The sequence below is a fragment of the Thermobia domestica genome, chromosome 9 (assembly GCF_964235325.1).
Source record: "Thermobia domestica chromosome 9, izTheDome1.hap1.1, whole genome shotgun sequence".
Classification (NCBI taxonomy): domain Eukaryota; kingdom Metazoa; phylum Arthropoda; class Insecta; order Zygentoma; family Lepismatidae; genus Thermobia; species Thermobia domestica.
The window spans coordinates 131,141,567-131,213,655 of NC_137462.1; the positions used below are offsets into that span (position 1 = coordinate 131,141,567).

The 72,089-nt window shown below is 35.4% G+C and overlaps 1 protein-coding gene across 1 annotated transcript; it reads left to right on the top strand.

The window, feature by feature from the left end:
* The first annotated feature begins 15,223 nt into the window (after positions 1–15,223).
* On the top strand, positions 15,224–52,042 carry LOC145661022 (uncharacterized). Its single transcript, XM_081726458.1, has 3 exons — positions 15,224–15,311; positions 25,442–26,179; positions 51,143–52,042. The coding sequence occupies exons 1-3, from the start codon at positions 15,300–15,302 to the stop codon at positions 52,040–52,042; spliced, it is 1,650 nt and encodes a 549-aa protein (XP_081582584.1). The 5' UTR covers positions 15,224–15,299.
* The last annotated feature ends 20,047 nt before the right edge of the window (positions 52,043–72,089 follow it).

Consider the following 72,089-nt stretch of genomic DNA (forward strand, 5'->3'; position numbering starts at 1 on the left):
TAGGTTAAGGTGGGCAAAAGGCCCCTATTCAAAAAAAGGGCCCCCTTGATTAAAATGGTAACTTTAAAGGAACGAAACTCTGCCGATGTAAATATGACTTCAAAGTAGGAAATACAGATTTTGTCGTTTTTGGAGACAAGGGTTGCAGGGGCAATGGTCCCCTTCGAAATGACAAAGGACCCTGCACAATCCTTATGGAAATTGGAGTTCAGTGGAATTGCTTAAAACAATGATATGTTGTAGATATGGTGTTCCTGGGAGAAAAGTCTCAATGGGCACAACCATAAATCACTGACCATTTGGTCACGTTTTTGAAAACAGCCGAAGACAACAACATTGTAGATTTCGGTAAAAATGACTGAAAACGTGATATGTTGTGGACACGTTGTTGCTACTGGTCTACTGGTCCACGCTTAGTTGCATGCATGGAGAGTATGCCCGCGATCGTTCGGTCTATTTAATGGGCGGGTTCGTCAAGAATGTAATGCACCCCGCTCGTAATTCCTCTATACGCTATTTTATGCACGTGCACATTGTGCACCGTCAGAATCTGTCCCCTAATTCTGACTCGCCTGAGCGATGTAACCTCCATTCTCTGAGGGAGTGGGATACGCCCACTGCGCGGCCAGACCGAAGTCATGAGTGCTTACTAGTTGACCTACTGGTTGAGGCAGACTGCTAGCGAGTCAGTCCTACCATGCTCTGCAGGAATGTCGCCCGAGCGTTTCAAGGCAAGCTCACCGTTACCCAGATTCCTGGAATTGGCTCCTGCATGGTACCGAATCCCACGGTATGACTACAGCCCGGCAGAGTCCAACCCAAATCCGGGGCCCAAGGCGATGCCCAAGGGGTCTTGTTCAATCCCGGCCCTGCCTACCTCTATAGTTCAACTGGCAACCGCCTTGTCGTGTAGAGGTACCACGTACAAGTCGAGATACTCCCGTATCTCATCCTGTCCATCTCAATCATCTCCTGAAATCCAGAACAACGTTACCTTCTGCTGTTTTCAAAAAAGTGGCCCTGTAGTGGCCAAACAATCAGTGATTGGTGGTTATGCCCATTAAGACTTTTTCTCAGGCTCACAATATCTACAACATATCAACGTTTCAGTCATTTTTACCGAAACCCAGAGTGTCGTTATCTTCGGCTGTTTTCAAAAATGTGCCCCTATAGTGGCCAAACGGTCAGTGATTTGTGATTGTGTCCGTTGAGACTTTTTCTTAGGAACACCATATCTACAACATATCACGGTTTGAAGCAATACCATTGAAATCCAATTTCCGTAAGGGTTGTGCGGAGTAATTTGTCATTTTGAAGGAGGCCATTGCTCCCTGCAACCTCTTTCTCGCAAAAGCAACAAAACCAGTATTTTCTATTTTTAAGTCATCTTTGCATCGGCAGAGTTTCGTTTCTTTAAAGTGGCCCTTTTAATCACGACAACCCTTTTTTGAAAAGGGACTCTTTGCCTCCTTAACCTATTTTCCGAAAGAAACAAAAAAATACGTGTCGATTTTTTTCGGTTTAGTATATATGTGCTAAGTTTGAAGAAAATCGGATGACGAGAAACCATTGTAAAGCTATCTCATTTACACTTTCAGATTTTGGACTTGACGGGTTTTTGCTCCAAAGTCTTCAATTATTGAGAAGTTTTCTCAAATCTATAGAAAGGGACCTATACGTTACGGTGACCTTGAAAAGGATGTGTGTAAGTAGATAACGCACAATTACCTGTACAAAATACAAACACTCATCAGTCACATTCAAGAGTAGGAAAGTTATTTTTTCTAGGAGATCACTATTTGTGCTTGAAAAGTTTTTTTACTTAGTTCCAAATATTAATAATGGTTTACAATAACATAAAGGCAACGGATGATTTTCAAGTTAACAAATATTAATATATACATTCACTAAGGAATATAAAAACATCACGCTAACGGCTAACAGTTGTATCGTACTACTACAAATTTGTGTCATTTGGAAACGATACCGATACATCTGGTTATCATTTAGTGAAAAAGTATTTCGCTACCAGTAGCTAAAACAGTTGCGAAAATTACACAACTATACCCCACAATCTATTGCGTTATATTGTCATCTATGTTTGTATAAGAGCTCCCTTAGTTGAGTTTTTTGTGGTTGGTACAAAACTAAAAGGGGCTATAAAAGTGAATAGGTTTATTCCTTCGTTTATTTTATTAGTACGAAAGGATATAAAATTATCCTTCTTCGTTTCTTCGTTTATTTGAATAGAACAAAAGGTATAGAAATTCTGAGCTTATTCCTTCGTTTGTTTGAGTAGCAGAATATGGTCTTTCTTTGTTTTTCCCTTGTTTGTACAGTCCGCGGCATAAAATTTGTTACAAAAAATTCTAAGTCCAAATGAATAACAAACTCTTGCCCAGTTTTTTATGCATTCCCGCAATACATGTATCAATCGATTAGTTGCTTCTAGTATTTATTCCAACTCCTCCCCGTCCTCCACCTCTCCTTGTCTAAAGCAGTGTGTGTGACGTAGTACACGCTTTCCATTCAGCTGAAAAAGAAACAGGAATCAAGTTTACAACGTTATAGCTTTAAAACAGTCTTTCCCATTAGTTTGTTCTGAAATATTTTTAAGAGCCTAAATTAAAGGAAAGTCACACAATCTTCCCAGAGCTTGATAAATATCTTTAGTTTCATTCTTTTCTTTCTTTAAAGAGTGCAAGCTAGTAAGATGCTCCCTAAGAAATCTATGGAAATTGCCAAGAGCTCTAAAATATCTACGGACAGAAACGAGTTTTATTCAATGATTCATTTAATTTCTTTTCAGTAAGTGCAAGCAAATGTTTCAGGGGCGTCATTTGGGCAGGACAGGAGGGTGTAATTCCCCCTCTCTTGAGCTTCATAAATACGTATTTTTTGATCAAATGTATAGTAATACACTAATAAAATGTGAAGATCTTATGTCGCCGGAGAATCTCTTCCTTCCCCCCTCCCCGAATAAAGTCTAAAAGACACTGGTTCTAACAACAACCCTATAGAGTTACGATAGCACATTGCTAAAGAGCTTGGGACGTAAAACTTAAAGATTTTGCTAAAGAGCTTACATTTGGTTTCAAGAGTCGAAGGTTTGATCTCAAGCCATATGACTTCCTGGGTGACATTGAGAGAGAGAGAGAGAGGGAGGGAGAGAGAGAGAGGGATGATTTGTATACACAGATTTAGAATTGGGGAAAAAATGATCGGACAGCATTCGTATTATGACGAAAATTCTGATTTTGTGAGAGATAAGAAGGGAAGTTTTCGAACTGCGAGGATCACATTAGGCAGTTGTCGAATTAATGTGGAGAACTCTTTTTAGAGCATCAGATGATTACGAAAGGAGAGAAAGATCTTCAGAACTGAGGAATTAAGATCTTAAAAAATCTGGTTTCGGCGACGGGTTTCGAACCACGAACCTTGTGGTTATCGAACCATGACTTTATATATTCTGCTACGGAGAATTCTATTACTAGTTCACATACGTTTCCCTTAGCTGCGTTGAAAGCTACCTTAAGGGGATATTCCAAAAGTGACTCGGTGGATGCGCCGTTCAGATAGGACGTAAACCTCTTGTAACTTAGTTACAATGTGCAAAATGAACTTCCTCTTCTTCAGGATACTTTTTAAAGCTTTAAAATTTGTTACTATTGTTTTAATTAAGTTACATTTGATAGAACCATCTGATAAAGTAGTGCCAAGCCCTGTGCGTCATTGTCTGTTAGGTGAATGGTTAATGTAAGTTACTCCTACGTGGATGGCCCGAGCTTCCAATCAAGACCATTCTTATTGATTATTTTATTTCAGCTACGCTCATACTGTATATTCCACAAGTTCAATTTTGAAGTAATGTAGTCACAGCTAGTTTAATTCGAAATAAGTTTTCAATATTATATTTGTTACTAAATTTACATGGCACTCCTCACTTGTTTGTAGCCCTGCATAAATGCAAAATTGTTTTAAAAGTATATTTTACTTTCAAGTTTTATTGAAGTTTTTAATTGTCCTTCAAATTTATTTTATAATTATTTTCTATTTCTTAATTATAACATATTTTCTATTTATATTGTATTGTATGTTACACGTTTATTATTTATATTTTATGTCTTACCTTTGAAGAGGAGCTTTTGACAATTCAGAGCAGCAGGGACATACACAGGATGCAGGCCTTGGCAATCAGGAGCTTTTGCCCCTACGAAATCACTACTTTTTTTTGTAAATTATATCTAATTTTAGAGATGATGATAGCAGGGGCGGATTCAGGGGAGTGCGTTCGGGCGATCACATCCCCCAGAATAGGGAACTTTTTATACTTTTTATTTTAAAAATAAAACATATCCTAAGTATTTTTCATCTTTGTATTATAAACGTAAATTAAAACCTAAAGTAGATAGGCCTTACTTTCTTAAGAAAGTTAATTCTGCAGAAGAGATATTTCTCCTTTTCTAAATTTGTTTTTTTCTTTTCTTTCTTTCTTTCTTTCTTTTTTTCCTTTTTTCTTTTTTCTTTTTTTTTGCAATCCGCTCTTACCTTGATTTGACTTCGAACGACTGCCCTTCCCAAACAATCATCCTGGATCCGCCCCTGGATGATAGACATTTCAGTAAAATATGCCCTCAATCGCTGAAATAAATTCCTGTCAAGCTTTCGATCGCTGAAATAAATTTCTGTCTACGGCCCTGCAAAACAGTGACGATTTTAGGGAGTGATCAGTTAGTAATGCCTCCCTGGAGCAACGACACTTCCCCAGAAGTCATATCTCCGAAAATTCAGAATGTGATTTGTGCATTATCACTTTTCACTCTCAGTGTCTTGAAACGCACCAAAAAGGAACTGTTCTGAAGTATTTACTGGTTCTCCCTATGACCCCATTTCAATATGGCCAACCTTGGACATATACACATCTGAAATATCACCTTTTATGTCAGTGATCCCGAAAACTATCCATTCGACACAAATATAGGATATTTTCGATTCTTTATTCCTGTCACCCTCCCATTGTCAACTCGAAGCCAACCAAGGCTTATTTTGGACTTACGCAGCATCCACAGCGTCACTTTTCATCTTTGCACATGAATTCGACACTAATTTCGTTCGTATTTGACTACTTTTACATGTCACCTTCACCTCTTGGTAGGGATTTTTTCAGTATCTCGCCCCCACAACTATGGAGAAATTTCAACCAACTAAGTATAATTATAAATTATCATCTGAAACACAACAGTACGGGTGATCTTTTTCGCAGAGGAATTCGTTAACTACTATTTCAATATCAATGTATAGGCTTATTTTGCTCTGCATGCTGGAGATTGCCAAAGAGCTAAACTTCATTCTGTACTATTGTGCTATGAATATAGTGGTTTAATTCACTGAATACTCGCGTAGATGTTGCTCTCGTCACAGGAAAAGTGAGGTACAGTTGTAAAAGAAAAACGAAACGAAATATTTAAGTTTTACGTCCCACGTTATGCCGACTACGCTAATGGAGACAGTGATGGTGAGAAACGAATGAAATCGTTTAATGAAGAAAGTGGGAGGAAACGGTAGAAACCCGAGGACACTCATGCACACGGTGTTTGTCCATAATAAAGTTCATTCAGCGCGAGCTGGGATCTAACCAACAACTCCATGCAACTCCAATAACTCCATAACCAATAACTCCATAGGTAAAGTTATAAAAGAATAGGGGTCTAAACATATAGGGAACACTACTATCAATGAGAGTTGTATAAGATTAGATTTTTATTTATTTCATTCTAAGTTGAAATTTCAATCAATCTTGATCTTCGTTACTGTTCGAAATCCGGACCAACCAGTATTTCCTACTAGGGTAAAGATTAATTGATCGCCAACAGAAATCCAAAATCCTCTGTATAACCCCACGTTCCATTATTCCATATACACAATTAAGAGTCCAGTGTAACCTACCAGTTAATAAGTTTTCTTCTTCTTATTATTATTTTTAACACCTCAAAAATATAGACTCATAATTGAACCACTGATTGGAAAAAGGGAATAAGTACATAAAAATATTTTTCCACTTTTAAGCTTTTCTCACCAGTTGCAGTGCTACAATACAAGATTGTTCTTCTTGTCTTAGAGTTTGTCAGTTCTTTTGCTACAATTAATCAGTTATACACTTGTTGAAACAAATACAAATACGCCTCGGGAAGGTTTTTTAGCGTTTCTGAAAACAGGTCTGATGTACTTATTCCCTTTTTGCTGGAAATAGTTGCTGCAAATAGTTGCTGCAAGGACGTGATAAATCTTTTCGGTAGACTTCACAGTCTATAGCTCCTTCACAACTTCCTTTTCATCTAAGGCTAAGTAGTTACATTTTAGACATTGAGGAAAAAGTATGAAATTAATTAAAACCCTTCAAAGTGGAGTTACGAATCTTCAATGGACCCCATTTTGCTGTTGGCCTCGCTCAACGCACTCCCGTCACTGTTCGGGGTGCACGATGTTGTTTCTCCCTTTTAGGAATACTTTCTAAGACAGTACTAGTTTTTTTTTTGTACAGCTGTTTCAATTGAGTTGTATTTGCTAGAACTGTCGGTTAAAGGAAACAAAAGATCCTATACTCAAACACAAATCATCTCTCTAGAAGCTCTAATGGAAAACGAAACGAATCGTCGTAAACATGTTACGTTCTTGAAGAGGAAAACAGCAAAACATTGATTGCACAAACGTATAAGGGTATCATTTGCTTGCAAAGTTAAAACTTATAGGAGTTGATGGCTTGTTATGTGAGGGGTTAGTGAACAGGATTTTTGTACTGGTGGTCCAGGGTTCGAATCTCGTCCGTTCTTCTTACGTTTTGTTTCTTTAAGCTACACTGAGTTTGTTCATTCCAATTCTTTAAGTTTGAATTAAATCTAATACCAGTTAGTGAATTAAAAGTAGCTAACATTATTTTCAAATATGAGACGTTATTACATGCTTGTCACTAGCTCACAATACTCAACTTTGATATAAACTCTTGCAGCCTTCATTTAACTTATTTCTTGACGTGTTTTGTTACAAAACTCATGAATCGTGGCGAACAAAATTGCTTTACCAGATAATGGTGACTGCTTTGGAACCAAATGACAAGTATGAGAATTAAACGTATCATATCTGTAGTTTGGTGTGGAGAAGAAACCAAATAGCGAACGAAAGGTTTAAGAACAACCACGTCATTAATATAAACTATGCCAAAGATTATTGACTTATATGATTTTAAAAAAATCGAAAGAAATTTTGAAAGAACGAAAAATACTAACTGAGAATTTTGTAACTGGAGGCAAGGAAATCTAATTTAAACATACTAAAACATACCATTTAGCGCATATAGAGCGTGGATCTGTGCTCAAGGCGCTAGTTAATAATCTGGAGGTTCTCAAGTCTGAACCATGTGTGAATATTTTGTTTAAATTTATAAGTTTTGGTGATCATTAGTCGGCGATGACACACGTTTAATTGTCTTAAGGTATTTGAATATTTTGATCTTTCAATATTTGAATGATCAAATCTTTAATAATAATAATAATAATAATAATAATAATAATAATAATGGTTATTATTATTATTATTATTATTAAAATTATTATTAGCAAAGTAATTCAATAACACGTTAATATCTTTAATTATTTCTCGATAACTACTCGAACTTAAGACGTCCTCGAATCTAAGTCGCACCCCGATTTCGCTGGACTAAATTAAAGAAAAATAGTAATATGTTATGGTTTTACTATTACTAAAGCACTCTTTGATATTGGTCATTTTCGATGATTTTATGTATCCCTCTCCCCTCTCCATGTTGGGGGCACGGTATGACAAAAATTATCCCAGGCCCGAATGTCATGTACGTTGAAAATTTGATCGAAATCTGTTGGATGGTTCAAGAGTTGTTCTATTTATTTTTATATATTAATCTTCCCTTCTCTTAGATCCTATGTTCTACCGTCAAAGTGAAAATATTAAAACACAAGTTTCTAGGCCCGAACGTCGTCTATGTTGAGAATTAGATCGAGATCGGTCAGGTGGTTCAAGAGTTTAAGTTTTATTCATTTTTATAGATATCTCCCCTCCCCTCCTCCTACCCTACGTTCTACCATCAAAGGGATATGATAAAAACCACCCCAGGTCCGAACCTCATCTATGTTGATAATTTGATTAACATCAGTTCGGTGGTTTAAGCGTGATGAAGTCACCAAGACAGATTTTAATTTTTATTTTTTTACATAGTCCCCCCCTTCCCCTCTCTTACATTGTGACGTCAAGGCAAAAAATGAAAACATCCCAGGTCCGAACCTTATCTATATTGAATGTTTGATTGATTGGGATCAGTCGGATTGTTCAAGAGTTATTAAGTTTTATTCATTTTCATATATTTACCCTCCTCTCCTCTTCCGCAAGTTCTAATATCAAAATGAAATAACAAAAAGCTTCCCAGGTTTGAATTTCATCTATGTTCAAAATGTGATTGAGAACGATGGGGTAGTTCAAGAGTTATTCACCACCGAACATTGTCACTTTTATTTTTATATTTATAGCTGTTATGTATCTTCCCCCTCCTCTCCATCCTCTACGTTATTCCGTCAAAGTGAAATGGTAAAATCCATCCCTTGCGTTAATCGAGACGGGGACATATAGCTTCATTGCTGGCGTCCCCATTAATCCCCCTACTCATATCCTTTAGTGTGTTTAAGTTAGTTTTTTTTTGTCTTCAGTTGCAAATTTCTAAGTTATTTTTCTTTGTTTCAAAATTCTCTCATTTCTTGTATGATAATACAAGTTAATAATCTTTGACTTGTTTTATATTAATAATCTGAGTTGTTCTTAAACCTTTGGTTTCCAATTTTGTTTTGTCTCTACACCAAACTACAGATATGACAAATTTCATTCTCATACTTTACATTTGATTTCAAAGCGGTCGCCATGAACTGCTTAAAAGCACTTTTTCCGTCACGAAACACCCAGCAGAGGGCGTACGATATCGTCTACAGCAATGAGAGGAAACTCCTCCTTGTAACATGAAGCACGTTCCGTTCAAACACCTAAGCAAAGCTATCATTTTGGTTCTGGTGTGAAAATGGCTCACTACGAAGCTTCTGTTAAAAGCAGCGTGATTGCTTTAATTGAGCATGCGGGCATGAACTATAGCGAGGCAGGCGCGAGATATGGCGTTAACCGTACTACAGCACGGAGGTGGTGGAGGAGATATGAGGAAACAGGAGATGTAAGACGTAAAAAAGGAAGTGGGCGACAAAGAGTTTCCTCTGCCGAAGAAGACCAGAGTTTAATTGCCCAATGCCGTGAGCACCCTTTCATGTCTGCCCGACAGTTACGAGAGGAAACCAATTTCCCAGGCGATGTTACGACTGTCCGTCGTAGACTCAAATCCTTTGGTTTGAAATCATACAGGGCAGCTGTTAAGGAGCGACTAACAGAAGACCACATGGTTGACCGTCTGGCGTTTCCACAGTTAAATATTGCATGTGTGTGGGACGAGGTCGTTTTCAGAGACGAAAAAATATTTTCCAGTGCACACTTCGGGCCGAAGCGTGTTTACCGCCCCCCTGGAAAAAGGTATGCCTCTGAATACGTTTCCCATTTTGGTCGAATGGGACATGTAACTGTCCACTGTTGGGCATGGATATGCAAGGCTGCAAATTTCGGAGGAATCTACAGGATTCCTGGTCGCCTAAACGCCCACAAGTATGTGGAACATCTGGATGAAACGCTTCCGGAAATAAAAGCTCATGTAGGTGACGGCATATTATATTTGCAACAGGACAATAGCTCGATACATAATTCAAATGTGGTTCAGACATGGTTGCAGAGGCAACCTGATGTCGAAATAGTTGACTGGGTTCCATATGGAGCAGATCTGAACCCTATTGAAAATATGTGAGCCTCTGTTGCAAGAACATTGCGGGAAACCTGGTCGAACAATCCTCCACGAACATCTAATGATCTTTGGGAGCGTGTTGAAGATGCGTGGTCGATCTGTTGCACCCAACGCTATATCTCTCGCCTAGTGGATTCAATGCCACGGCGTATGGCAGCTGTAATCGAGTCGCAAGGGGACTATACACACTATTAATAAATGCTCGTCCACAACACCATCAGCCCTCTCGAGGGCTACTTAATTCGACCCACTTATTAACAAAATGTTATGAAATACATTACGCGACACCAGTGAATGTAAGTGTCTCAGTATGTTCTGCATTAATAAAGAGGCTAACGTGCGAGACTTGGTGGCCGAGTGGTATTATGCTTGCTATGTAAACCAAAACCGCCTGTAACAGTTGTAAGTTATAAATTTGTATCCAAGAAACACCATTAAGCGTATGTGCAACTACTGCTTTGCTCTTTTTCTCTTCTAAAGCGTAACATGTTTAGGACGATTCGTTTCGTTTCCATTAGAGTTTCGAAAGAGATTATTTGTGTTTGAGTGTAGGATCTTTAGTTTCCTTTAACCGACACTTCTAGCAAGTACAACTTAATTCACACAGCAGTTAAAAAAAAATTCGTACTGCCTTAGAAAGTATTCCTAAAAGCAGAAGCTGCATCATGCATCCTGAACAGTGACGTAACTAACGGCAGTGCGTTGAGGGAGCCCAGAGTAAAACGGTGCCTTTGAAAATTCGTAATTCCACTATTTTTCTTCGATGTCCAAAATGAGACTACTTTAGCCTTACATGAAAAAGAAGCTGTGGAGGGGACTGCGAAGTCTACTGAAAAGATTTATCACGTCCTTGCAGCAACAACTTTAAGTTTTCGAACAGTAATGAAGAACAAGATTGATTGAAATTTTAACTTAGAATGAAATAACTAAAAATCTAATCTTATATAACTCTCATTGATAGTAGTGTTCCGTATTTGTTTAGACGCCTATTCTTTTATAACCTTACCTATGGTGCATGGGGTCCTTGGTTCGATCCCAGCTCACGCCGAATGAACTTTATTATAGACAAACACCGTGTGCATGAGTGTCCTCGGGTTTCTACCGTTTCCTCCCACTTTTTTTCATTAAACAATTTAATTTATTTCTCACCATTACTCTCTCCATTAGCATAGTCGGCATAATCGTGGGACGTAAAACTTAAATATTTCATTTCATTTTTCTTTTATAACTGTATATCACTTTTTCTGTGACGAGAGCAACATCTAAGCGAGTATTCAGTAAATTAAACCACTAAAACCTATATTCGTTGCACAATAGTGCAGATGAAGTTTAGCCCTTTGGCAATCTTCAGCATGGACAGCAAAAAACACCAATACATTGATATTGAAACAGTAGTTAACGAATTCCTCTGCGAAAAAGATCACCCGTACTGTTTAGTCCGGGATCCACAGTACATGCCCGTAAAAATTTGTGGGTGCACGGAGTTTTATTGTTGCATCGTGTTCCTCGACTTATCGCTTTCTACTTTTTCTTGGGTAGACATCTCAATTATGGTCGCTTACCTCCACAGACGCCATTTTCCAATATGGCCGCCAAATAAGCAATCACCATACATAACTAAGGAACTAAGTCATCTAGGAAAGTGATCTTGGTGTCGAATCATAGGTTTTCGGGATCAGAGAATAAAATATTACCTTACATTTGCGATATATTGAAGTCTTGCATGTAATATAGCCAGGGGCGTACGCAGGAATTTATTTGAAGGAGGCCCAAAGCTGACACACCGATACCAAGTCACTTCAACTTAAGAGGCTTTACAATAGGAGCTCTTGACAAGTTCGACTTTGAGGATATTCACCGCTCCCAGGTACATTTGAGAGTCATCATACTGCCGTGGTTCTTTTTCAACATAAAACATCATAAGAGATCCACAGAAAAAAATATTTCACAAACTGTACTGATGAACAGAATTTGTAAACTTTTGTGTGAGCTACCGTGTCGAAAAAAAAGAAAAACTAAATCGAGGGAAGAGTATAACCAATCTTGCTCTTCCGAACAATTTTAAAGTAGCTGAGGATGTTGGCATTCATTCATCTGATGAGGCATCCACATGTGCTCTAAAAACTGAGTTTGTTATTTCTCTTACTGGAATATACAGTATGAGCGTAGCTGAAATAAAATAATCAATAAGAATGGTCTTGATTGGAAGCTCGGACCATCCACGTAGGAGTAACTTACATTAACCATTCACCTAACAGACAATGACGCACAGGGCTTGGCACTACTTTATCAGATGGTTCTATCAAATGTAACTTAATTAAAACAATAGTAACAAATTTTAAAGCTTTAAAAAGTATCCTGAAGAAGAGGAAGTTCATTTTGCACATTGTAACTAAGTTACAAGAGGTTTACGTCCTAACTGAACGGCGCATCTACCGATTCAACTTTTGGAATATCCCCTTAAGGTAGCTTTCAACGCAGCTAAGGGAAACGTATGTGAACGAGTAATAGAATCCTCCGTAGCAGAATGGATAAAGTCATGGTTCGAAACCCGTCGCCGAAACCAGATTTTTTAAGATCTTAATTCCTCAGTTCTGAAGATCTTTCTCTCCTTTCGTAATCATCTGATGCTCTAAAAAGAGTTCTCCACATTAATTCGACAACTGCCTAATGTGATCCTCGCAGTTCGAAAACTTCCCTTCTTATCTCTCACAAAATCAGAATTTTCGTCATAATACGAATGCTGTCCAATCATTTTTTCCCCAATTCTAAATCTGTGTATACAAATCATCCCTCTCTGTCTCCATACTTGAATCCCTTTCTCTCTCTCTCTCTCTCTCCCTCTCTCTCTCTCTCTCTCAATGTCACCCAGGAAGTCATATGGCTTGAGATCAAACCTTCGACTCTTGAAACCAAATGTAAGCTCTTTAGCAATGTGCTATCGTAACTCTATAGGGTTGTTGTTAGAACCAGTGTCTTTCAGACTTTATTCGGGGAGGGGGGAAGGAAGAGATTCTCCGGCGACATAAGATTTTCACTTTTTATTAGTGTATTACTATACATTTGATCAAAAATACGTATTTATGAAGCTCAAGAGAGGGGGAATTACACCCTCCTGTCCTGCCCAAATGACGCCCCTGAAACATTTGCTTGCACTTACTGAAAAGAAATTAAATGAATCATTGAATAAAACTCGTTTCTGTCCGTAGATATTTTAGAGCTCTTGGCAATTTCCATAGATTTCTTAGGGAGCATCTTACTAGCTTGCACTCTTTAAAGAAAGAAAAGAATGAAACTAAAGATATTTATCAAGCTCTGGGAAGATTGTGTGACTTTCCTTTAATTTAGGCTCTTAAAAATATTTCAGAACAAACTAATGGGAAAGACTGTTTTAAAGCTATAACGTTGTAAACTTGATTCCTGTTTCTTTTTCAGCTGAATGGAAAGAGTGTACTACGTCACACACACTGCTTTAGACAAGGAGAGGTGGAGGACGGGGAGGAGTTGGAATAAATACTAGAAGCAACTAATCGATTGATACATGTATTGCGGGAATGCATAAGAAAACTGGGCAAGAGTTTGTTATTCATTTGGGCTTAGAATTTTTGTAACAAATTTTATGCCGCGGACTGTACAAATAGTAGAATTTGAGTAGTACAAAATGTACATAATTCGATACTTACATACTATAATTCACCCTCAGCCATGTTACCTTATCTAGATCGAAATAATCTATCGACTGATACTTGTATAATATTTTATTTAAACAGAAATTAAATTTAAAAGTCAATGACAATTTTAGGCTACACACATATCATTAACCATACTACGTACTGTCATCTTGGTGACGTCATAATGAAGAGCTTAATGAGTGCTATATTTCAGTGTATCAGATTCATCTTAATAAGTGTTACGGTTCTCTTAATAGCATCAGTTTCTAAATTAGAAATTTAATTTGTTTTCTTAATTTTGTCAAAAATTACGCTTGAGCTTTTCACACTCAAACATATCATTTACGTCAGGGCAATAAGATCTGTCAATTGGTATTAACATTATCGTTGGAATTTTTTTTTAAAACGTTGATAATATTGTAGTTTTTGGAACGATACGATCTTTCAGTTTAACGTCCCACGATTATGCCCTTTAGGATAAAAAAAGTAGACGATAATTAAGGCAAGTGAATAATGGTGGAATGAGAATATGGGAGGAAACGGGAATACTCCGAGAAAACCCACTGACATGATGTTGTCCACCACAGAATTACTTCGTCTGAGATCGAACCAGGAACCACACGCACCAGAGATAAGCCCTCTACCACGGAACCACCATGCCCTTAGATTGAGTCAGAGTTTCGTAATAACATAATAAATTGAAAACCACAAAAAGCTTTGTGTATACTTTTCAAATTATTTTCTACAAACGTATTGCTATTCTGAGAAGAAGTTTAATTCTACAAGTTCTTTTATACTGCGAGAGAATATTAGCTGTTATTTAAATTGACTGATAGTCACACATTGCAGAAATATAAGATATATATCTATTATTAATAAAAAAATAAGATATAACCATTACTAGTTGTTTCTTGTTTTGAACTTATTAATGCAAATATTAACAAACTTTGCAGAAGTAGTGCATTTCGTAAAATAATAATAATAATAATAATAATAATAATGATAATAATAATAATAATAATAATAATAATAATAATAATAATAATAATAATAATAATAATAATAAATGAAAGTTTTAAACAGACGGTACAAGTTTATAAAAGTTCATCTTTCATTGTACATTTTAATGAAAAATTTCTCTATAATATTAAAAATGACTTTAGAACTTGTGGAAGAGTGTCACCTGGAAATGCTTTATTACCTGGTATTATCATTATAGATACACTTATACTTTTTCCCAATCCACAACAGATGAGCAAAACCGTCATATGTTCACCGTGCAAAACTAAAATCATGTCGCCCTAATTGCTTGATGAACTCGCAAAATAATTCTCAATGACTTGCAATGACTTCAGGTGTTGAACATCCAACCTTTAAGGAACAAAGATGTTTGTGTATAATAACTATTTTAGGGAGAGAAAAAAAATTAGTAAGCACAAAAATAATAGCTTTCACTTTCATATTTTGGGCTTGTGTCTACAATTACTATTATTGGCTGTTGTATAGGAAGGAAATGCGAGTCGCCTTTGTTAGAAGTGCTTCTGATGCCATTGGGAGAACGGAAGAACTTCATAGGAAAAAGCATGGACCATTTACTAAAGTGGCGAAAGTGCTAACATGAGTCCAGTCTTATATAAGAAGGATGGATCATCTCGAACAACAACACTTCTTTTCTTCTTCCTATTCTCACAACTCTGGAGGGCAAAGATACCGCCATGAAGACCTTTGTAAGTATTAGTCACATGCTCGCACATTTAAATTGGATTAGTATATTTTATTTAAGAGGCCTTATCACTGTAAAAATAAAATACCGCTAATTTTACTGTATTTATGTGATATCTTCAAATAGATGATAGAAAATCAAAACGTGAAACAAGATCGCCCTAGACAATATTATTTTGCATGTGGTATTATTATCATGAGTCACCTAGTAGCTTTCCGTTTACATATATTTAGAAACGCGAAAATAAATGTCGATTTTCTAAATGGATGGAAATCAAATGCAGATAAGTGAGTAGTGATAACGGTATTTCATGTAAGATAATATTGTCTAGAGCGATCTTGTTCCATATTTCGATTATCTTTTATCTATTTGAAGATATCACATAATTACTGTAAAATAAGCGGTATTTTAATTTCGCCGTGATGAGGCCACTTGAGCTAAGTACTATAACATGATGTATCAGTCAGTATATGAGTAAGGATTATTATTAACGACTAGGGTTGAATCTGCATTTACCTAGTAGATGAATTTGTACAATAACGGACTAAGACGACTAGTATACAGTTATTTTACGTATGTACAGTCAGGGACAAAAGTTCATTCCGTTCGATAAAATTTATTTTGCAAATAACGGTGATATGGCTGGAACTTACAGAAAATTACAGTGTTTTTAATTTGCTGAAAACTGTACGAGTACTCAATTTCCATTCTGAAGTTGTTTACGAAACTAATTTTATTAAACGGAAAGAGCTTTTTTTTCTTTCACTGATTGTACATGTACTTATACATAAAGGACATGACGTTTACTGTGCTGATTTAACAACCACTATAATTTAGTAATATTAAAATGTGCTGAAAATACTTACCTTTAATTGAAAATGCAAGCTAATGATGTTAAAACTCTAATAATAAATTACTTTGAATCATTCAATACTTGAGTAATCAAAATAAATTATTCTGACCTGTTCAAATGATGTTTCGGATAATGATTTAAAACTGTCTTCGTTAAGCTTATCCCTACTTTTTTTTTTAATTATAACTTGAACACAATGAAGATTATTAAAAATATATAGAAAGTAAATCAGTTACTATTTACAGAACATTATTAAAGAAACAAATAAATAACCGTTTCCAAACCTTTTCTTCTAGACTAGAAATTCTGATGTGCAGTTTATTACGTCACAATTCTTGGGTGCCATACTTTATACACTATACGAAAGGTTTTGAAAACAATGAATATTTCATATATCATAATAGTGGTTTGAAGAAACTGTCCTGGCTTTCTTTCTATATTTTTGATATTCTTCTACAGCGTTGATATTCTCTTTGCGTTGTTCACTAAAATTAAAAAAAAAAAGAAAAAAAGTGGAGGTGAGCTTAGTGACGTTATGTCATGCTTTATCGCATAAAAATAAATCATTAATGCTGCAATCTTATATATAAAAAAATGTTCCTCAATTTCAGATGCTTTGGGCATATTTCTCACTTTTATTGCACACTGTATTAGTCTCACAAGAGTTGGTTTCTATGTTGACTTAGAGGTTAACATGAAATACATGTCTGTTCAGCATAATGTGGGATCTGAACTACATGAAACCCCATTGGAATCATACCCGGTTCTCCTGTCGAAGATGCATATTGTGACAATATAGTCACAAATGAGATCGTTTCGCCTGAGTACGAGACAATATATTTATGTAGTTTTCATCGTCCAGATTCAAATATACTTAAATTACTCAAGAATTCTACTAAAATATCCACAAATTCGTTATACTCAATCGAAAGGTACACGATTTCTTAAAATATTTTACTCTCTTCAGAACCGAACCTTAGGGTATATGATGCATTCAACTTTGCTACAAGCATTCATAAATCACGGTCAAAGAGTTTTTTCAGAGAAGAGCAACGAAAATAATCACTAACTTCGACTAAAATTGAACCTGAATGCACAATATTTTGCTCTAGGAAGTTGACTTCTCCATTACGTTCATACTACTGGTTCACATGTTATCAGTATCCTTTTCACTGAGATTATACCTTAAATCCACCGTAGGAAAGAACAATTATAGATACAGTACAGAGTATCTTGCGCTACACACATTCTGTACAATTCTATTACGTCCCATGTTCAGAAGTACAGTATGTTTTAAAAGGCTGAAGAACATACCTAAAGTAACTATTTTATTGATTAGGAGCAGATTCTAGTAGCTTATTTATCGCAATTTATTCTTTGAAACTTATCTTTAGATATTTCCAAATCATTGGATTACTAGCGATGAACTGATAGTGTGGCTTTCAGAACCATGCGACGTTCTTTCAGTCAATTTTTACTTTAAATCCTCCGTCTACGTAGCAAGCGGGGTAACTCAATTTTCCGTTTTTTTTTCGAAAACTTTTAATGAGAACATTTCAAGAGAAAAGTGGGTATCCTTCTATATGTTGTTTTGTCATAATAAAAATGGGACACAACAGTGTATTTGTCCAGTTTAGAGCAAGAAATACGCTATGAATCCTGAACAACTCATAGTACATTGTTATTATTTTTGGACAATTACGGAACATTGTTAGTATATTACGGACTATAATATACACTGGGTTGAGATAAGCAACGTAACATATGTATATTGAGAAATCAACTGAAACAAGATCAAAAGTAAGAAAATGTATTGAACAAGTAGAGTATTAGGGTAGGTTACGTTAATTTTCAATTTGACTAATGTATCTACTTCAGCCCTTGTTAGTTGCTGTAATTATTTCATATTTGTTGTTAACGAAACGCAGTATCAGGAAAGAAGACTAATTTTGACAGAAAGTTACATTTATGACATGTTTCCTGCAAATACTTTTGCGGTAACCAAGGATCCACTTGGTAGAAACTAGTATATTTTGACCCTTGGTAAAACAAATAGTTAAGGACGTTAATTTAAAGATGTTTTTATCAACTGGCACAGCAAATATTAAAATATTGTGATAACTAATCATGAATATGGTTGAAACTACTATTCCACAAACAAAAATACTGTATATTTCAGTAAGGAAGATTAAATACAGCAGATGATAATAATATAATCAAACCTGGAAAAGGGATATAATGTATACAGATATGTCAGTTATTGCTTAGTTTGTTGCTTAGCAGATTGTAATAAGATATATTAATGTTGAACAAGAGTCCAACTAATAGAGATTTCTCAGTTATCTAGGTTGACTAGTACCAAACTCATCATTTACCCTCAAGTGTGAATATTTTATCAAATCATTGTACCCTCATAAAAATAGATTTGATGTTTTTATTGGTATACTCCACTTTAGAAAACGCTAAAGGTAATATATCAAATTATTGCTTTCTGAAGTTAATTCCACGAAGTCTTACGCTTTATAGTAATCTTTACATTAAACATTTGGCACTCTTTTCACAGAGAGAAAATACGTTATCAGCAATTTCTTTAACCTTTACTGACCACGATCTGATTCTAGAGTAATCCCAGAGCCATAATGTACGAGGGCTATCCAGAAAGTAGATTACGTTTTGGAATAAAAAATCAACAAAGTATAGGAAACAAATTTTATTATATACAGATGAAAGCCACACACAAATACTACTTTTCGACATAGTCACCATTCAAATTAAGGCATTTATCGTAGCGATGTACGAGCTTGGAAATTCCTTCGTCGAAAAATTCGGCCGCCTGCGACTTCAATCACTTCGTTACCTCTTCTTGCAGCTGTTCGTCGTCATCAAAACGCTGCATAGCCAGCCACTTCTTCATTGCTGGGAATAGGTGGAAGTCGCTCGGTGCCAGGTCGGGACTGCACGGCGGATGAGGAAACAACTCCCACTGAAAAGATTCAAGAACTTCACGCGTGACATTTGCCGTGTGGGGCCGGGCGTTGTCGTGAATCAACAAGATCTTAGAGCTCAACATTCCTCTGCGCTTGTTTTGAATTGCTCTTCTGAGGTTTTGCAGAGTTTGGCAATACCTTTGAGCGTTTATTGTAGTGCCTCTTTCCAGGAAGTCCACCAAAATCACACCTTTTCTGTCCCAAAAAACAGTCGCCATCATCTTCCTTGCCGACATTGTTTGCATGCATTTCTTGGGTTTTTGGGGAGAACCTGTGTGCCCCCACTGCATTGATTGCAATTTCGTTTCACAGTTCACGTGTTTCACCCATGTTTCGTCACCAGTAACGATGCGATCGAGTAAAGAGTCACCATCCTTATTGTAGGCGTCCAAAAAGTGCAACGCTGCAGCCATTCGCTGATTTTTGTGGTCCTCTGTCAAGATTTTTGGAATCCATCTTGCACAAAACTTGTGGTAACCAAGCTTTTCGCTGATGATTTCGTGCAACAAACTTCGCGAAATTTGTGGAAAACTCAAAGAAAGTTCCGTTATTGTGAACTTTCGATTTTCACGGACTTTAACATCGACTTTTTCGACAAGTTCGGCAGTCACTTTGCTGGGTCTCCCACTTCGATCTTCGTCGTGAACATTGGTTCGGCCATTTTTAAATCTTATGACCCACTGTCGCACTCCACCTTCAGTGATAATGTTGTCCCCATACACTTCACACAGCTGCCGATAGATTTCTATCGGTTTACAGTTTTTTGCTGTCAGAAACCTTATTACTGCACGCACCTCGCAGCTCGCGGGATTTTCAATTAACGCAGACATTTCAAACCGTCACAGTATCTTAACGGAGCACAGCACGAACCTCTCACTAGCACGGCTAGATGCCGACTGAGCTGCGCAACGCTCTGACCCCAAGATGGCCGCGCTAGCCCCTAGCGGACACAGACGAAAACGTAATCTACTTTCTGGATAGCCCTCGTAGTTTAAATTAATTGATGATCAGTAAAGTCAAGTAAAGGTCCACTGGCTTTCATGACTGTGTGTGAAGGAAAATTCTCAGCACCGTTTATTATTATTATTATTATTATTATTATTATTATTATTATTATTATTATTATTATTATTATTATTATTATTATTATTATTATTATTATTATTATTTACTTTGGCACTCAGAAATTATATAGTCAGCAGTAAGCACCGTACTCTGGCTATTTTACTTCCCCACGTTGTCCCAGGACCCATTTTAAACAGGCTAGGCGATCCCCAGAACGTCACTGAAACGATGATAGAACGAGAAAATTTCCGCGGCTTCACTGGTTATTGAATCCAGGTCTCCCAATTGGCACGTAGATGACTTACTGATTGCTACGTTGGCATTGAAGTTAATAGAAGAATATCTACTAAAACTTTGAGAAGAATTATGTATATATATACATACTATAAGCCTTATATGTACTACCGTACTACACTACTTCTACGTAATTAGTTAACGTACTACACACATTAATGAGTAATGTTAATCACACTCTATTAATTGTTGAAGATGATTAAACAAATACATATGTAGAACCTAGTTTTAGTTGTGTATATTAGTTTTCCTCATTAAAATGGCAACTTTCACACCGTCGCTGAGATCACATACATAATTACGAATGTGTACTACCATCTTCAATGAAGGGAGAACAAAGTAAAGTGTACATTATGCAAATACAAGCATGACTAATATTTACTTTTCTGTTCACATTAACGAAAGTAGCATTGTCAATTACAACTCCCACTCAGCTTCTTGTATTTATAATTAATCACCCATTCTAAAGTACAATGTATACATAGCATCTTGAAATGTTAACAGAAAAAGCTATTAAAGAAAAGACAAACGAATAGGTATATATATAAAAATAAATATAGTATAGATATTGAAAAGTAACAAATGATGTCTTTTCCTACACATTAAGCACATCTGCTTTCAAGCATTTCGAATAATAAAAGCCGAGCTAACTAATAACTTTGAGAAAGGATATGTTCCCAAGAGTGCGAAATAGGAAGTAAATCATTTATAAATTGATTGAAAGCTTCCGGGTTGGGTTCACACTATCAACCAACCATGAGGCTGCAAATTTTGTGTATAAGTAATTAATCTATCCATAAAATAGCTATATAATACAAAAACTATGATTATACCTTTAAGAGACCTAATCACAGCGAAATTAAAATATCGCTAATTTTACAGTAACTATGTGATATCTTCAAATAGATAAAAAGATAATCGAAATGTGGAACAAGAGTGCGCTAGACAATATTATCTTGAATGAGGTACCATTATCACGAGTCACCTAGTAGCCTTCCGTTTGCAGCCATTTAGAAACGCGAAAATAAATGCTGATTTTCTAAATGGCTGGAAATCGAAAGCAGATAAGTGAGTAGTGATAACGATATCTCATGTAAAATAATATTGTCTAGCGAGCTCTTTTTCCACTTTTCGATTATCTTTTTTTTTATCTATTTGAAGATATCACATAATTACTGTAAAATTAATTTTACCGTGATGGAGCCTCTTAAAAATAGACCAAGAAAGAAACCTGCTCATATTTGGTGTTTAGAAACAAGCAAGTTTTAAAATTACTAAATATGTGCAAGTCAGAAACAAATATTAGACAAAAAAAATATAGCTAAATCATTGCTTAGAAGATAACAAAATAATCCTTATTAGACCTATACATATTAAGACTATATTTATTATGATTTGTAAAGTTCGTCACTATTCAACATAAAGATAATCTATTTTAACCATATTGTAACCTATATATGTTATCATTTGTTTATTTATACAAGTTATGTTTACTTCATAATTAAACGATTTCTGTCTTTCTATCATTCCAACTCAGACTATCTTGAACACTGAAACAATCATATAGAGCGCATTTCGTACATTATACTGTATATGGCGAACAAGTACAGGCAATATATGTGTATGTAATATGTGCTTTTAGTCGTGCGCAGACCTAGAAGAAACTATTCTTTTTGTTTATTACCAGCAATTGACCTACGTAAGTATAAGTCTATGCATAACTAAAATAATACATAACAAATTCTGTTCAATCTATACGTAAGATTTCTTTATTAGTCACTGCGTACATAATTCAAACTGCATTGACTTTTAGATCTGTGTACATTATCATTTTCTAATAGAAAACAACAATTAATATGGGCATTCAATGCATTTGTTGTTGTGTCATATGGCACAAGACCCCTTCAAACACACCAGAAGAAAGTTACATTCAGAAACTGCAGACCAGAAACACTAAAGCATGAACACACTGCATTTGCTAACAGTTGTTTGAACTGGGAAATACAAATGTAATTTATTTGCAAGTTAGGAATATGTTAAAGTTAGCATTACATTCTACATACAGTATATAAAAATGAATATAGGTTCTAATACTGTTTATCCCTTAACTCCCTCTACAATGCTTGACTGATTTTGATAACTTTTGACATAGACTAGACCATAGCCTAAGTCGTTTTTTTTTTTTTTTTTTTTTTTTTTTGTCATGTTACTTTGGTTAAGATGTGTATCGTAAGAGAGAAGTGGGAGATCAAAATTTATGTGAAAAATTGAGTATTTCGCAATCCTCTCAACTTAATAATATGAAACTTAGAAATATTAATTTTTCGTTTAAAATAAGCAGACTCGTGCCCCAGCATTTTAGTAAATTCCTGTTTTAAGGGGAGGCAAGCAGAGCATATTCTATTTGTTTAAAAATTAATGTAATGATGTTTGTTCGGGAGATCTCCTAAGGAGATACCAGAAGTTTCAAATTTTATTTAACAATTCTCTGAATTTGGGAAGATGAAACTTCGAAAAAAAAAATTCATTTTAAAGAAACGGACCCGAGACCCAGTGTTTTTCTAAATTTCATTTTAAGACGGTATGAACTAGCTAAGTCGATTTTTGATTATTTTTGGTACATGACTGTACCTTGGACTGCATCATGTTCTTACCACATTTTCGGTAAAGGAATGAAAGGTGAGTGGTATAACATGTAAAAATATGTTTCATGGGTAACCCTCTCTAGACCACAGCATCGAATTTCATGATTTTTGGTACATGAGTTGAATCTCACCGAACTTAGGTTTTAGGAATATTTCGGCATGAGGAGAAGACGATATAAGAAAATGACATGTAAAAATAATTGAAAACGACCAATATTAGTGTCCAATCCATGTAATGACTAGTTTCACTGCCGATGCCGTTTAACTCCATTCTCCCTATCCTAAAGGGAGAAATGACTTAAAATAATTTGCCTAAGCCTATTCTTCCTGTATCTAGAACAAGCATTTCAGCTAGTATTTTATACAGTTAAATAATGATCATTTGTTTAGTGCATTACTCATTTGTAACCCTCGTGCTTACTGAAAAACGTTGTTGTTATAAGCTGAGGAATATATTTTGCAGTATTTTGTGAAGTCAAGCAAAATTATTCTTAATCAACTTATATTCCGTAAGACCTATAATTTTAATAATAATTCGTTATTATTGTAAAAAAATAAATTTAATTATCGAGCAACAGTTATGTTATTTAGACTAAAGGGGACGGATTATTAATGAAAGGGTATGATTATGAAAAATTTGGTGAAGGGAGAATGTTGGAGGAAACGGGAGAACTCCGAGAAAACTTATGGGCACGATGCTGTCCACCATAAACTTGGAATTGAGTCAAGGTGAGAACACACCAATTTTATTACTTGTAAATATAGATGGCAGGCTAATGGCTATTTTCTTCAGCTAACAAATTGAATGTAGGACACAATTGAATATCCGTTTATGGATAGATATCTTGTTGGTCAAGGATATAGAGTGAAAAATGGCTCTGTTAATTCAACATAATGGCTTTATGTTACTCTATTTGTGTTAAAGTTTTACACATGCTTGCGGCTACTTCACCGCCATAAGATTTTGGAGTCGAAATTGTTAAAAATAAAACTGCTTGAATCAACTAATTTGAAGAGTATTTGCGGATCCCAGACATTTCACCTATTCTCTGATTTTATTGGTCGACACCAGATGTTGTTGCCCCTTGTATCTGAGCGGAGTAGTAATAAAAGTCGCTTTTGGCGTGGGTTCAAACCAGGCCCAAGGAAATTTCTTTTATTTTTTTAAATTTTCATAACACGTTTTTTATTAAATAGAAGAAAATAATACTCAAAAAAATGATTTACTCACGTTACGAAACGTAGTTGAGCGAGCGAAAGGGTTAGAAGCCCAGTAGGGCTTCGTTTTGTTCCACTTTGAGCCACATGATAACCGATGTAAATTTAACCTTTGCTGTTTCCTTGTGACCAACTTAAAACTTCTTGGCTAGGGTAGCGCGCGAATGCTGAAAACCTTTGGGATCGGCAAATTTGCTAGCTGGAACGGTTTCTATACATCGAGAACAAGTGTAATAACAAAAATAAATGGCAGCACTTATACAGTAAATTGTATCAGAAAATGCGTAGGTCACAAAACTAGTTAAATATTTCAGAAAATATAGTATATTGTTAGTTACTTGGTATAAATGTCTAGTAGACTTCGTAAAGCTTTGCTAATAGCTAAAATTAAAGTCAATACAAATTTTAAATGTACCGTATATTATTTAGATATTATGACATCCATGTATGGTCACGTGAACACTACAAGTTGCATGTAGCTGTACCTACAGTGTCTGATACAAAGGAATGTGAGATGGTTGTTACACTTTTGCTAAGTCATTGTTCTGTGGTGAAGAATACAGTTAACAATGTACCTCAATGGCAACCATACACTATGCGAGACTTGGTATTGAAATATTACTGTGATGCTGTTCCCATTTCTGCGTTCATTCACTTAGCTCTTTAATACCGGCGTGGTGTTATTTTCATAACGCTCAAGACCAGCTCTGTGTCTATCAGGCACACCGGGTCTCTCTTCTGACTGAAACACTGCACCCCTGGTATTGAAATAACATACTATTATTATTTGCTGTATGTGCTACATATTGTACGTTGCAGGTTCACTGTTTAAAGAAATATGGTCGTCATAGTTGTAGGCGTCAATATTGATAAATTATATAATTACTAGTATAAACAATGAAATCCTAGCAACAAAACAAAATCCTTGAGTTCTGAACACTTATAGGACATGCTTTTCAATTTATTATTAGTCTGCATTTAATTAATAAGTTATAAAAGCAATTATTTGCTATTAATGGCCGTAAAAAAAGAATTTTAAAATCTCATTCTACATTTTGTTTTCTTTTCCTAGGTTTTCTTAGCTCTTTTAGCTCTGACAGTTAGTTCTGGAGCTAAAGAGGAAGAGAAAGAAAAAGACAAGAGTGACAAACAGGAAAAGAGAGGTCTTCTTGGACTGGGATATGGTGGAGGAGGTTTCGGCGGTGGTTATGGATTGGGAGGCTTCGGCGGTGGTCTAGGTGGTCATGGAGGACTCGGTGGTATATCCTTCGGCGGCGGTGATCACGGAGGATCCAAAATTATCACTGTGACTAAGAAGGTTGCTGTTCCAGTGCCTCAGCCAGTACCGTACCCTGTTGAGAAAAAAGTTCCATATCCTGTCCCTCACCCAGTTCCCGTTCCAGTTGATAAACCATATCCAGTTCACGTCCCTAAACCATATCCAGTACCAGTCGAGAAGTATGTACCGTATCCTGTAGAGAAACCGGTACCATACCCAGTTTCTCATCCAGTAGCTGTACCGATACCGAAGCCAGTAGGTGTTCCAATTCCAAAACCAGTTCCTGTTCCTGTTGAGAAACCTGTACCTGTTCTTGTCCCTAAACCAGTTTATATACAGAAGCCCGTTCCAGTGCTTATTCCAGGAGGTAAACATGGCGGAGGAGATATCGGCGGTGGTCTTGGAGGAGGTCACTTGGGTGGCCTTGGAGGTGATCTCGGAGGAGGCCAGGCTGTGTACGCTAGTTCTTTCAGCTTTGGTGGTGGCCATGGTGGTCTAGGAGGTGGACTTGGAGGTGGATTGTCGTTAAAACATTAAAAGACTGTTTGTAAGTATATTGAAGAATTTACTTCATACCAGCTATTTATACTGCTCGTTTTACCATTATAATCTTGTTCAACATTTTGTTTGCACTATTTCTTTATTTGATCTATGAATTATTATCGATTTTAAAGTTATAGTTTGTGTGAAGAGAATAGTTTGTGGATAATAGCTGTAGCAAAATGCAATTCTACCACATTCTTGTTCACAAGATGATTTCACCTAACATATTTCTCAATTTAAGCAAATCAAGAATGGGAGGATATCAGCCTTGGTTCTCAATTCAGAATTAAGTATTCAAAATGAATCAACGAACAAGTTAGTGAAGTTCACCTTTTCTGTTAAGTTAATATTCTTATGTGACTTCATTCCATACAAGAATCCAGTAAGCCTCTTTTCACTTAATTGTACGCATCATTTACTGAGTCAATGTTAATGTTTTCAAGCAAGACATTTAGAAACTTCCAGAAGTACCAATCTTATAGTTTTAAAATGATGAATAATTGAGTGAAGTGAATAGAGCTACCTTACGCAAATTGCCTCTTGTAGTAGAGACCTATAGATTGTAGCCGGCTGCTTTAATGACTGATAGAGCAAGAATGACAATTGAGTAGGAATTGGAACCGGAAGGCACATTGTAATTGTGAACCAAAGCAGTATAATGCATGGAAAGTACGAAACTTTTAGTTAAAATACAAATCATTTAGCCCAAGTTCACTGAACCGTATGGGTAGATGAGAACGTTCTTGCACGACAAACGCAGTAGTATTGTACGTATGGCTTACATATCACAGAAGGCTATATTTCGGATTTCTATATCCAGAAACAATATTTATTGTGCCAACTACTATATTATGATCAAAGAGAAATGTAGGATCTTGCTTGGGGAAATGCTTATGCTGTCCCACCATTATACTCGGAGGCTAAAGGAGACGCTGGTGATGATAATGAACAAAATAATGAATGCAAAAATAGGAGGAAAAAGGAAAACTCCCAGAAAACCCACACAGGCGGTGTGTGTCCACCATAAAGCTCAGCGAGAGTTAAGATGGAATTAGCAACGAATTCAAATTATTGTATAGATAGATAAGTGACTCTATTATGTGGATACTGACTTCTATGGAAGCAGTTGAAATATTAGGGTTACTCTTTTAATCTTTGTTGAGCCACTCGAGGAGAACCACATGTGATTACGATACTCTGATAAAAGCAAAACTGTTCAACTGACGTCACCCATCCCCCACAAACGATAAGTATACTTTGTCGTTCAACTCTTCTGAAATAGCAAGTGTGAAAACATATCTAGGGCAATCGAAGCACGTGCCAAGTGTGAACTACGTGATGTATTTCGATTTCTGCAGAAGGCTGCTGACTTCTAGATCAGACAGTTCATAAATCATAATCTATGTTTTTCACAATCCACATGATTCACGCGCTCCTAGAGGTCCTCTGCAGCCACAAATTTCTACATTTTGTCTATTCTCGTTCTATACATCAGTAAGTGTTTATATAAAATGTATGTAGCACTCGTGCACACGGATATCACTTGTAAAGCTCCCGCCATAATCCTTAGTCTTTCGAGGAGGAACTACAGTTTCGTTATGCTCTTTCGGCTGGAGTAATCGAATTGCTATGAAAATATAGTTCATACTAGGTAGGTGCTTCAATTCCACTCAGTATGTTTTCATGGTCGGTGCTGTCCATCGGTGTGTGTGGTTCTCTGATGTTAACGGAGATTGGAAAAGTAGACTTCGTATTAATACTGGTTGTATATTTACAAAGTATTATTACAATGTTCAAGTAGCTACAAGCAAGTGTAGTATATAGATTTTTTTCAAGTGCAAGATTAAATCACACAGGTGTGATAATTGGGCTGTGTTCTTAGACATAGATAAACGGTAACTGATTACTACCGTATATTACAAGAACCAGTTGTAGAGCATGTCAGACTTCCAAAATATGTCTGTCTATAATGACAGTTGGAAATCCATCTAAACGATCGGAAAAATACATAATGTATTAGGTGAACTTTAACGTGACAAACTGTGCCATCTAGTACTACTCAGATCTTTTCGTAAATTTTATAATTATAGACATAAAGTGATAAAATTTAATAAAAAATTATTTGACTACTTTTTGCTTATACTATTCTTGGATATTTAGATTTAAAAATTACTCTTTAAGCTAGCAAACCATAGTTTACATACAATTTTAAGCAACTGAATTTGAAACAAACAATTAATAAATTAGTAATTCTAACTTTTACCGTTATCAATTGATATTATTTAATAACAATAACAAAACACTTTAAATAACTAAAATTAGGCTCAAATAACATAATGAATATTAGTTATTCGGAGTACGATCTATCGCAATCAGTCGTTAAATAATTCTCAGTCCATTTATCATTCTGCCTAATTAATTCTATTAGTTTGTCTCTATATATCCCTCACAGTCATTACTTTTGTATATTACTTTTGTTGTTTCTCCCATCTCTTGGCAAACCATTCCAATACTAAATATTGTAATGAGTGCTCCCTACAGCCTCATGTACTTCTTCCTCAATTTTCGAAGTATTTTGTGTAAGCAGCTTTAAACTTCTCGGAGATTTGATCTAGTATTTGCCAAACGCCATTTAGTGAAATAATTTGTTTTTAACGAGATTTTTTTCAGTGTAAAGTAATATGTGTTCGTCTGCAGATAGATTATGACGAGGACTGCTTTGAATACGTCACAGATCCTTAGACGCATTATTTATTTTACTAAATTGTACGATTTATGCAGAAAAATTTTTACTACATTTTTCATATTTATATTCTCTAATAATTGAAATAATCTTTTGTCACAAAATCTAGAAGGATGAACAGCTAAAATCACAATGATAGAGTACTATCTAGACAGATTAACAGTAACATTTCGATGATATCAAAATCTTTCATTTGCAGTTTACGGAATTTTACCTGGGTAATTTATAAAAAATGTTTTCTAAACTTTTAATTTTATTTATGTCGCAATAGTAAATCAACCACAAGTACAGTAAAAATTAGTGAGACGACATTTGGACATTTACTGTATTGTAGAAAGGTACAGCGAATGAAATGTTCAATTTTTAATTACATAGAACAGATTACCATCTTTTAGGATTTTTTTTAATGTATATAAAAGGCAAATATTCATTTTGCTGCATAAAATAATCCTGATAAAAATTTGGATGAAAAGTAGTTAATGGAAGACGCATTTTAAGATTTAAAAAAGTGGGAATACGGAAGATGTATATTTTGACAACATTATTGTAACAATATTCTTTGAATTCGAAGCATTAGAGGTTAAAAAAATGAAAATATGAATGGCATGGTACCCTTAACAAGAACATTGTGTAAATGTCAGACTGAAACTAATTAAATTAGTTTATATACGTAAAATGAATCTAACGATGTTTATTAGCTAAATCCTCCTAAACCGCTACATCCATTTTTATTATTTTTGGCATACAAATGCACCCTGGCTTAGTTTAGGCTTTTAGTGCATTAAGGGCAAGACGGGGCTCAATGGATGAGAAGTTGACATTAGCGATGTAATGGGGTGTATACATTTATATATGATGTATATCACTTAATATTTGGAGTCCAGCGTATGCTCTCTTTAAATTTACGAAAGAACCAGTGTATATGAGGATGGGTTACCATAGTTTTGCAAATAGCCAAGCGTATATCTAGTAAAAATTCTAGCATTACATCATTATGTAATAGATAATAACATGTTTGACGGCTAAGTAATCCTTGACAGCTGCACAAATTTTGGTGATTTTTGGTACGCGTGGACGGTGGTCCAGGCACGTAGCCAAGGGGTGGGTCCGGGGGGTCCGGACCCCCCTTCAGATCCAGAAATAAAAAAAATATTAAGGATGAAACAAAAAAAAAACGAGAAAAAGATGAATCAGCGTCAAAAATATAAAGGTACAGCAAGTGTTTGGTTACTCTTTCTTATGAGGAGCTTTGTGTGGAGGAAACTGGGGGGGGGGGTGTTGAAAAATGGTATTATTGTAATGAAGCATTCCGAATTCCATCTATCTGCATAGATAACATAGACTCTCAGGTAGAACTTAAGAAATGCCCAGAATCACCAATAATATGAGCCATTTTGAATTTCGCGGAAACTCAAATCCATTTTGTAGGATGTCTTTTCTCCTAAAAGAGTATCTCGTTGCTATCCTTGATGGCATTAAACGAAGAGAAGAAAAAGAAAAAGAAAGAAGACAAGTAGAACCGAGTTGGAATGACCTCGGAAGTCTATAACTTTTTCAATATTTTTTATTTTCTTTTACTCAAGATTTCTTCATAGTTTTTCTTCTTAAAATACTTACTAACATGTCCTCATTTTATTGTCCTAAAAGACCAATATGGGTATGTTGTCAGTAAAATAGCTTAGATTGTTCGATCCCCTGGTGTGTAACCATAGTATTTAATGTCACCCCCCACCCCTCGATTACGAAATCCTGGCTAAACGAACGAATATATGTTGCCACTAAAATAATTTAGAATGATCGAGCCCCTGGTGTAATAACAACAGTATTTCGTCACGGACCCCCCCTTCCTATTTCGAAATCCTGGCTACGTGCCTGGGTGGTCTTAGGTATTTAGGTATTTAACCAAAGTATGTTAAAGGGTGGGAGTGACACATAAAAATAATCGAAAACGACCGATATTAGTTTTCAATCCATAGTTGTCGTTGTCTGACATAAATAGTGAAATTCTGGATTCCATTTAAGTCTAAATTCATCACCCATCATCATGGGGCTAAGGGGTTGAGAGTACAAAGGAGGTGAAAATGTAAAAATATTCTAGAACGATTCATATTGGTGTCCAATCCATAGTCTTCGGAGTAGCTTAGATGAATAGTAACGCTCCAAATGCCGTTTAAGCCCAAATTTATACCCCATGCACATGGTAAAGGGATAGGGGTTGAAATGCCATAAACCTATTCTCCCTGTGAGAATAATTCCATTTAGGTAACTGTTGGAAATAACACCTACCTTGTACACAAACAAACTCAGCATTATTTTTCTCGAAAGTCAAGATTTGCAGGTAACATTATTCAAAAGAGCAGTAGTGAGTCAGTCCTCCTCATGCCATCTGAGTTGAGTTGAGTTGATTTTGAGTTTAACGTCCCTTTTCAGCAGCGAGGCTATACGAGACGTGGACCTACTGATTAACGTGGAATCCGAACCACATGAGCTCCCGCCGGGAATCGAACCCGGGCCTCCCATGCCAAAGGCGCGTACGCTAACCGCTTAGCCACGGAGGAGCTTCTCATGCCATCTGATTAGAAATGGAAAGTGACTATCTGTTTTTAACAGAAACAACTTTTGACTCATTGACAATCTAAGAGCAGCCACTGATATAATTGAAAAAGTTCTACTGTTGATAAAAAAAAAAGAAATTGGTTTAAATTGATATAAGTGATTTGTTCGTTATAGAAAGTATACCTAATATTTATAACTCTTGCCAAATGGATCGTAAGAATTAAGTAGTTACTTCTGAGTTTATCATTATCATTGGTTTGAGTTCTCTTCAAGTCCCTTCCGGCAGCTAACATATATGAAATATCGACTTACAGCTTAACATGAAATCCGAACCACATTATCTCCTACCGGAAATCGAACCCGGGTCTCCCGTACCAAGGGCTCATATGCTATTCACATAGCTAAGAGGGAGTTCTATATTGTTATTATTTTTTATCAGTGTCGTACGCAAAATTTCATTGAGAGGATGGTTCATCCACTTAATTTCATTTCTTTTTAAGATAAACATAATTTTTGTATGTGTACTGTAGTAAATATCTTGATAAGGTAAATGCTTATATGTCTATAATGACTATCTTGCTGCAGGGAGTTTAAATTCCTTCGCGTACGCCACTGATTATTACTAAGTAAGCTTTATCTTATTTAATGAAAATATTGTTAGAGAAGTCCTAATGGTTTTTAAGATTAGATATCTGTCGATTGAAGAGCAAACGTTGTAAGCAATGGAAAAAACTTTTACGTGTTATATTCAATACATTTTGCATTGAGTACCTGCGCAATCTACTTTATTTTTGTCCCACTAACTTATATGGGAAACTACTCTTCTGACTTTTTCTTTAATGAACAGGAATTTTAAACATGTGATTTTACTGACACCCTATCTTAGTCTAGTTCAAAGTACTTCTTTTTTCAAAACGAATATGCCTTATATTACTTTAATTACATTAGATTATTAAGCATGAAAACTTTTACACAACAAAGAACATTTAAATAGATTCGAAAAAGAAATCAATTAAACCAAACCATTATGATTCCAATTCATTTCAAATAAAACAGAAAAAAATGAAACCACACCAAAATAAGAAGAAAGTTTATGTGGACCTGTCTTCGGAAGTGCATAGTTGCGTAGTTATAAGGTACTGAAAACGTGAAAAAAAAGAACTTTGAAGGTCCATAGTTCGACTACTATATGACCAATCATAGTCGGGTCAAAACATCAGAGGAACTAGTATGTGAACTATCCAAATATCTATCTTTGAGAACCTCCGGTAATTCCACAATTATTTTAAGAGAGGCAGTTTGAGAGAACTTCATCACTCTCCACCTACATCTCTAAAAATTGTTGTACAAGTAGTGGAGCACTCTTAAACATGGCTATTTGGATAGTTTACATACCAGTTCCTCAGTGATGTCTTGACCCGACTACGATAAATCTCATAGTAGTGGAGCTATGAACTTTCAACGTTCACTTGTTTCACGTTTTCGGCACCTTATAACTCCGAAACTATCCACTTTTGAGAACAGGTCCATATGAACTTTTTTTCTTATTTTGATGTGAGGAATCTGTTCCCAAAATTAGGTGACACATCTTTGTAACACCCTGTATAAATCAATGTGCTAGAAAGCAAAGATGGCGCAGGTATTCTACAGCGTTAAGCAAGTGGATTATTGAGAAATACCTTAGAAGCAACGAAATCTACCAAAATGTTTCATCTAAAATGTTGCTGAACAGGAGCAAAAGCATACAACATTTTGTTCTTTTTTCGGCAGACATATCAATATGCATAATTATATAATTAACTTTACTATTGGTCTACTAATTATGTTCTTCTTAATTGTCTTTCAGCTTCTTTCCTTCCATCAAACTTTGATGCACTGTCTCCTGTTTCTTCAAGTGCCTTTGTCAGAGACTTTTGTTTTTATCTAGTTCACAAATCAAACATAGTTTGTAAATACAATTTTTTATAAGTAAAATAAAACTTTTTTAAGAAAATGAAAAAATAGTTTTATTTTTTTAAAAATATTTATATATATCAAATTTTACAGAATGTACCCATATTTCTCTATAACGTTGGTTAATGTTCCTTGGGACACCTGAAAAAGTATAAAGCGATCAAGTGCTCAAGTGCTCAAGACCATTGAGAGCTAAGTGGTCCCGGGTTGTTTTTCCTTGACATATGAACACATTACAGAAGTTCGAATTCCATCTCAAACTGTAGGTTCGTATCTGATGTAGCCTCCGTGCTGAAAACGGATGCTGAAGTTCAACAAATAAATTATTGAGAGTTGAGAAGATTTGTTTCACAAAATTTTGTGGTTCAATATTAGGCTATTATTACAGTTATTTTCATAACATGCTGAGTTCAATTCTTTACAAAACCAAGTAAAATGTACTTCTATTTCTTTTTTTTTTTTAAAAAAAAAAGAAGATTTGAATCTATGATATTGTCATTTAAAAACTATCTAGTTTTTCCTGTACTTTTAGTTTTTCTCAGCTAAGTTATGCAGATTTTCTTATGAGTGATTTCTTGACATGAAACATTATACCTGACAATTTTAATAAGTATTCAAAGTTCCTAAACGATCAAAATTGAAATTTTAGTATATAGCATTCCAAGGGCTACCGGACTTTACTGTGTTACTATTGAAATCTTATCCATTATATTAAATAAACAATGCCAGAATGGTCTCACCCATAACATTGCCTTGAGAAGCATCTCATGATTACTTGATGAAGGAATTGAGTTAAAATGATATCAATACACTGGTATATATATTATATATATACTGTATATAATAGACCTGTTATATATATATATACTGTATATACTGTATGCTGTTTAATAACCTGTAGACATTTTTCGATTCAAACTAAATTCTCGTCACAGGATATATGTATGTTTGCAGAGAATAACTTGATCATAATTTCAAGGCCTCATGGCACACTGACCACTGCAGATGGCCCACTGAACGTAACACCTGTACAGAGAATTCTGTTAGTTCTTTGAGGATCGTGCGTGGGACAACACGACGAGTCTTATGATAGTTGTGTGTATATACAAATCTGTTATGTGACTGTAAAAAGTCAGTGATTACCAGGCAGGCTCACTGGAATTTATTACGATGGGTTCGAATTCAATATGAGGCTAAATTATATTAAAATATATATCACCTCCAAGGTTACACTAAAACAGAAAAGTCAAGATTTCGGGGAGATTTGTTCCGAATAGCTGCGTACGTCCTCGTGATTACAATGTTCAGACAGTGCCAATGAGTGTCATTGTGTAGTTAAAATTTTTCGAATATGTACGTCTAGTGGAGCTGAAAGAGGGGTAGTCGTAGAATTAATGGTTCAATGTCATGATACACTTCCGATACAGTTCTTTCATAGTCATCCACTTTCATTAACGCTTTGTCCTTCTCTTAAGGTAGGTGTCTAAGTGTAAAGATGTATCTGTCGTCAATACATTGTAGACGTTTTCCCTAGTTTTTCAATGTATTTCTAACAGAGTAACAAATTCTCACAATAATTCAGTGAAATTGAAGTGATACACGTTGAAACGTTATCTAAGGACAAATTGACTCAGGAATCAGATATTAATCTTTGCATTCCTTTGAAATTTTGTTTCGTCCATTGTTCCCGAAAGTTTTTGTTGTACGTCTACCGAGTACGTGAACTTTCGTTCCCGTTCCACATAGTTACGAGTTATATATATATATATATATATATATATATATATATATATATATATATATATGTGTGTGTGTGTGTGTGTGTGTGTGTGTGTGTGTAGGCATACATACAATCCGATTCAGATGAGTGTGAAACGAGAGATTTCATCTTATTGACATGCTAAGATCAGTTACATGGTCAACTCTTTTCAGTTGTATGCTATTACAGTAAAACCTGTCAACTTGGCCACCTCTTTAAGTTGCCTACCTGCTTATCTTGGCCTAATTCGTCTTGAACCTGCATTTCCCCATAAGACATTCGTTACTTACTTCTCTGTAAGTTGGCCACCTGTCTATCTTGGAAGTTGGCCACATTGAAGCAATGTTTATACTACATATGATGATTATGATAAATTTACCTGCGTATCTTGGCCACGCAAAATACCGTTTTGTTATTTTTCTTAACTCTTTTGTATTCCCGTACGACAGGCAGATGTTCTGTATTTGTGACTGAAGACAAAGGAGCATGGATTCCCACGATTTGTTTTTGCAGGTCAATGGCCAGAACACTACCCTGATAAAGGGGTGGTGAAGGAAGATGTGAATAAGAAAAGGCACATATAGAAATTCATGAAATGGTTGTATGCTTTTGTTTATCATGTCTGTTTTGGTAAAATCATTAGCTATATCGGCTCCTTTCATCAGTGGGGAGCTTTAATAATTCCGGAAAATTCTCAAGGTTAAAACTAACTATCTCAATTGTCAACTATTGGCACCTGACAGCTTGTCAAAAGGTAGAGGAGGTTTTGAGATATGAATTCCCTTAAGATTTTGTCGAAACATCTTTGGCTCCGAGGAAATCACTTGTAGCTCATTAACAAGAGGTAGTTAATTACAATATTAGAATGTGCATATGTGCCGAAAATAATAAAAGTAATACGTCTAGAATGAACCGCCATTCAGTAACAACTAAAGAGAAGTCATATAAACTGCATATGAATTGTTCAATTTATAACTAAGCTTTCCTCGTTTTCAATCTGAATAACTCAGTGTGCTATAGGATAATATCAATTTCAATAAACTTCGTACATGCGCTACAATTTCATGGTTGTTTGTGTTATTGTGTTCTCATCTGAATAATTCAGTGTACCAGAGTAGTTTTCAGGAAGAGAAAGGTCGTATGTACATATATTAAACATACTGCAGTAATATTTTCTAGTACTGTATATTTTTATGATTACTCTGTATACATTATTTATAAGGAGCTGTCGTGCCATTGCTTGTTAAAATTTTACAATCAAGTAATAGGCCTACTAGATATCCTATTATAAAAATACACCAATCACACTTATTTTCTCTAAGCTGACCACCTGTCTAAGTTTGTCACTTTTCAATGGAACCGATGGTACGATTCAAATTTCATTTCTTTCTTATGTAAGGTTACACAGTAGGCTACTTAGCATTACACAGTCACCTGTTGAGGAGTTTCATGGTCTAGCTGCTAATACCGTTGTTGGATCCTTATAAAGTGTATGTGGAACAACAAGAAAAGAATAGCCTACTCTTTCAAAGAAAAAGAAACGAATAATCAAAATCGGTATATCCATGTGTCCAGATTATGCCTGAACATAAACACACAAACACTCCCCATATATATATATATATATATATATATATATATATATATATATATATATATATATATATATATATATATATATATATATATATATATATATATATATATAGTTACCTAGTTATATCATAAATACCAGTGGCGTAGGGAAGGGGGGGCCCGGAGGAGCCGGGCCCCCCCAAAGAGGTCCGACAAAGTACTTTAGTACTTTGATGTTTGTAATTTTTTATATATTTTTATGTTTATATATTTTTTTGTTTGTAATTTTTCTATATGTATCTATAACAGCACTTGGGCCCCCCCCAAACACACATCCTGGCTACGCTACTGATAAATACTGTCACAAAGTTTGGAGTGGCACAGTGCTGCCATCGGTGTATAAAGCGGAAGATGCATGTAGTGTGTGTTTGACTGTTCATGATATACGTTGATATTGTACTGATTTCTGATGAAGTGGGGCGATTACGAAAATCGTGTAGCAGTAATTGCACTACACAAGGTCGGGAAGACAGCAGGTGAGATTTTCAACCTCCTGAAACCTCTACAAAGTAGCAAGAGATTCGTGTATCGCGTCATACAGCGATACACCGAGACTGGTACGGCAGCTGACTGCGCAAGGAGTGGCAGACTACAAACGGTACGAACCCCGCAGGTCCAGAAAGGAATCGCAGCAAGAATTCGAAGAAATCCTGTTCGAACACAAAATGTGATGGCTGCTGAGATGAACATCAGCAGAAATTCCATGTCTCGTGTGTTCAGGAGTGACCTACATCTACGGGCGTATAAAAGGCGAAGTGGTCACTTTCTGACCCAAATATTAATGTCGCAGAGGGTCCTTAAATCAAAGAAACTGTTGCGGCGTTACGCCAACAATCTGCATAGAAAGATTCTGTTTACTGACAAAAAGGTGTTCACAATTGAACAGGCCTACAACGCCCAAAATGACAGTGTGTATGCCACGTCATCTACTGCAGCTGCTGAGGCAGCTCTAAGGGTTCAGAGGGCACATCATCCTGCCTCAGTGATGGTTTGGTGGGGAGTGAGTTACTCAGGCACAACCCAGCTGCATTTTTGCGAACAAGGTGTTAAAACATCTGCCAAGATGTACAAGAACACAATGCTAACACCTATAGTGAAACCAATTTCTGCTATCATATTCCCTGGAGAAAGGTGGATCTTCTAGCAGGATTCCGCTCCAGGCCACAAAGCGAAAACAACCCAGGACTGGCTGGCACGGAACGTCCCCGACTTCATTTCTACCGTTGATTGGCCTTCTAGCAGCCCGGACCTTAACCTGTTGGACTACAAACTTTGGGCAGTCCTTCGCGCAAAGGTCTGCCATAAACGGCATCCATCTGTCGACAGTATGAAACAATCCTTGACCCGAGCAGTGAACAATTTTCCGATGGACGTGGAGGGTAATGCCATTGACCAGTGGCCGGAGAGACTTCGTGTCTGCATCAAGGTCAAGGGGGACATTTCGAAAAATGATTCGTGGTTCAGGTGTTGTAAAACATTACCAAAATAAATTGCCTTGGTGTTAATATTCTCTGTGTTATTCACATTCAAACACACACACACACATATATATATATATATATATATATATATATATATATATATATATATATATATATATATATATATAGAGAGAGAGAGAGAGAGAGAGAGAGAGAGAGAGAGAGGATATTACAAAAATGTGTCATAATATTTTAGGAACAGATTCCTCAAATAAAAAACAAGAAAAAAGTTCATAAGGATCTGTGCTCAAAAGTTAATATTTTCGGAATTATAGAGTGCCGAGAGTGAAATTTAAAAGTTCATAGTTCCACTACTATGGAACCTGTTGTAGTTGGGTCAAGAGATCACAGAGGACTTGGTATGTGAACTATCCATATATCCACATTTAAGAATGCTTCAGTACTTGTATATACATCAGTTTTGAGAGAGGTAGGTGGATAATGATCCCCTACTCCAAAACAGCCTTTCTAAAAGTGATTGTGCAAGTACCAGAGATTCTGACAGATGGATATTTGGATATTTCACATTCTAGTTCGTAAGTGATATCTTGACCCGACTACGATTGATCCTATAGTAGTGGAACTATGGACCATTATCTTAACCGTTACCCAGAGTTAATTTTTTCATGGTTTCAGCACGCTAAACTACGAAGATAAGCATTTCCGACCACAGGTCCATATTAACTTTTTTCTTATTTTGCTGTCAGGAATCTACTTCCAAAATATTTTTGTAACAGCCTGTGTGTATATAAAGGGTAAAATTGGAAACTTCTCCCGTCTTTTTCGTTTTTGAGGTCGGTTGAAACTAGATGTGGCTCTTATGTAAAACTATATTTTCTGTCTCTATTTTTTAAAAGATACATAAAGCACTTTCTCGAACTAAAAGTTAATCTCTAAAACAATATGCAACAACAAACTAAACTGCACGTGCAGTAAACTTGTACTATTGATCGTTTTGTAACTTGGATATTTCTTAACTTGGGAATATTTTTTATAAAAACACGTTAATAAATACAAATATGAGGTTCTTCATTCTGCACAGTTATAGAAATCGCTCTCCTTTATTTCCATGAAAATTTAAACAAGGTTTACATCGCGTAGTGTGAAGGGATACTGATACTGATAAATGTTGAAATATAAGAGATATATAAGACAAGTGAGAACCACATTTTCAAAACTTAAGAAACAAACAATGACTACAAATTGTGTAGGGTTGTGCAGGAAAATATATTTTTTTTTTCTGGAAATATACGTATGTAAATGCAAAACATATGACTATTTGAAAATTTCTTTTTCTCTTCTAATTATGAGGAGGAATACAGGTAGAGACATGAATCAACAAACATACTTTCATTTCAAACATCTAAAGAAGTTCTGAGTAACTGACTGCTGACTGATCAAGCACATGCCATACTGCTCAACCTAGAAATTTGAAAATTCGGTAGTACACAGGATTTGTGATATAATGTAATACTCAGCAATTATTTTTGGAAATTCGACTTTGAGCGGGGATTGGAGCACAGAACAATAGGTATTATTACAATTATTATTGTAAGATGTCAAGATTTCGGAATACCTTAAGCTTAAAGATATGAAATTTACTATTTGGACTTTTTATTAAGAAATAATGAAACAAAGGTTTCGCCGATAGATTGTATATGAATGAGATGTAGATAGATAGCTACCGATTATATTAGGGAAAAAATTCCGTAATAAAAACTACATTACGGAAGAGATAACTGATGTCTGGCCAATGGCGCATCCAGAAAGACGTTTAACGGAATTCAAAACGTTAAAGGCAATTAAGGAAATAAAATATAAGAAATAAAGAAGACTATTATTATTATTATTAATATTATTATTATTATTATTATTATTATTATTATTATTATTATTATTATTATTATTATTATTATTATTATTATTATTACTAATAGTAGGAGTAGAGTCACATTTTGCTTAATTATTAGTGATTAACAGAAAAAGGTCCAAAGATGAGCCATCCAATCGACATCTCTTATTGAATTAAGCAAAGTAACGTATGCGTTACTTTTGAGAAAATGGGAAACAACTTACTTCTTTGTGAACTTAAAAGTTTCTACTATATGACAACCATGCCACTTATTGAGGTCAAAATGATATTGGAATATAAGGCCGCTATGCCCAATTTCACAGTATATTTTATGTTTCAATACATATTATCAATACTACAAAACTAGCAAATAATAACAGATCAAATTATTTTATAGGTCAATTCTAACGTGAATACACACATATGTGCTGTCACTTTATTGCTTGTAGAAAGTCAGTAATTTTGCTTTGAAGTTCAGACTACCATTGATCCTTATTTCACACTTGCATTTCCTTACTCCGCAATAGGTTTACCTAATTCCGCAACATTATATTTTTGTTACTGATTTTGCGATATATGTTATGTTTTATGTGCCTAATACAATTTATTACATGCATAGAGTTCCCAGAAGTTCGGGTTTAGTGGAGAAGCCCCAAATTTATATTTTCTGTCCTCCATCTCCCGCAAGTTGTTCAAAACTCCAAACATCTTAGTTCTTGCAAGGGTAAAAGTGGAACTGAAAAAAGTAAGGGGACGCATTGACGTCGTGCCGGCCCCTGTACCTATCTCTACCCATTGTAAATTTTTGGAAATGGGGGGACTCTATAGATAGATTTTGGAAATAGTGGAACGACGTCTCCCCGCGTTCCCCCTCACTTTTACCCCTGGGTTTTTCTACAACACACAAGATAATATCATTCATTCAATATTTAAAAACTTCTCGTTTTAATCATCGATACCTGACAAATAGAAATAATATCTCTGTCACTTACCTTTGGTGAGGGTTTACCTATTACGTATTTAATTTATTCCGACACTTCAAGTAAGAAATGAATGAATTATCTGACATAAATGTTTGCTTACTCCATAGTGTCCCTATCACCTTCGACTCTCAGGACTCTAAAATGCCGTACCGTGCTCGTGGGTTTTCTCGGGGTTCTCCCGTTTCCTTCCACTTTCTTCATTCCACCATTTCACTCATCTCTCATTATCAAAGCCTCCTTTAGCCTAACCGGCATAACCGTGGGACGTAAAACTTAAAGATTTCATTTTCATTTTCTAAAATGCCGTAATTATTCATATACAAATGTAAACAGATTACAAATACAACTATGTATGAAATTTACACTGTAAATTGAAGAATTGTTTTAAGTTTAAGAAAGTGAGTATTCAATGATCACTACTCTACTTGGCCTTTCCAGACCAATTAATTAACCAGGGTTCGATTCCCGGTGGGAGCTCATGTGGTTCGGATTCCACGTTAATCAGTAAGTCCACGTCTCATATAGCCTCGCTGCTGAACGGGACGTTAAACTCAAAATCAACTCAACTCAACTCAGACCAATTAATTAATTATGGAATTTGTTTTAACAACCAAAATTCCTTTACATACCGTATTTACCTTGTCCGACTGTCTGTCCGTCCATGACACCAAAAATTTTAAAAAACTACTTTATGGATTATCTTCAATTTTGGCCAACATGTAGAGATTCAAAAGCTAGAAACTCAGTTCGTTAATGGAGATGATACTCAAACCGGAAGTGGTAGAAATCAACCATTTCCGGTTTAAACATTGATCACTATAGAATGAAAACGGTGATAGATAGAAATAAATGTTTTCCTTCGTTCCAAGAATATATATTCATCTCTGCTCTAATCTTCCTACCAAAACCTGAAGTGATACAAATCGATTGCAACTTCCAGTTTTAATATTGGTCTTCATACAGCAGAACTGCAGAAGCAATGAGCGATAGCGAGAAATAAATTTTTGTAATCGATTTAGCGTTCTATGAATAAGTACCATCTACTATTTTTAATTATCTATTCAAACCGGAAGTAGTAGAAATCATCCACTTCTGGTTTTAACGGTGATTGCTACAGAGTAAAAACGGTAATAGATAGCGAAGCGAAAACAAGTTTTCTTTTAATCATTTAAAGCATCCTAAGAATATATTCCATGTCCACTTTAGCCTTTCTAGTAAAACTGGAAGTGTTAGAAATCTACTACAACTACCGGTTTCAATATTAATTTTTAAAAAAATACCACGCCATTCAAAGTAAATTCCTTCCCGTAGTGTAGATGTGACGCCATTATTTGTTATCTACGTACAGACATACAGGTCTATGTATTTAGCAACTAAAGTGTTCTAAGAATTTGCAGTTAGCTAAAAAATGTGGTTGTTGTTGCATTTATTGCAACAAAAAATCCCTGTTATCAGTCGTTATCGTTATTGGTTGTAATTAACCTTACCTTGCATCAGCAATAATATCATTTTGGGGAGCTCTCTCGTGGCTAAGCGGTTAGCATACGCACTTTTGGCGTGGGAGACCCGGGTTCGATTCCCGGTAGGAGTTCATGTGGTTCGGATTCCACGTTAATTAGTAGGTCCAGATCTCACATAGCCTCGCTGCTGAAAGGGACGCTAAACTAAAATCAACTCAACTCAATTCATATCATTTGGGGATCAAAAGGGGAAGAATTGTCACCTGAGTTTGAGATACATATATATTTTAATCAATAAGTTAATCATAAATCAGAGTTGACAACTTCAGAGAACAAAATTATCGACTTTCGATTTTAAAATTATCGTAGGGCCTATATTACAGAAAAATTCATATATTTGTAGCCTGCCCAAAAATGTAGCTGGTTGCCAGTAGAAGTTAGGGGGGGGGGATGATCCAACCATATTCATTTGCCAGCCTACCGTGAAAATTTTATGGAACCAGTGAAACTTTTTGAGGCGCGGCCCCCATGGATACGAGTCTGGCGCCTCGTAAATGTAACTGAATTTAAAGAATGAATGTAGGGTTGCCATTTGACAATTCGCAAATCGTTATTGATTTATTTTAGGCGGAATGACTGTTGGAAACCTCATTGTGTGCTTTATAATTATTTATTGCACATCTACAACTTATTTGCATATTCAAAAACTACAAAAAAAGTGTCCCTTCTATAGGTATCCTATATTCACCCATTATCGCAAGGAAGAGTTAAATTACGTAGATCGGAATAATTATCGTATACCTGATAAACTTGTCACATATTATCGAATTATTTCGGAGGACCTACCCCTGAATGAAATCTGAAATTACACTACTACCTGCCACTGAGAAATAGAATACTAATATAAATTAGTAGCATACAGATATGTGCTAATAACGTAAAAGAATATATAGAAATTTATCTTACCTCAATTATTGAATTTCCTTCATACACATATTACACTGTTCAAGAATATCTTGAAATCACAAGAAGTACAGTTGAAGACTACTTCAGTGGCATCTTTCGCTAATAATATTCGATTTGCATATAACAATAGGTAAAGTGAATAAACTAAAAGCATTACACTTTTGTTTTAAAATATAGTTCAAAATGGGTTTGAGTGTTATTCGTTGAAGAAAACTTTTGCTAAAAATGTTTCATCTACACAATACAAAACCCTATAAGAAAGGCAGGATGTTTATTTTACTGAAAAAAAAGTCAAATAAAAAAAAATGTCGACAAGAAAGTAATGGAGAGAAATGACTCCTAAATTTATATTTGCTAATCTTATAATAATTATTGAAACGTTCCAGGCTTTTACACAACGAAGAAAAAGAGAGCAAAATAGAGATTTTAAGAGGGGAAAGTGTTAACATGATTCCTAGAGAGATATAAAAGAAGCTTTGTGCATCACAGATGGCATCATTTCCTTTTGAACTTCTATTCCAGTGGCACAAGCACTAGAGCAGCCATGAAGATAACTGTAAGTATGAAATATGCTTATTCATCAAATAGTCCTTCACAGCTATGTCATGATCAGAGGAGTTGTTAGCGCTTTTGCAAAACTTTTCTTGTTAATGCGCTCTCACTAGTAACTGATACAGAGAAGAAGCCAAATAACAAATATTTAGTCTATATCCACTAAACATTAAAGTGAAGATTACTGTCTATGTTTAAAATTAGAAATGCTATATTATAACGAAACTTTATTGTTGTAAATCAATTCGAGAAGGAAAACATGACATGAAAATATGTATATTTTCTTCTTACTTTTAACTCGATGAGTAATTAGGAATAGTGTAGCTGGCTATCATAACCTCTCTGAATAGCGACTTAACTTTTTAATTGTGGAAATATCTTCTTTTTTAATATTTTGGTTACCAAATTCATTCTGTAAGTTAAGGCCGATTGGTACCGGACCGTTTTTAGAAGAAACGCAATGTCATAGTTGTTACTACAAAATTTTCGAAGTTCGGACCATAATCCCACAATAATAAAAGGAAATGGCGGTTCCTATACTTCCAGAAGATGTGTAACAGCCACATCATTTTAAAACTTCATTCCACAAATATGCTGTTTTAACTTCGGGCATAAAAATAAGTTACTGAAGCGAAATCTGGCGAGTATAGAGAATGTACAATAGTTGAGATCCTGCAGCATCTATTGTTGCAATTATTAGGTTAGTTCTTGGAATATATCAGTTTCCTTCGTAGCTCACAATTTGCATTTGCTACCTGCAAAATACAGAGAACATAAATGATAACTATTATTAACGACATTGTCTTGTACACATACCCTTTGGCATACATATTTCTAAAGCTTTACAGTACAACATATTTCAAGCATAATATATTTTCCTCTTCCTACATTAGGAACAATATTTGCTGAACACTCCTCGTATAGAAGCACTGTATTAGATGAAGAGGAAAGTGTTGGTACGTAATTCCCATATTTGTTCCCAAGCTATTTTTTAATTATTGAAGATGTGAAATTCGTGTGCGTATATTGTGCTTTTAAATTGCTTTACCTTATCTTTCAACATGTATAGAGAGACCTTTAGTCGTTAATTGAATTTTACTGAACAAAGACGTAATGAGATGGGAAAAGTAGATAGAAAGATGGTGATTAAATGAAGGATAATTATTTAAATAATAGATTCGAAATTTTTGAACAGAAGATTTTACAAAACTATATATATATATATTATTATAGGAAATCATATGTTAAACGTGACATACGGAAATATCTTTCTCCGAACAAAACACTGTCAATAAATACAGAACTTTACAAAGTTAAGTTGAGACCTTTTGTTTTACGTTTCTATGCAACATTCAGGTTATGAAGGACTGAAACTACTGTTAACGTGGGTACCGAAACACGGCAGGGATTTGTATCCAATGTAGTTAATGGGTGCATATACCATCATGCATGATCAATTCTTGCAAGACAGGACCCTTCACAACCATCCTATTTTGCCTTGAAGAAAGCTGGATAACGGAACTGCGACACTGATCGAGGCAAAACCAGACCCGTATCCACGGGCGGCTAGGGAGGGCCGGACCCCTCTAAACTTTGGATAGTCCCCTAAAAGTTTCACGGTATACTTGCAAATGAACTATAATATGGTGATGTGCAATATGATTGGGTCGGACCCCCCTAAATTTTTGGGCTGGCTACGGGCCTGGGCAGAACTTAACATAAAGTTAGGACTAGAGAATGGGAACAAGGACTCAAATTTACTGCTTGGGCACTATTGCTCTCCCCTTTTTTTTAAAAAAATAATAAAACAATAGTTCGTTTCATTTGTTAAAAATTAAACAAAATCTCTATTTTTTCGTTCCATGTTAATGTTCTGCAAGTCAAGAGACATATGATAAATGAAAGTGAATAACTATGAATGTGATTGGCGGAATGAGAATGAGAAAGGTAACGGGAGAAGCCTGAGAAAACCCATGAACACGATGTTGCCCAACCCCAAATTAACATGGCTTGGGAGCAAACCATGAACTCCTTGCAACAGAGCTGAGCGCTCTATTATTGAGCCGTCATATGCCCTTCATATTTGTTAAGATTTGAGACTAGTTTAATCTCGTAAACAGTTGTCTCTCCCCAAATCACACTAAGCTCAGATTAAGTTTTATTTACAGGCGAAAAGACATTCCCCAATAAAATATCTCCCCGTTCATCTACTGATTAGCGACTGCGCCTTTGGTGCACAATGCCCTGGGTTCGATTTGCGCAGTGGGAAAGCCTTGAAATTTAAATACATTATGAAGGCTCGAGTTCCACTTTAAACCTCTAGGTGCGGGTCTTGTATAGCCTCGGTGCCGAAAAAGGGTATAGAGTTCCAATCAACCAATTCAGTAACATGATTATCGAACATGAGTTTACGGAAGATATTCAGATGCACAACCAGACAAAATTTGAAGAACATAACGAAAATTGCAATGCTTATGAGGTAGCTTGTCAAAATACAATAATTCTTAAAAAGGGTTTGAACAAAACATAAAATAACTTGAGGACAAGTCGTATAAGGGATATAAGATTCTGCTTTTGAAACTAGTTAATTTCATACGTTTAATTGCGTACAGATACATTTTTGCGCAATGCTGGTGTGTATGGAGCTACAACTGAGAAGAAACAGATTAAAAGCTCACCCATCTATTGGTGATGAATCAAATTGAAATTTCTCATTCATTAAGTTAATCTCTTACTTTAAGCTGCTCTTACTATGACCAAATTTTATTTACTGGTTACTACTAGCTTCTCATCTTAGTTATTTTTTTTTTTAAAATAGAAAGTAAGTGTTTGTGTTTGTAGGTCATATTTATTCCTGGTTCCATTTACACACAACGCTAGTAAAATGTTTTCTTTATGCAAGCATTTTAAAGTTTTCTGAATTTCCACTGTAATTCAACATTAATGAGAAAAAACTCTGTGTTTCTTAAAATAAACACGTTGCACTTAGATAATCATACCCAGTTTATCATTGTGTTGTATTGTGTTGTATTTTTAATTGTTGGTGGGATTGGACTTTGACATCACTTTCGTCGCTGAGGCTATAATAAGAGGTGGACTTCCGGTTTAAGTTGAAATCCGAAATACTATGTGCGATTATTAAAAAAAAAAAATCAATGCTCTCCATCCAGAAATCGAACCCTGGATCACGTGCAGAGCCGTAGCTAGGGGAAAGAGCGATGGTTGCCCCGGGCGCTGGTAGCAAGAGGGCGCCGAACGAGCAAGAGGAAAGAAAAAGTGTTAGAAATGAATAAACGACGCGGTGCTCCGAAAACGTATTGTCGCCCTATTAAATCAATATTGTTAACGATTTGCAAAGAAATAGATTTGTTAAAAATTTTCTTGTTCGCTCCGTTCGCAGCCCGAACGTTTCGTACACCAAGTGTTTACTTATTTAAAGATATTATATATGATTTGTCAATGACAAGGTGCCGAGTAATGACTTACAGTGTACATAGGAGCGTTTTCAAAATCAGAAACTGCCAAAGTCTGAAATACTTGTTCGTCCTTTGATGGTGATGAGTTTACTTAATTAATCAGACTTTTCTACACAATCGGATTAATCAGGACGGTTAAGCCTATAATGAAGGTATGAAAGTGAGAGGAGTGAAGAGACACACGCAAGGTGCTGTTTGCGGCTAATATTAAAAATGAAGGTAAACAAATTGAATAATAACATTTTCAAACTTGAAGCAGTTATAGAATAGGGGTTTAAGGGGTCTGAAATTAACCCAACTAATTTCATCTTTGTCAAAGACTGAAAAGTAGCAGTGATTTTGTTTATTCCATTGTCATAGGAAATGTTCCCAATTTCAGGGAATTTATGGGGATCATATCTCCATCTACTTTAGTGTATCGCTAGGATAGTATTTTCTGCATACGTATCTAATTCTGTGATGGATTTTAAATACAAACATTAAACATAGCCTATTTTTGACCTTCATCGATAAATATTGAGATATTCACAAAGAAGGTTCCTTGCAAATCAAAATTAAAATGCTATTTGTATGACAATATACAAATAAAATTATAAAAGTGTATAATTATTACTGGAAATTAACGCTATCACCCATTTTGAACATTTCAAAACCATATATAAAAAAGGAAACGCTTGATAAGATGAAGAGATGCTGAAATCTACTTCGCCCCCGGGCGTTGAAATCTCTAGCTGTTGCTTTGATTCATTGTATTGTATTGTAAATGATTGATTGGATTGAATTTTGACATCTCTTTCATCGCCGAAACTATATATGACATGGACCTACGGTTTAACCCTATATTGCGCAATTTATTGATTGTTTCGGGAAAAAAATATTTAGATGTTTTTTCTTACTGTATTCGCGTATCTAAACCAAACTAATAATAAATTTTGACTTTCACATTTACCATATGACGTCAGTAGAATTGTGTATTTGAATTAACATTGCGCAATTATGAACCTTATTTGTTTAATTTTTCATTGATATCCAATACAGAATTTTTTAGACGTTACAGACTTGCTTTACACTTAGTATTGCGCAGATTTTCATAACATGCTTTAGTAAACAATATGTATTCTAAGGTATGCTGAAACATAGTATGTTTAATCTGAAATTAGTAACATATCTTTCATGGATCACACCTATTATGTATAGAATGACAGTAAACAATTTTTCTTTGAAGTGAAACACAATGCCGTAAGACATGTTATTAGCAACTTGGCGAATTCTATAGGACGAACTCCAATACAATCTTGTCCTTGGTATGCGAAAATGGACATGAACATTACGGTTCCTAAATATTTCTAATTCTAACTTAGTTAGTTCCAAAGGTTTATTGGGGTTCTTCTGGTTAGAATATAAAATGCTTTCACGAACGATTAAATCCAGAATATCAGCACTAAAAACATTTGGAAATATTCAATTGGAGATCTGATTTCATTTAGAGAAGACAAACTCGATTTCTATTGTGCTGACTGAAGAGGTGGATAATTTCTTGTTATTCTTTTCCATTCGGGCTGACGACTGGCAGCAGTTGTAGCCTGACTGGAATTGCTATTTACTATTTCATTTGAAGAAAGAAAAAAAAGCAAACGATTCTTTTAATTAACTAATCTAAAAGTATCTATTTCAATGAAATCAATGTAAAATACTGGAGTACAATAGTTTTGAACATATCTTCTGATCCATTTGAAGTTTCAGATTTAGGACGCCATTCTTCATCGTCTGAATCTAGAATTCCTAACTCTATCGCTTACCTGGAGCTGCTATCCTCACTGTCGTCAGGAGGTATATATGGCTGAACGAGTCGTTTTTCCGAAATATATTCTTGCTCACCTGTTAAAGTAACATAAGCTTTTACAGTCTTCAAGAATCTTTATCGGCAATAAATCGGTAAATAATACTAAAGAGTAACAGAAAGTAAAGAGAGAGAAAGAGTAACTGAGGTTTTCAAAATAACACAAAATCGAAAAAAAAAATAGAGAAAGATGTCTGAAATGACGTTGTTACGTTTAGTATTTTTTTTTCGTGTTCAACTTCATATTATGTTTATTCATAAGTTGGTAACACTGAAAGCATACACTGCACGCAACAATGCTTTCCATGAGCCAATAAAAATTCCAACAAAATTCAAAGAAAAGAAGGTAAGAAACCAACCTTTCAAACTTTCCATTAGGCCTATCGAAGAAATGTTTGATTCTTAGTAAAAGAGGTTCGTAGTTGCGCAATGTTAATCAGAATATACAAACATATTTCGGACGATCAAATACAAAACGAAATTAGTGTGATAAGTTACAAGTACTTAAAATAAACAACAGACACATACCTTCTAGAAAAATATTTTTTCAAAGAAAAATTTCCCCTTTTTCGACTCCTCTTGCTTCAAAAATAAACAAAGCAATGCATTTCACCCACGCTGTATCCGCCCTCGCAACAGAAACTGCTGGAAAACCTCTCTTTCCGAAAGAGATGCAATTATGAGTGTTCATAACAGATGGCAGGCATAAAGGAAACCATCTGAAACAGAAGTGGCACCATCTACGGTATGACTTTCAAAGTATCACACTCAACATGGTTTGTTAATTTGAATTAACACTGCGCAATATAGGGTTAAGTTGAAATCCGAACACCATATGCGTTTATTTTTTTTAAACTCCAATATTTTCCATCTAGGAATAATCGAACCCTGGACACGTGTAATAAATGAACATGCGTAGTACCTCTAGACTAGCGAGACGGCTATTGCATTTTTGACATTTTACATAGAATAGCTAAAAGATACAATGTGAAAAGAAAAACAAATGAAATTAACTTTGAAAATGAATATCACACACATGCCGTGAACGAGACTCAAATCTTGATAGGAAGACCTTACTTTGTGATCACCAGTCTAATGACCTGGTATCATGTATAAGACTACAAAGGACACTAATAAAATCAAACGTCTATAATGTAAGATGATAACTAGACATGATTTCCACTATTCATTTTGCAGATCATAGTCGTTACTCACGACAGACTTTGGTTACAACTCTACAGACCAATAAACTATCATTTTTTTTTACAACAATTTACGCTGTGGTTTCTGTTCTATAATTTTATTAGACCTCCCTACTGTTCTAGTGGCTAGCGTGTGTACGTTTCATAAACGTAATACCGAGTTTAATCCCCGTCGAGAGAGTATAAAAATTTAATTTCATGATCATTCGCTTTCGTTAATTGGCCCTCTCCTTTGAACTAAAAGGTTTAACGTAAAATTAAAGAATTTAATTTATATTTCTACAATGTTAGCAACAGTGTAATTCTTGTATTAATGATATATCTGCTAATATTAGATGGACGTTATGGTATTAGTGTTATTATTTGTTTTATTACTATTATAGGTCGTTGAAAATAATAACTATCTAATCAATCCTTTACAATCAGTCGTAAATACGAGCGATCGTAAATCGACGATTACTGTATTTGCTAATCAAATTTACTGTTCTTTCAGATCTTCTTAGCTCTTTTTGCGCTGGTTTTGACAACAACCGGAGCAGAAGAGGAAGGAGAAAAGACTGAGACGAAGAAGACTGAGAAACAGGACAAGAGAGGTCTCTCGGGGTTGGGCTACGGAGGAGGAGGCGGCGGTGGACATGGATTTGGATCCGGCGGCCTCAGCTTCAGTAGTTCTAGCCTAGGTGGACATGGAGGAGGCTTCGGAGGAGGACTTGGAGGTCACGGTGGAGGATTTGGAGGTGGTCTTGGCGGACATGGTGGCCTCGGTGGTGGAGGAGGACTAGGAGGCCATGGAGGTGATTTTGGCGGCGGTCTTGGAGGAGGGTTCGGAGATAGCCATGACACCAAAATTGTCACAGTTACAAAGAAAGTTCCAGTTCCAGTACCTCATCCAGTTCCTTATATTGTTGAAAAGAAAGTACCTGTCTCTGTGCCTCATCCTGTGCCCGTAGCAGTTGACAAGCCATACGCTGTCCATGTTCCTAAGCCATATCCAGTTACAGTAACAAAACATGTCCCAGTACCAGTAGAAAAGCCCGTTCCATACCCAGTTAATAAACCAGTACCTGTTTATATTCCCAAGGCAGTACCAGTACATGTTCCCAAACCAGTTCCAGTTCCAGTTTCTAAACCAGTGCCAGTCCCATATCCAAAGCCTGTTATAGTTCACAAGAAAATCCCAATTGTCATCCCTGGTGGTACTCAAGGTGGAGATCACGGAGGACTTGGAGGTGGTTTTGGAGGAGGACATGGAGGTAGCATTGGAGGTGGTCTTGGAGGAGGACACGGAGGTGGCCTTGGAGGAGGATTAGGTGGAGGTCATGGAGGTGACTTCGGAGGAAGTTTTGGCGGTGGACATGGAGGTGGCTTTGAAGGCCTTTCCTTGAAACATTAGAAAAGGTAAATAATTACTATTTGCTGCTCATTTCATATAAATGTAATAAGAAAGGTTGTGATTTTCGTAGGGTAGACCTATTAATTTGTTGATCAGAAATTTGATTTTGATATACAGTGTAGGGCAGTATGAGTATTAATATATGGTAGAACTCCTAAAGATCTGGAAAACTATTTATTCTGATCCAAATATCGATCATACAAATTTTTGTTCCTTTATTTTCATTGTTACTAAACTAAATACTCCTTTTATTTGAGTACAATAATGATAATTGATCTAGGACAGTTCTCAGTCTATTTCATGTCACTACCTCCTTTTATTACATCCTCGTGCCAGCGACTCTCATAAGTAATTTCCGGTTTGCAATGGGCTTTTTGTACTGCTTATCGTTTATAGCTATAGCTATGTGTGTAATAATTAGTTACAATTCTATTTCAACATGTACTCTTTTGTTGTACTTCATTTTTTCTTCTATTCAATAAGTAGTCTTTCCCCAGTTCTATTCCTTACTTTTTGCAATTGTTTCTCTTTAAGAGTTCTTTATTAATTTAAAATTTAGTTTAATATGTTTTGCTCTATTTGATAATAAATATAAGAGTAAGACAATATCTATCAAAATAAGGAGCTAAAAATAATCTAAAATAATTGTTTTGTTCCTAGATCCTAATTACATGTATTTTTTCAGCTTCTTTAGCGACCCCCAGGTTCAGTAACCCAGTTCTAAGAAATATAAGTTGAAAGTGTTGATACTTGGTGTGCTAAGAGATAAGATTGAAGCGTATAAGAGTATTTGACGCGAATTCCAATTTGCTGTACTTTTGGGTATCCCCATAAGTATCCCTTAAATGATATTTTCTAAAGTGTAGGCCTATGTATAGTAAAATTGCTTCATCGAACCCGATATCAATAGATTCTCCTCATTTTAAGTAACTTATAATAAAGTAATGTGAATCGTTTAATTTAACGTCTCACAGTTACGTTTTTAGGCCAAAAGAAATCTAAAACCTAATGACTATAAAAGATTTGGTGGAATGGGAATGTGAGTGAAACAGAAAGCTTACGAGATAGACCACGAATACGGTGTTGTCCATCACAATCTGATTTGAAGTGGGATCGAACGAGAGATCTCTCGTACCGCAGATTAGCAATCTACATAAAGTACAATCATCCATAGTTCTCCCGATTTTGATACAGTTGATGTGCAAAATTATTATCCCTTCTGTCTCCTAAGAGAAGTTTCCGGAAGCAGATACGAAGCTGCTATCGAAAATATAACAGATTCTATCAGAGGCAATATTTACAAGAAAGCATTACTTTTTGAGGAATATAATAATAATAATAATAATAATAATAATAATAATAATAATAATAATAATAATAATAATAATAATAATAATAATAATAATTATTATTATTATTATTATTATTATTATTATTATTATTATTATTATTATTATTATTATTATTATTATTATTATTATTATTATTATTATTATTATTATATAGACGTGGACCTTCAATAGCCTGTCCCGAATTTGGAAACTTGACCTTCCTATAAACAAGTTGCAGTGTCTCGTGGTTACGACATGTAGAAGTTCTTTTTTTTGTATGGATTTTTTTTAAGATTTTTTAATTAACTAAAAGAAAACTGGTAGTGAATTTACACCATTTCCGATTTTAAAAGAGAGATTAAAATGAATAGGGAATACTACACTCTCGAGACACTTAATTGATTGTAGAAAACCGCTTCTAGCTATCTATCACCGCTTTTACTCAATAGTAACCAACCTTGAAACCAGAAGTGGTTAATCTTCGACACTTCTGGCTTCAGTATATGGCTGAAAGAAGATATTGTACTATTTTTCTAACGCTAAATCGATAAAAAAAAAACAAAAAAAACATTTTCCGCTATCTCTAAATTGTTTTTGCTCTATGTAAATTCATGTTGAAATTAGAAATAGTAGAGGATTTTTGTCATTTCCAATTTTAGTAGAGAGTTCAGAATGGAGTTAAAAATGTATTTTTGGGACGTTTAATCGATTGCATGAAACCCTTCTTTTTTTCTATCTGATACCGCATTTGGTCTATAGTGATCAATGTTAAAAGCAAAAATGGTTTGATTTCTACCACCTCTGGTTTCAATATGAGCCTACTTGATTCCAAAGTTTCGACTCTCTACATTATTGGCCAAAATTGATGATGGTCCTACAAGTAGTTCTTAATATTTTTTTGTCTGCCGTACGTACAGACGTACGTACACACTGACAGACAGGGTAAATATATACCGGATGTTTCGTTAAACCAAATTCCTTAAGAATAGAAATTGTTCACTAGAAGTAAACAGAAAAATTCAAAATTATATTTAAAGATACGATACTCTATATACCTGTGTAAGATGTAATTAATCCTATCTTATTATACTGTAGTTATGTTCATTTATTTCATGTTCAATTAGTATTTCTCCAATATGAGACACTTTGAATTCTTCTACTGTCATTGTGATAGTTCATGGTATAAGAAGGAAAACGTACTTACAATGTTTTTATAAATATAAGTTTTTTTTTAATGTTTGTTATATTAAGTTACATATCGCAAAGCTCGATCGCAATTTTGAATTTCAACATTTGTTGCAGGGTGCTTGTGTACCATAGTGTTCATAGAAGTTCATTGGAGAATATCAAGTTGTCACCTTCAGTCACTCAGCTTCAGCGATTTATTTTTGTTGTGTTTAACATATTTTTTCACTTTAATTTTTGTACAACAAACCATTGTCAATAAACATATGTTTTAAAATTTTTAATTTTACTAATTCACCTTAAGTTACAGCGTTCCATTTTTTTATTTTTATTTTTATTTTTATTTTATTTATTTATTTATTTATTGTTAACTCCCGGTCTTTATTCACACGGTTTATTCCACCTACTATTGACGTTCATTGCCGCTGTTTCTGTTGTAAGTGCAAATGTTTTGTTTGTTTATATTTTTTTATTTGTGTTTAGAAAATATCTTCGTATAGAATTCATATTACGGCTGTAAAAGTTTTTCATTAATTTACAACGAAACACTGACATTTGCTCTTCCATTTCATTATGTATTTTACAATGAAGGAATCAGGTGCGCCTACCGCCTACTAATTTAGACACATTACTATTTGATGAAAATACTAATACCATTGGCCTTTAATGAAGAACAATCTTGACAATCTTAAGGCGCTTCATGATTTCCTGTTTACAAACGGAAAGAAAAAGAGCTTTTACTGCTAAGGTTGCACGAATAAAGCAACCTCACTTAATAGCATTGATGTTATATCAGGAAATTTATTTTTACTTGCTAAAATGTTTGTTAAACATTAAAACATAGGCTCTACTATTTAATAAAAATAATACAATTGTTTTTAGATGGAAAACATTGTTGATACATGTTTTATGATTTCCTCTCTACAAGCGAAAAAAAAACGATGTTTATGTCTTGGATTGCATGAACGATACAACCACTCCTGATGTTGAACTTATTCCAAGGAGTATATACTCGTATTTCTTTGTATGAGAACGAGCATTTGAACCTACATTACTTCTATCTTTTCGTACTGTTAAGAAGTGGTTGAAGCAGAAATCGACATAACAGCGTCTGTGCAAGTGACAGAGAGATGTAATGTTGAACAAAAGGGGAGAGTGATTAAGAAAGTACAGAAATCGACTCACAAACGAAAAGATTACGTTCGTCGTAGTTTGTGCGTGGAATTTAAATTCGTTGCTCTTTAAGAGTGCAAGGTACACTAGGACTTTTTAAATTCCTTTTTAATACATTTCAATTATATTATTTTCCACTTGAGAATTGTTTAATAATATTGGTTTAAAAGTTTTGCATAAGATCTCCTGAACTTGTTGAAGAGTAATTGCTACTTATGGGTAAAAATAAATAAATCCTAAATGAACATTAAATAAATAACAGGAGTTTAGAATATAATTAGCTTAATAAGTATAAACAGAAGATAAAGAGTATAAACAGAGTTCCTGAATATATTTTGTAAATATTTAAGTAACACTCAGAAGCAGAAAACGCGTTTACGATTGCGCACATATCTCTGATGTTCTACCATTACTTACACCGATTACAAGTCCCCATTATAAGGGATACACAGTAAAAAACGATTGTGTTAATTCAACTAATTTTTAACACAGGGCAGTAGTTCCAGCGTGACTACCACTATGTGGTGTTAGTTCAACACAGACCCCGTGGTGTTGGCGTTTAACAAAGGGGGTGTGTTACGTCTTTAACACACAACTGGTGTTAAATTCGGATCTGTGTTAATATTTTCGGTGTTGATTCGACACCATGTTAGGGTCGGTAGTGTGGAGAACAGTGTTGAGTGTTACTTGTGGCAGTGTTGCACCAACACGAAAAAAGTAACACAGTGTGTAGTGTGTTAATTATTTTGTGTTAATATTACACCATGTCAAGTATCAATATAACACAGTCCCTGTGTTACTTCAACATCATTTTCTTAAGTACAAACAAACTCTTTGCTGAGCAAAACAAAATATATATTCACATTTAAAAACTACATACGTGTTACAGTTTCGCCAACTAACACTTTGGCTTCATTAGACACTATGTGATAGATCTGGATAGTGTCTGATGAAGCCAAGGTGTTAGTTGGCGAAACTGAAACACGTATGTAGTTTTTTATGTGAATATATTGTTTTGCTCAGTAAATAGTTTGTGTTTAAGTATATACAAAGCAAAGCTTCTACTTATGGATCATATCATTCTCTTATTATTTCAACACACAATCTGTGTCATAATTTAAGGTCAAAGCCGTATAAGTAACACCGTTTTGCTGTTAATTTAACACTTCCTGTGTTAAAATTCAAGGTCATATCACTAGATTAACATCGTTTTTGGTGTTAGTTCTACTCCACATCTGTTTTACTACGATACCTATTTCGGTGTTGAAATAAATCCGTGTGTGGTGTTAATGTAACCATTTTTCTGTGCTGGAAAACCATGTGGTGTTCATGTTTACTCTTACCGAAGATTCTAATTTTAAATTGAGAATAGTAAACTACTGAGCACTTCATATAGAAAATATTCATAAAAATTTTTGTAGTGTTCCCTAACATTTATTGTGAACTATTTCTTGATGGTGCGTAACACAACCTTCACCAACATCTTGTTCAAGAATGATAAGAAACTCTTACCTATATCCTTATAATTTGTTTGTCTCTTAATCGTGATTCTACTTGTTTTTCGCCATTTTTGAAGCATAGTCCCCGATGCTGACTGATGAGCTCTAGTGCAGTGTAGAAGTGACATAGTCATAAGGTGTTTCTCGCTGTTGACATATTTCTTCAGAAACATATGTAAAACAATTGAAAACACATCGCGAGGTTTACATGTTGAAATTTTGCGTATACCTGGATTTGTTTAAGTATTTCTTTCTACTGCGTTTGTCTGTAGCTTCAATTCATAAGCCTTTATAATTAGATGTCCAACATATTTGACAATCACGCAGAAAACAACACCGAAGATTCTATACTTGTGTTAATTTAACACACAGGCTGTGTGTCATTTCAACTACCGGTATTTGACACACAACTCCAAATGGAGAGCGAGTTGTTCTAACCACCTGTTTGTGTTATATTTTAACACAATCTTTTTAACACATAGGCATGTCGTTGAAATAATACAACGATTTTCTACACTGTACATGTCATAAAAAAGTTATTTTTGAATATTTGTCTGTCTCCTCCTGTGCCTGTGGAACGTTTATGCGTTCCAATATAAGTACACTAACTTAGAGATAATACCGTTTAAAGTATATAGGGTGTTTCAAAACAACACGACAACGTTTGAGAGATGATTCCTGACATCAAAATAAGACAAAAAGTATAGACCAACCTGGGTGCACAAATGCTTCCCTTCGGAGTTATAGGCTACCGAAAACATGAAAAAACGAACTTTAAAGGTCCATAGCTCCAGAACTATGAGACTTAATATAGTCGGGTCAAGACTTCATTTAGGAGCTAGTATGTGCTCTATCCAAACATACATATCTCAGAATCCTAAGTTACTTACACAACAATTTCTATAGAATGAGTTTGGCTACGGGAATATAATTTAAAGTACTCACCAACTATCTCTATAAAAATTGATTCAGAAGTACCGCAAGACTCTGAAACTATCCACAAGAGATAGTTAGCTCTTGGGAGTGCTTTTTACAGAAGATTTTCTCTAAGCCCACTCATGTGATTTTGTTCATTTTCATAAATAAATATTTTATTAATAACCCTATACTATTGCGTGAATCGGTACTAGCAAACATATGCACCAAAAGGTACTTTATTCTTGGCGTAAGATTTTTTTCAACATTTCCACCTGCCACAAGTTATTTCTCACGAAAAGTCTACAAGGGATAGTTTGCGTTTGGACATAAGTTTCCTTCGGAAGAAGGTTTTGAACACGCCTTATAATTTTGTTTGTATTTTACATTGAACTATAATAACTGCATCATGTAACATGATTTATTTCAGTAATTTGAGTGTAATTTATCTAGTAAAGTGTAAGTAAAGATAATACGAAATATCACAAATTTAAGCAGTGTTCTTCTGATTCATTCCTTTGCTCCCCAGTCCCTCTCAAATTACCCATTTACCCCCACGCAACTGAGATAAGTTAAATGGAAATTGCGTGTCAAGCACCGTTGTGCAGAGCATGTTGCTTTAGTAAAATATCGTTCCAGTTCATTTCTCTTACATGTTGATTTTGACCCTTCCACTGTACTCAGACAAAATTTTCTGGAAAGAAAGACTGAAAGTAAGCAAAATTGTAACTACAAAATTATATTTAATAAACTTCAGTAATAATGTTTTCAGGCCCTTTTCTTTTTTAAACTAGAAATCTTGGGTCCGCACCTGATGACATCACAATTTTTGGAACCTCAAATTTCTACAGTATTCGAAAGGTCTTGAAAACTGGTATTAGTTTATTGTATTGTATTTTGTTAATATACACTGATCTATCTTCCACAATTTTCATTTTATTTTTTGGGATTGAATTACTTTCGAACAGATAGCCTATGGTAGGCAGTAGAAAGAATCATGCGCTAGAAGTTTGAATTTCGTCCGGTAGATGTCAAACTGCGGAGGACGTTTGCTGCCATCTAACGACATAGTGTGTAACTTCTACTAAGTTTGTTTCAATATTAGAAAATGAGATGTAGATAGCTATCATTTAAGTGATCGTTATTCATTAAGATTTTAACGGATTAACTCCATTAACGAACACAGCCGAGAATATGCCTTATTATTAGGACAAAGGGCATTAACCATATTTTAAACTGACAAATACTCCCATGTGTAATTGAGGGCAATATTTTGCGTTCTTCTCTCTACATCTTTTTTATAGAATTCATGGAAGTTACGGACAACCAAAATTTTCCGGAATCGGAATGGAATATTTCCGGAATGCGAAATTTTTTCAATTTTATGTAATACTTCCGGAATTGGGCATTCCTAATGTAAGTCCCACACAAAGTTCGAAGGTTTCGTATGGGTACAGCAGTGAAACACCCCACACCTCTTTTTTTTTCATTCTAGGCCAAACAAGTACAAACACTTAATTGTATTACATACTGGTAGTCTTAATTTTTGTCCCCTCCCTTTTCTACTTCTTACGTCCTTTACGCCCCTTCTAGGTCAAATGTACACCGGGTGGCATAAAAGTAGGTATACAGTACCTTATTGGTCAGCTCATTGCATTTCTTATTGTTATCCACCAAGTAGACAGTTTCTTTATTATTTGTTCTTAATATGCTCTTACTTCCATCTAAAGCTCGGAAGAAATGAAATTAAATCTTTGAGTTTTACGTCCCACGGTTATGCCGGTTAGGCTAAAGGAGACGGTGATGATGAGCAATGAATGAAATGGTGGAATGAAGAAAGTGGGAGGAAACGGGAGAACCCCGAGGAAACCCACGCACACGGTGTTTGCCCACCACAGCCGAAGCAAATAAACCCTTAAACTAGAATGTTCTACTTGATCAATGCAGGGGTGTATCCTACTTTTGGGCCACCCTGTATATGAGCGGCTCGGGCGAACGTAATGGTCCGCACCACCCCCAGTGAAATTGAGTTATTAGATGCAATCAGTTGAGATTAAACCATAGAACAGTATGTAGGTAGTTTAATTTCGGGAATACACCTGCAGATGACAGGGAAAGATTGTTTAATAGGTAACATTACATTGAATTGCATGATATTGGTAAACTTTACCCATTTGCTGGAAAGTTCGAAAATATGACATAGCATCTTGTTTCCCAATGCCACTTATATATCTACATAAGAAAGAAAGCGCTGAAATACGTGCCTAATTATTTTAAATAAAAAGTCTAAATACTGAATCTCATTTCTCTAACCTTACAGAATTTCGCTATGTGTTACCCCGTTGTAACAATTGTATGTCCTTTTTTCTTCTTCTTTTCTAGGGGAAATATTTTTTAAAAAAACGGTGATACACGTGTCTAATTATTTTAAATGATAAATATATATACCAAATTTCATATATATCTACCTTTCAAAGAATCGAAGATATGGACATATAATAATTGCCATTTTCATTTCCCCCTCCCCTTCCCCGTCGAATTTGCAAAAGTCTTTCATTTAAGGATTTTATACGTCACAAATTCTATGCACTGTCAAAATTTCAAGTTTCTTGCCAAACCGGTTTAGCCTGAGAGGTTGAGTCTGAATATCTTCTTTTATGTTGTAACTGATTGTTTACTCTGTTCCAGTTTCATTTATTTTATCTAAATAGTTGTATTAATGTTTAATTATTTGCATGTTTATTTGTCTAATTTGGATATTGAATGTTATTTTAATGCATCAAATTTATTACAATTTTGCATTCATACTTATAAGCTTTATGTATTAAAGACCATGTCATCTCTTTAAATACTTAATAGATGTACTTCTTTTTCTTCTGATGTGTTGTGAGAATAAGTATGTAACAACAAGGATCTTATAAAATAGAGGATCTACCCTTACAACAAAATCTTGAAGCCATACATCACAGTTTCTCCACCCCTACTCTGCCCACTCCGCCCAATAGGATCGCAATATTTTGAGCCAACAATCATGGCGGAAACGAAAGTAGCCAATCAGACGATGGCAGAAACTGGAGTATCCAATCAGAAGTGCCGATGCTCGGTTGCTCTTTGGCTTCACCGATTTAATAGGATGAAGATACATATGGGCAGATCCTCTATTTATAACATCCTTGTGTAACAATGTGTGTTTCGTAGAAGAAACAAGGATCTTATAAAATAGAGGATCTGCCCTTACAACAAAATCTTGAAGCCATACGCCACAGTTTCGCCACCACTACTCTGCCCACTCCATCCAATAGGATCGCAATTTTTTGAGCCAACAGTCATGGCGGAAACGAAAGTAGCCAATCAGACGATGGCAGAAACGATAGTAGCTAATCAGACGGTGCTCGGTTGTTTTTTGGCTTCATCGATTTAATAGGATGAAGATACATATGGGCAGATCCTCTATTTATAACATCCTTGAGAAGAAAGGTTGAATATATTATTCCTTGCTGTTTTAATAATTCAAAAGAAAAGTTATATCGTCATAAACACTGAAATTATTGTAACAATTTTTCCTTAGCCCCCCTTTCTGCATGATTTTTTTTCTTTTAGCGAAAAAAAAATCAGTATTGGAAATCCTCATATGGGAACTTAAGAAATGAATTAAAACTTGAATTTTAGATTTTTCACTTAATTCCGACGAGAAATAAGTAAGTGCCATATATGACACACTTACAACTCACAAAGAACATGCCAGATGACACCAAAATCTTTTATTCATACACGTCAATATCTCACACAGCAGACAAAATAGTCATTTGGTGCCTTCGATTAACCACAGAAAAGCTAAAGTGAAAAAAGGGGATGTGCCATATATGGCACGGCATGCGGTAAAATAAATTTTGTGGTAAAAATGTTCGAAACAGTAATTATGCATTAAATAGCTTAAATTTCCCTGGATGTTCGATGTTAGATTGCTAAACTTCATAGCTAAATTATCCATGATTATGATCATAATACAATAGATTACTCATCATGCACTTTACTACGACTGCATCTTCATTTATATCTATGTATTCATTAAAATAAATTATTAGCATCAGACAAAATGTGAGAAAGTTTTATCTTAAGGAGAATTTATAAGTTAATCGCAACGATACCAGTGCATATCAGAAGGGAAAATTTGAAATATAATCAGCTATGCTTTCCAATACTAAAAAATATGAATTTATTGAAATAGGATAAGCTTACTTTAGTTATCTAATATGTTATTAAAAGTGAAGCTAGGTCGGAATGAATCTCTTACACGATTAAATGAATAGAATCTACGGTAATTAATCATTTGGGAAATATATGGTCTGATTATGGATATTTTTTCCATATATGAATTTAAAGTAACTTAGGTAGCATGTAATTCTCCATATCTCTTTAGTCTGATTGCTAACATGTAGTCTATATGTATCTCTTGTCATTAACAGAAAGCATGCTGATGCCTGCAAAGGTAAGATGTATAAAATTAACTAATGAAAGGAAGTGATTTTCATGATTTATGTGCATGAATATGTTAGTTGTACATGAGCATATAGTTTATATTGCATGAGCATTTTCGTACATATCGATTTGGATGCCGAACAAGTGCATCAAATTAGCTACAAGAAAATTTCAATTAAATTCATTATTAGAAATTTAGATACTTCGGTCTCAGGTTTTTTCATGGAACTTCAGCTGTTTGATGGACTCACTACTCGTGCCGAACTTGCTCTTTAAGTCGAAGTCTGATAATTACTCCGAATTACAAGCTTCCCATGGCCGGAATAGGATCCACCCTGTGATCAGAGGTATTACAAAATAAATAGAGAGGAATAACAGAAGAATTACATAGAGAAGTCAAAAGGCTGTTACGATAGATAGAGATTTTATGAATAGGTCTGTAATTGCATTTTGATTGATGGGCATTTTTTAAAAAGTTGAACGTATACCTAGGAGTGTTGTCCAGGAAGTTTTTCTTGATGACTCAAGGCCCCATGACTTTTCAGAGAGCCAGACATTTACATCAGCGGCGTAGCGTAAGGGAACGCCGGTATGCCCAGCATTCCCTGTTAATGAGAAAAAATACGTATTTCATTGTATATAAATTGTTTGCTTGTAATTATCACAATTATTTCCACTGCAATCTTCTGGATGTCCTCTCTCGCCTTACTTTGACAAGTGCAACCTACGCATGCGCGTCACTCAGATGCACATTTTCTATCTTTCCTCTTGTCGTATGCTATGTACCTTGGGCATCCAGGCCTACTGCAAGCAACGTGGTTTTCGTCTGCTTTCTGTCGAATGCGCATGCCCAGCTACCACTCTCTTCATCCCTTGCAACTCTACATTTTGCTTTAGATATACGCTGGCGTATTCAAGTATTTCCAACTCTATATATCTTCAACTAAGTTATAGTTTCTGTACAGAACGTACGAGCGCTAACATCAAGGAGATAGTACAAAACAAAAATGTTTATTCAATGCCTTTTTGAAGCATGCCGGTTATGTAAATAATAGTATAAAAATAGTTATGCTTTAATCTTAATTAAATGCATCGTAATTGTAATCGTAATTAAAGGCAAACTATTAATCTTCATCATAAATACATAGTATGTCCAGTGGCGTGGCCAGAAACTCTTTGAAGGAGCTCACACACACAAGCATAAATATAAAGCATTCTGTAGAATCACGGTCACCGATCTGGTAGACCAAGAAAGCCAGTACTCCTCGCCCCTCGTAAGGATTGCTTGGGACCTTCAGTCACTGGCACATATCCCGGGGAGATGAGGAGGACATGTCCCCTCCAATCTTGGAACAGGGGGACTGTCCCCCCCCAACTACAGGCTACGATTTGAAATTGTGATGATTTGTATCCAACTGCCACAAAGGAAAGCAAGATGAAATTGATGTCTCTTGACTTGTTTTATTTTTAAAAAAGAATCGTATTCTTTAATATTTCATTGTCATTAATTATTGTTAATCTATTTGCAGCTACTTGTTTAATTCCTGTAACGATTCCTATAATGCTATTGTGATCATCATAATTTTGCTCAAATAAGAGTATTGTTGCACCATACATAGTTGATTTTCTTTCATAGTTTTGGGGAAGTCATTATTTATATTATTAAAAAACAAGTTTCCTAAAATTTTAATGGGGATCATCGTGGATGCGTAAATAGAAACATATCAATTACGAGAAACATATCAAACTTGTATAAATATGCATGTATTCAGATTTCAGAATGTGTTCACGGTACTGATACGTATCACAATTTCATCTACACCGCCTGGTATATATAATACAACAGATTCACCTCAGAAATTAGATTCAGCTACCGTAATATGAATCTCATCTCTCCTCCCTCCGGAATAAGCCTCAAATATGCCCTCCTCCCAATGTTGAAGACAACTCTGCTCCTCTGATCCTCCAAAGTATTGTTTTTCAACTTCAAAAATATTTTAAACATCGCTTAAAAAAAATGGGAACGGTCTTACCCGTTCCCCGAATACTGAAGACAAATTTTCGCCCCTGCCTTCAGTATCTGGATATCTGACAACGAAATACATACACAGAAACAGGCCCCCAGAGTTGGTTTAAGTGCCTTTTATTTGCATCTTCAAATGATATACGTTTACACTCAGGTCCATATTCATGAATGGGCGTCTGAGTTCCGGACTCAAGATGACAAATTTCTAGGGGCGACCTTTTAAAGAACGAGATTGAAGTATGGTATGCGGAGAAAGAAGCTGCCCACTAGAAATAAATAAAAGGAACTATCCTGGAAACAATGTTCATTCAACAGCGGGGCCGAGTTTTCTTGTCACACGGTAGTGGTAAGAAGGAGCTGAGACAATTGCTTATTGGCTTCTAACGTAATCCACGCATTTGCTTCTGTATATCCCATTAGGCCACCAATTAGGGGGCCTCCCCCCTAAATTTTTTAATACCCTATATTTCCCATCGGTATAGCTATGTATTGCTGATTTTAGTAGTATTGTATCGCACAAGTGACTAACTTTGGCATCCCCATTTCGAAATACCACGCTACGCTACTGATTTACATAATAAAAGTGGACCGAGAGCATTGTTCCAGGATATGAAAGCATTAGTAGCTCAATATGCATAGCTTACATATACATTTGAAGCTGGAACGAGGTTTCTTCCCTCCCATAAGCTCTATCTTTAAATCTATACAAGATTTCAGCAGATACTTGTAAACAGTTTTCTCGATGTTTTTCGTTACTATGTACATCAAAATTTATCATCTGCGAATAGAAAGGGTTGAAAAGAAAACGGATGTTCAATTATTATTGTTATTATTATTATTTAGCTCCTGTTTAACCGAATTGTTGCGTATGTTACTCGGCATGCAGTGTTCCTGGTTTTATTCTCGGTGGGAACACTAAAATTTTCCGGTAGTGATCCAGTATGATGAAGCAAGTACGAAGCTACATGAAATAAGAGGTAGCGTTCTTCGATCTAGAAAGCCAGAAATAATGGGATTTATTGATCGATGTGCTGGCCACGCATCACCCACTTGAATATCAGCCAACTGATTGGGCATAGCTTTTCACAGGATGTATGCCTATATGCAACTAAAAAACCAAAAAATAATTTAAAATGTTTCAAACGTCACAAATCTGTCTTCAACTTTCCGGGGGATGAGTAAGACCGTTCTCATAACTTTTATATAGATATATATCGTTATATACGGTATATATAACGATGTTCAAAATATTTATGAAGTTGAAAAACAATACTGTGGAGCATCAGGGGAGCAGGGAGACGGGCAGATTTGAGGCTTATTCTGGGGGGGGGGGGTTAGATGAGACTCTCATATTATGGTGGATGAATCTGATTTCTGAGGTGACCCTGTTGTATATTATATATCAGGCGATGTAGATGAAGTATATCTAGTGATACATATCAGTATTAAAAATCGGTGTCTGAACACATTCTGAAAACTGAATGCACTCGTATTTATAATTGGTATGTTTCTAGTTAGGCATCCACAATGATCCACATTAAAATTTTTAGTTCGCTTATTCTATAATACCTTAATATAAATAATGACTTCTTCTTTTCTTTGCTTATGAATCATGAGTAGATGCTGATACTACAAATAGATGAAATGCGCATTTATTGAAAAGATGGATTATATACTTACATAGGACGGTATAGGACGGTACTGTTTGTGTGCTAGGGCCTAGACGAGAGGAGGAGATAAGGTTTCACATCAGGGTAAGTCACGCACAGTCACACACCTTCATTTTTGTTGTACTTTATTTTCAGAAATATATGGGTTGGGAACGAGATTTTTTATTAGTGCTTTGACTCTTACATAATATAATGAATACACACGTCTTTTTACTGGTATATATTTTATAAGGAAAGGGAATGCTCCCTCCAGTACTGGACAATGATAAGCACAAGTTCTCGAAAAATATCAGAGAACGAACATGAGGTTTACTGTATGTCTATGTCAATTTTCCAGCACGAGGATAGGGATATATCTACCTCTGCAACATCGCAATTCGCTTCCTAGTAACGGGAGCGGAATTAATACGGACTAATGTGAAACCTAAATGCGCCAGAAACGAAGTCCAGTTTAAAATATTAAAGAATATGTTTTTATTTTTAAAAAAAAATGAAACAAACCAAGGGACACCAATTTCATATCGTTTTCCTTTGTGGCAGTAGGACAAAAATAATCACATTTCTCCCCCCCCCAAAAAAAACATTTCAAATCGGATTATTGGGGGAAACAATCCCCCACTTATAAGATTGGGGAACATGTCCCACTCATGCCCCCGGGATTTGCGCCAGTGCTTGTTTCTTATATCGGGTGTTGCAAAATAAGTGTTACAACTCTTGGGAGGTGAATCCTGCCACTGGGACAAGAAAAAAAGTTCTCTTGAACTTTCGGCTATCGGACATAGTTTCAGATCTACAAGGTGCCGAAAGCGTGGGAAAATGACTTTCGGACGCCAATGGTTCGGAAACTATCCAACGTAAAGAGGGCGGGTAAAAAATTCACTAAAGAAGTGATACCTGCTGTATTGAATTTTGCATGTTTCACAATCCTACCATGCAAGCGCAAGGGATTCCCCAAAGAACGTAGGGAGTCCCGGAAAATCTGCTAAATGAAAGTTGGTCTAAATGGCTATGAATTGATGGGGTTTCTACCAGGTAACAATACTTCGTTTGTATTAAGTCGGTATCTGGAACAAATACAAAATGGCGGACACTTTCATGCTCGTTGTGTGTGGTTGCATAATCGCCAGGTACGAATGCTGGACAACAGTGAAGTTCTGAGTATTAAGTGTAGCGAATTTGTACTCAGATGCTTTAGAAAGACATATGTAGTGTCGGTAGAGCACAACAGATGGAGCAGGGTGATTCACATGTGTGGAAAAAAAACGTATCGAAAAATGCCCAGAAATGCACTCATACTCAGTAAACGTGAGTTCAAAGCGTCGGAAATCTAAGGATTAGCGTCAAGAACATGAAAACCAATTCACCAATAATATTTCCTCAAACCGACGCAATATGATATGCACGGTTGCATACCAATAAGGATGCAACAACTGAGACCAAGTTGAAATTGTGCAAAGGGACTCACTAAGAAACTGGGTAAACTAAATGAATGTCTCTAGTGGGATCGCATGATCGATATTGAAATGTGGCCAATGTGTGTGTTGATATCGACATGTAGCTAATGGACAAATGTCAACATGTCCCACTGCTGCTGGGACACCGTCTCACATGCGAAAACTAGGAAGATAACGTTGTGCATTCTGCTATTACATCTGGTGCACTTTTTGGTAGAACGTAACTAGAACAAGATTGTATCAATGTCCCACTTTGTTTGGGACATTGTGCCACAGTCGACACATATAAAAAGAAATATCTTAATCCATGGTTCAAATTGTGATAAAGCGTGTAAATAACAAACTTGTATCATGTCTCACGTCTTCTGGGACATATGACGTACTCGATATCAAAATACCTCCAGAAATATGTATCTTACACACAGTACACATGCCAAGACAACGACAAAAATGAACCAATTTGGCACATGAAACACTACAGCTGGAAGACCATACATATGGAAAATAAAACATGAGAAATAGGAAGAAACGTTTTAAAGCTCTGATTGTTTACAACTGTGCAGTAGGAGTAACAAAATGTAACACACAAGCATGTCGGGAGGCTGTACAAGAGCGCTTGCCAAACAAAGTGGGTACTCCTCAAAGAAATGTATACAGAGAAAGTCAGGCTCCCTCGAGCCTCAGGGCTAGAGCGCTCGCTTTCGCTCGCGTGGTCGCAGTTTCCAATCCTACTGGGAGCCCACGGCCTCAGATTCAAGACCCGAGTAGTTATTTTCCTATTTTTCCCACGTGGGACGGTGTCTCAGCAGTAGTGGCACATGTTGACATTTCTCCACTATCGATATCAACACACAAATTGTCCGCATTTCAATATCGATCATGTTATCCCATTAGAGACATTCATTTAGTTTACCCAGTTTCTTAGTGAGTCCCCTTGCACAATTTCAACTTGGCCTCAGTTGTTGCATCCTTATTAGTATGCAACTGTGCACATCATATTGCGTCGGTTTGAGGGAATATTATTGGTGAATTGACTTTCATGTTCTTGACGCTAATCCTTACATTTCCGACGCTTTGAACTCACATTTACTGAGTACGAGTGCATTTCTGGGCATTTTTCGTTACGTGTTTCCACACATGTGAATCACCCTGCTTCATCTGTTGTGCTCTACCGACACTCCAGACGTCTTTCTAGAGCATCTGAGTACAAATTCTCTACACTTAATACTCAGAACTTCACTGTTGGCCAGCATCCGTACCTGGTGATTATGCAACCACACACAACGAGCATGAAAGTGTCCGCCATTTTGTATTTGTTCCAGATATCGACTTAATACAAACGAAGTATTGTTACCTGGTAGAAACCCCATCAATTCATAGCCATTTAGACCAACTTTCATTTAGCAGATTATCCGGGACTCCCTACGTTCTTTGGGGAATCCCTTGCGCGTGCATGGTAGGATTGTGAAACATGCAAAATTCAATACAGCAGGTATCACTTCTTCAGTGAATTTTTTACCCGCCCTCTTTACGTTGGATAGTTTCCGAACTATTGGCGTCCGAAAGTCATTTTCCCACGCTTTCGGCACCTTGTAGATCTGAAACTATGTCCGATAGCCGAAAGTTTAAGAGAACTTTTTTTCTTGTCTCAGTGGCAGGATTCTCCTCCCAAGAGTTGTAACACTTATTTTGCAACACCCGATATATCTCTCCTGCAATTCACCATACCTCTATGCACTGAACGAAAATATTAAAGTTTGTGTCGCAAGAGCCCATGAAGTACTCCGGTCGACTATATGGTCCACATTTCAGCCGCATTTGTATATGTGTGCGACTGTGCTTTTTCGTTTTCACAATTTTTAGAACCCTTCATGCTATGTTTCTAACTGTGCCATTGGAAAGTTCGTAACTATTAATGTGACGTGATTTAGATTTTTCTTTCATATCTATACTATTCTATAAATGAGTAAAGATGACTCGTTCATCAACAAAGAGGTCATACTACTAGAACTAGAAACATGAAATCTGGACCTGAAACTTTTTTTTGCATTAAATATAAAGGATAAAAACGTTTCTTTCTAATAAAGTATACTAAGGGAAGTTATAGGGTGCTGAATTTTTCTTTCAAGAAAAATTACGAATTTCACGTGAGGAACATGAAAATCGACATATAAGTTTGCCATTAAAAATAACAATATGTGTTTCTCCATACGGTTTGCAGTCACCATTTAAGTAGAGACGAGAGAATAATTTCTATATTACAAATTTCGACTACTGTAAAACTTCTAAATAAAACAGAATAATACCTGTCTCAACAGTTTCATTTCTAACGGAGGAAAAAAGGGGTAATTTCTGTAACATTCAAATTTCCAATTCTTTATAAAGCAAGAATCAATTGAATATTTTTTAAATCGTAGGTATGAAGTCTGGTACACTTCTAATTGAAACTAATCATAAACGTGTTCTACCTTTCCAAAAATTTTACTTCTACTATTAAAATGTTCAATTCTTTATTCAGAAAATACTTAATGTGAGAATTTGCTAAATCTGGAGGTGTGAAATTTGATTTATAATCTCACAATAAAAAGTTAATGAACATATGTTGCAACATTTTCCACTTCTACAGGGCAAATCAAGGTCAATTCTTTTTACACTAATTGAGTTTCCGGTTTTATGTTCATAAAAGCTTAATCTTACCTTTCGAGTAACGGATATTTCTACTTGCTGTGTTATAGTGTAGGCAAATTAGACAAAATGGTGGAAAAAATTCATAAAGAGTGGCAGAAATGTATGGAATAGTGGTCCAATCATCATACTAAAAGTCCCGGGAAATCCGAGTGAAGCTTCAGCCGCCATATTAGAAAATGGCCGCCGCCGATGCGGTAAAACTACGGTTTTCGTTATTGTGCACACAAAACGCCAGAAAATCGTCAGAGAGATAGATAAAAGTCAGTACAGGCGTGTGAAATAGTAGTCCAATCAACATACTAAAAGTCCCGTGAAATCCTAGTGGAACTTCAGCCGCCATATTGGAAAATAGTCGCCGCTGAAGCCGTAAAACTACGTTTTTCATTATTTCGCACAAAAAATCGTCAAAGAGAGATAAAAGACGGTGCATGTGTGTATAACGATGATCCTGCGGTGAGGGCCACCAAAATTTTATAACGACGAAATCCCACAGTTCATATAAATTTATATAGCAATTACTAGGACACTAATTCATCAAAAATAATTTCGTACACTGTATCAATATATTACCTTTTATTATATCGTGTAACAAATTAAACATTTATACACGTTAAAAATTGTGCATGTAGTTTACACAAGATGGTTCCGAAATTATAAATTATTTATATTTCGTTGCTATGGCAACTAGAAAAGAAATTACATCTTTCTACATTTTTTCTTCATAATCTTTTTCTTCCTTTCTTGAGTAGCTTGTGCATAATTTAAAAGTACTTCTGTCCGCAAATACAAATAAAGATATAATAAAGAGTGATGAAATACAAGTATCGTTATATATGACACCCGAATAATAGGGACTTTTTTCTAAAAACAAAAAAAAAACAAAAAAAAAATAGAAATCCTGAACCGTTAACTATTACATACTAGTTAATTGAGTTTCCGAATGACCCTCATATACGGTATATAAGAATTACAATTCATATAAACATATATTTCACTTTTATATCACTTTTCACTTTTATATTTTACTTTCATATTTTATCTTAATTCTTTCAATTAGCTTCATTTCAAATATCCATATACTTTAACGTCGATAATATGAGGGTACATTCAGATTACGACATATGTTGTTTAATTTTTAGGTCCTTTTGTGGCCATTGATATATAACGTAAGATGTAATTTGATAAAATTTATCTCAATTTAACGGGCAAAATTATGAAGATCACGAAAAGGACCCGACATTTACATAATTACCACTATACACAAGGAAGGATGAAATATAGGATATATTCAACAAAATATAAAATTAAAATGAAAATATTGACAGTATTTAAAACATAACACAATAATTAACATGACAAGAAAAACTAACACAAGTAACATAAATAAAGATACCATCATATTAAGAATGAGCTCACAGATTATGTGTTGTCCATGTTAACGTTAGTCACAATTTCAGAAGGAACTAATGTTTTGACTAATTGCATCCATTTACTCTTAGTATAGTTTGAAGAACGTGCCAAAATGAAGCTCATAAAGAAAGAAAGTTACGGTTTGATCAAAGATGTTATTATCAAGATCATAAATGTACGAATGAATTATCTTCATAGAATTCAAATGAAGTACAAA

What these genes read in the sequence shown, in the direction of transcription:
- LOC145661022 (XM_081726458.1), top strand. An exon ending in GAGGTGGATTGTCGTTAAAA is followed by an intron (nt 26,180 to 51,142) that starts CATTAAAAGACT and finishes CTGTTCTTTCAG; the next exon opens with ATCTTCTTAGCTCTTTTTGC.